The sequence below is a fragment of the Alosa sapidissima genome, chromosome 14 (genome assembly GCF_018492685.1).
Source record: "Alosa sapidissima isolate fAloSap1 chromosome 14, fAloSap1.pri, whole genome shotgun sequence".
Taxonomy (NCBI): domain Eukaryota; kingdom Metazoa; phylum Chordata; class Actinopteri; order Clupeiformes; family Clupeidae; genus Alosa; species Alosa sapidissima.
This window is the reverse complement of record NC_055970.1, coordinates 20527088-20599176: the sequence shown is the minus strand read 5'-3', so window position 1 is coordinate 20599176 and position 72089 is coordinate 20527088. Positions and strand designations below refer to the sequence as shown.

The 72089-nt window shown below is 42.2% G+C and overlaps 3 protein-coding genes and 1 long non-coding RNA gene across 4 annotated transcripts in view; 1 reads left to right on the top strand and 3 right to left on the bottom strand.

Annotated features, from left to right (window-relative positions):
• Nucleotides 1-8484, bottom strand: part of LOC121682519 (semaphorin-7A-like) — a 15883-nt gene extending 7399 nt beyond the window's left edge. Inside the window, exons 1-10 of the mRNA XM_042062679.1 lie at nt 8324-8484; nt 4184-4323; nt 3894-3923; nt 3644-3736; nt 3032-3098; nt 2630-2737; nt 2205-2341; nt 1836-2014; nt 1419-1521; nt 1-188 (exon numbers count right to left, since the gene is read on the bottom strand). The exon at nt 1-188 is cut by the window's left edge and continues 11 nt beyond it. Coding sequence (XP_041918613.1) covers nt 1-188; nt 1419-1521; nt 1836-2014; nt 2205-2341; nt 2630-2737; nt 3032-3098; nt 3644-3736; nt 3894-3923; nt 4184-4323; nt 8324-8423 — 1145 coding nt within the window. The 5' untranslated portion in view covers nt 8424-8484. The remainder of the gene's footprint in view (nt 189-1418; nt 1522-1835; nt 2015-2204; nt 2342-2629; nt 2738-3031; nt 3099-3643; nt 3737-3893; nt 3924-4183; nt 4324-8323) is intronic.
• Nucleotides 8485-42060: 33576 nt separating this feature from the next.
• Nucleotides 42061-42654, bottom strand: LOC121682115. Its single transcript, XR_006022433.1, has 3 exons — nt 42440-42654; nt 42280-42363; nt 42061-42195 (listed from the first exon to the last, which is right to left on the bottom strand). It is a non-coding gene; the product is annotated as an uncharacterized LOC121682115 (long non-coding RNA).
• A 12216-nt stretch (nt 42655-54870) lies between these two features.
• On the bottom strand, nt 54871-66384 carry LOC121682114 (semaphorin-7A-like). The gene is made up of 14 exons (XM_042062138.1): nt 66190-66384; nt 65495-65646; nt 65223-65258; nt 64849-64944; nt 64688-64757; nt 64249-64344; nt 63556-63698; nt 62686-62864; nt 61896-62001; nt 61373-61571; nt 59989-60104; nt 59430-59581; nt 58245-58297; nt 54871-56085 (listed from the first exon to the last, which is right to left on the bottom strand). The coding sequence occupies exons 1-14, from the start codon at nt 66281-66283 to the stop codon at nt 55748-55750; spliced, it is 1830 nt and encodes a 609-aa protein (XP_041918072.1). The 5' UTR covers nt 66284-66384; the 3' UTR covers nt 54871-55747.
• Nucleotides 66385-69723: 3339 nt separating this feature from the next.
• Nucleotides 69724-72089, top strand: part of LOC121681871 (synaptotagmin-4) — a 9325-nt gene continuing 6959 nt past the window's right edge. Inside the window, exons 1-2 of the mRNA XM_042061817.1 lie at nt 69724-69901; nt 71207-72089. The exon at nt 71207-72089 is cut by the window's right edge and continues 256 nt beyond it. Coding sequence (XP_041917751.1) covers nt 69883-69901; nt 71207-72089 — 902 coding nt within the window. The 5' untranslated portion in view covers nt 69724-69882. The remainder of the gene's footprint in view (nt 69902-71206) is intronic.

The following is a 72089-nucleotide window of genomic DNA, read 5'->3' as shown; positions in this document are numbered from 1 at the left end:
AGTAGGACCTTGTGTCCCTCCTGTCCCACTGTCCCTCCAACACGGTCCACCTGGATGTGGCTGTAGTGGCGGCGACTGACCAACAGGGGGTTGCTGTTTCCTATGGGCCTCACCCAATTCGCCATCTCTGGATTCCTCTTCATGTACTTGAGCAAGTTAGAAGGGAGTCTCTTACTGTCCTGGACACACTGGTCAGAGAGAAGGTGTAGATGAGATGGTGATCTTCGACAATGTTTGTTAAAGGAACAGTCCTAGATCCTGGCTAAAGAATGTTGATATGTGAGATTAACAGCCAAATGTACCCGTCCCTGTCATGAGGCTTGGATACTGTGTGTGAAGAGCCTTGAATTTTAAGTCAGCAGTGTAGTCAAAGGCAGTTTCTACCAATTAAGAACCATAGCCAAGCTGAAACCTATTCTGTCCGCAACTGATCTTGAAACCGTTGTCCATGCCTTCATCCTCTCCCGCTTACTGCAATTCTCTGTACATTGGCATGTCACAATCAAATCTAAATAAACTCCAGCTGGTACAAAACGCTGCTGCTAGGCTCCTCACCAACACCAAAAAGAGTGATCACATAACACCAATTTTAGCTCAGCTACACTGGCTTCCGGTCAAATTCAGGATTGAGTTTAAAATTTCACTTTTTGTTTTTAAAGCCCTTAAAGGTTTAGCCCCACCTTACATCTCTGAACTTCTGCCCCCACACTCTACTACCAGGTCACTCAGGTCACAAGACCAACTACTGCTTGCTGTTCCATGTAGCCTAAACGCTTCAAAACCCGTGGTGACCAAGCTTTTTCTGTAGCTGCTCCAAAGCTCTGGAATACCCTTCCTCCACATATCAAATCCTCCCCTACAATTACCTCCTTCAAATCCAATCTCAAGACATATTTTTTCTCACTTGCTTTTAATACAGTATGATGTTTTTGGTCTTGTTTTAATTTTCTTATTTATTTTTATTTATCTTATCTATTTTCTTGTCACTGCTACTAATGCTGTCTTGCTACAAATAATCACACTTAGTTTGTGTAGATGTATGGCCTTTGTGTAGATGTATGGTCTTATTGTTATGACTTATTAGCTAACCTTTTCTTTGTGTTTGTTCAGCACTTTGGCTCAACCCTGTTGTTTTTAAATGTGCTATATAAATAAATGACTTGACTCGACTTGAATAATATTTGTTGGTCTGAGCCTCTTTGTGTGTTTGCCATTTACAGAGCACTCTGTATGAAGACTAAGGTCTTCTTGAGGGCACAACCAAATGTTAACGACATTGAGATACATTCACAGAATTTTACAAAACATGTACTGAATTCATGTACTTTAATCAAGGGCTGCAGTTTTAAATATGTTTAGTGACCCTTGTGTAAAGGCCTAGAATGCAGCATGGTCAAAAGTGCAAAAGGTCGTCCTACCTCTCCAGGACGTTTTGACAGAGTTTCTGTGGGTTCTGTTGTAGAGCTGGAGAAGGTGGAATCAATGTCCTTCATGGCATACACACACACTGCTCTCATGTCCCTGCATACACACACACACACATTTTCAGTTTCCATTTACAACCTGTTAAACCAGTTCTTCACACATTTCTTTTACATATCAACATGCCCTCTAAAAAGGAAGTGAAAAGAATATCTAATTTAGACGTCAGGCGTCACTTGCTAAAATCGCCCACACTTCCCTCAAAGCAAGACGCAAACTAATCATCTTCTTGCATGAACCTTGTAAACCTGAGGGCAAACTTCTGCTGCCTATTTTACTCCTCCTGTGAGTTTCTCTTCTCTCTGCTACTTTTAGCATGTCTGGTGAACTCAAATGGCCCCTGCGTAGCGTACCAGCCGTTTTTGAAGAGCCCGTAGACCCGGTCGTCTCCTCCGTCCTCAGACGGCAGCATGGCCACGTCCAGCAGCTCGGTGTAGTACAGCTTCCTGCTGGGGTCTCCGCAGGACAGCCAGCTGCTCAGCTGGGACGTCCACTGGAACTGCAGGGTGTCCTTTGAACCTCCGAGATCAGCCTGTAGAAGAACATCTCAGATGAATCCCGTTCCGGGAAGCTTTGTTTGTGTTTCTCAAATGAAGGGCATTCCCTCTCCATGGGACAGATGCACTTTCTGGGATATTGTACTCATGTCACTTTCACTTGATTCTGTTCACTACTTTAATGGCCTGAGTAGTCATACAGTAGGTAAGGCAAGTTGTTCTTACCTTGCAGATCTGGGAGACACGTGGGGTGAAAATGTCAGAGTTCTGGTCCTGATTCTTCTCTGTGTAGAATGCATACAGCTTATCTTGCAAGTCATCCATTTTATTTCTTCTTTCTATAATCTTCACATACCTTTGATCTGTGGGACAGAAATGTATAGCTAATTTAGTTATTATGTCTCTTTGCCTTACTCAGTGCTGGTAAGGCATTCAAAATGATACAGTTGTTCACTTTTTCCTTTTATGATCTTCACATAAAATATTATTGATCTACAAGGCAGAATTTGCATTTAATTTAGTTTCAATTGATCTAACAGCATCACTGATAGGCCACAAACAAAATGACATACAGTTTTCAGGAATACCAGTACAACACTGACATTTATGCTAACTTTATGCTTTTGTTGAATTTTACCCGAGCTGCTCACCTGAACGGCTTGAGGGAGGCGTCATATTGTCACTGTCAGTAGATAAACGCTTTCTGTAGATGCCATCTTTATCCTTTACACCAGACAGTGTGGTGTAGAGAAAATCCCCTAAGGAATGAACACATCTGTATTGATTACTGTTCAATACACGCACATGCACACACACACTCTCTATCTCTCTCTCTCTCGCTCTCTCTCTCCCTCTCACACATGCAAAAACCCTATCGTCATGTACTGACATAAGTAAAGTAGGGATTAATAAAGTTCAGAGGGTTGCACCACAATGTTCCCTCTGCAGAGTCATTTATCTGTTTGTCAGTGGGGTTAGACTTGACACCAACAGAGCATTAGCCTACTTCATTTACTAGAACAACAAACCCTAAGTCAGCAGCTTCAACCTACCAGTAAGAAGTGCTGGTTCTCCACCTCCATAGACGTCTTTACAATGGTGTGTTAAGCCATTGACATCCTATAAAACAAATACTCAAGTTCATGTACATGGAGTTACCAATGAGCCCATGAGTCCAACACTGTAACTTAGAGGTTATAGGCTGGGCACTCCCCTCAGGATTCTCTTCACAGTGCTGGTGAATTTGATGCTGTTACAAATATTTTAAATCAAGTAACTGAATTAAAACCAGAAAGAAAATAATGGATTTACTTGTGATACAGTCACAGTGCTCAACAAACCTATATTTATGTATGTGGGTAAACTAAAATACCGGACTCTGTCACAAGTTGACCTGTCATAATTCACACTCTTCCAGCCGATGTTGCAAGTTTCACAAGTCTGAGTACGAAACTAACAGTGCAATGGTACAAGGCAGATAACATTTCCGTCTCCTTGTTATTTGAAGTCTTCATCACTAATTGTCAACCAAATATTGTTTTACAAAGAAATAATAGTTGAACTAATGTCATCTATGATCATCCAACTTCTACCCTGTGCAGTTTTTCAAAATTTTTGCAGGGGTTTGCCACGCCATAATGAACCATGTAATTGTTACCCTGTACCTTGTAGCAGCAGTGAGCTCCCTCATCTTTCTCTGTGCACACAAACAGAGGGTAAGCATCTCTCCCTGGCTGCATCACCGTGATAGGACAGCTCTGAATGGTGACACGAGACGGATCAATATTCAGACATCATCAGTTAAATTATTGTACAGTCAAAAGTGTTTGCAATCAGTTAAACATTGAGGTGATTTCAAATGTGCGTGTGCGTGTGTGTGTGCGTACTTCTGGTGCAATACTTCACGATACTAACCTTGTCACACTCAATTGGAATTTTCTTCACCTAAACAGAACACACATGAGCAGAGTCTGCATAATCAAATCACTCATAAGCAAATCACTCATAAGCATATCAAATTATAATTTTGGAATGTAGAAAAAGAAGTACAGTGCTTCTGTAAAGTGCTTTGTCCTTTAACAAGTTGGCAAATCTCACACTATCACACAATGGAACTAGTGTCTCACAGGTTTCACAGTGCTCTAGACATGATCTCATGAAGGTTAGGTTACTGTGTATACTGTAAATACAACAAGTCCCCTTACCACTGCGTTCCTTTGATTCTCCGGAAAAACGAGGCGAGATAAATGTTGATCACCGCCAGCATAAATATCCCCTTGAGTTCCCAGAATCAGCTTCATCCTGGAGAGTGGTTTCTCCAGCTTCCCCCGTTTAAACGCCATACCTGAAAGGACGGGCACATATCAACACACCACAAGCTACGAGATTTATAAAGTGTGGAACCATCTGTATGTGAAGCCTCGCTGTAAAAACATATCTCATAGACAAGGTCAATTTTAAGCCGAGTTTGAAAGACTCAGGTAACTCAACTAGGTAAAACAGTTGCACTCCACATCAATCCATAACATGCAGGCAATAAAAGTCCATTAGGCTCTCCATTCTCCACGGCAACACTTCAACGCTTTAATTTAGTTTAATTTATGTACCATTAACAGTTAAAGGTAGAGTCCTCCAATCTCAAGGTACTTTAAAAAGCCTACACCTTGAGCCCCCTGGACCAAATACAAAGGTGATGTTAACAAGGAAGGGATCTTGAGCAGTACCTGACTTCTAAGGACGTATAAAGCCCTTAGGGGTTTAGTTTTATTTACAGACTTATATTGTATTTGTGGTATTTGACACCATGGCCCATATTGACTTAGGAAAATGAAACTGGCAAGACTTACTATCCAGTATGGTTCAATGTGATCCCTCATATACCTGTGATGACTAGAATGTGATGACTATGATGTGGGCAGACAATATGTTTGGGAGGCAAGTCTGACCTCAATCCAAGTGTATACAACTCTGCTGCACCTTGTCCTGTTGACGCAGTTAAGAAATATTTTGGCTGGAAACTCTTTGTTAGTGTGCACCAGAGGTGCATTGAGTTTTCTAAAGCGTAAGGGAAAAATTTAATTTCCACCACACTTCAAATTATGTTCTTTATTTGCAGATTATACAATATAATGCATTATGTTACATTATATAGTATATGTCCTCATTTCGTGGTGGAAATGACATTCTCACAGTTATCAGCCATATAAACACATTCCATTGCCATGCCCAGTCACTTTTGGAGATAGGACACAATGTATCCAAAATACACACAACTGCACTTTCCCCCCCACTTATTTTGCATATTGACAAAGTTACAGCTGCGGTGGAAATGATGTTGAATAAAAATACTCTATTCTTCAGTGATGGTTACAATTATCTTTCTTCAGTTTCCGATCACCACATGTCTCTAGTATTTGGCATCAACCTTACTCTTTACTAACACTATGTTTTCCCTTGGTAAACAAATAAACATTTTTATGTAAAAAGTATATATGACTGGATATAGTTTGTTGTGGCGGAAAACCTGGGGACACTGATGTTTTCCTTAAAAAATAGTATAAATTAATTTTTTGCATTAGAAATTGAAATGGTGTGTATATTTAACTCGTTCTTGCAACAAACATGGTACAACATCTAGATTTAATGCATTTTAGTGTATTTTAACAGATAAATATCACAAGTCTAGGTTGGGGACATGCTCAAAACAGCCAAATCCACTAATAGAAGCCCCTCTAAGAGCAGTAAAAGATAATATCAATAATGTTAATGTCAAAACACACACACACACACACACACACACACACATATCTGACTTTCTCCAACTTTTGCACATCTCCATAGAACTTTTTATTTATTATTTTTGATTTCTCCTCCATCTATCTACCCATGTCCTTGATTGCCTAGCCTTTCTGCCCCCACCCCCCCCATCCCCAACACACACACACAAAACACACACACTTACATCATCACTGTCATCACCTCACATACATACAGCACACTGCTTGCTACAGTAAGCCTCCTCTACATACTTGCTGCACACTGCCCCCCCCCCTCCCTACAATCACAGCACATTGTCTTCAGGATCTTCTCCAACACACATCCTCTACATACTTACAGCACACTGCCCCCACCTACCCACACACACACTACACACACACACACAAAGTGACTGCTCCACTCCCCTCCCGCCCACACACACATCTTCACTGTCATCACCCCCCCCCCCCCCCCCCCCCCCAATACACAGCACATTGTCTCATGAGGAAGCTTCTCCAACACACATATTGCACACTGCCCTCTCCCCACATACACAGCACACTATCCCATCTCCCCTGTCATCCCCCCAACACACACACCAAGACCCCTGGCAGTTGGGTTAGCCCCTTGAGCCGTGGATCTGCCCAAGGTTTCTTCCTTGGTAAGGGAGTTTTTCCTTGCCCCTGTTGCTCTTGGGTGCTCCTTGTTGCTGCCCCCCCCCCCTCAATCCTCCCCCACCTTTCTTATGCAGCCCTTGCCACTTAATCTACTAAACCCATGGGCGTAGGTTTAGGGTAATAATTTTGACTGATAAATAAGGTGTTCTACACACCAAAACTATTGCCACAACTTTCCCCCGAAATACATTTGCATTAAACTGCATTTTACCTGAATGTGATGTGAGACAGCATACACCATATATTACAATAGGTAAAACACATGAAGTTACTAGGGATGCACAATATTATTGGTATGACATCGGATAATCTGCGGGGTGGTGGTAGTGTAGCGGTTAAGGAACTGGGCGAGCGTGCAGTAGCTTGAAAGTTGTCGGTTCAATTCCCGGCTTCCACCGTTGTGCCCTTGAGCAAGGCACTTAACCCCAAGTTGCTCCGGGGACAATGTAATCCCTTGTAATATAGTTGACATATGTAAGTCGCTTTGGCTAAAAAAAATGCGTCAGCCAAATGTAATGTAATCTAATCTAATAACAGCTTAGATATGAACATTTCTATAGACATTCTTGCAGATAAATCAACAATGCTATAGCCTAATTGGCACAATATTTTAGAGAGCATTATACAAATATGTTAAAATAGGATGCGATTGAAATTTTACTTAAAAATATCATGTGTCAAATCTCAAATTGCATATTTTACATATACACCATGTTGCAATGAGCCCCTTTCTATTCATGAGCAAGTGTCTATGTCTTAAAGTATTTAGGGTAGAAGGAATGAGAAAGAAAGTTTTATATCTGTATCTGTAACAACTACTTCATTACAATGAGAGTAATATAGTCAATTACAGGAGAGGCCCTGCAGTGGTTCTTAAACTGGGGGTCGCCTAAAACTGGGATTAAAACTTTAAAACTTTTCCCCCACAGTTATACATTGGATGAGTGCTACTGTAGTAATCCATTGGAAAATAATAAATCAGATTGTCAAAGGCTGCTATTGACATTAATGCCTTTGGTGTCGACATAGCCTACCTATGAGAGCAGATATTTTCTGCCTCTGCATCCAATCCATCTCGCCTCATTTACCAATCTCGCCATTTGGAGAGAAGGGGGTCACGAGTCTTGGCCCATGTTTTTTGAGGAGTCGCCGACAAAACATTTAACTGCCATAAGGGGTTCATATTTTGTTACTCAGCCAATGTTCTGGGTCTGGTGGACCCACCACATTATACGGTTTTTAAATCATTACAGCCATACCAATTTATATAAAAAATACTCATCAGATTACCCTGGGAAATGAATAAGGTGATTGGCTGAACCGGTGCTCTTATCCAGAGCAATTTACAGTCAACTAACGACAGAGACTAGGCCTACAGCTTTTATAACTGTATTTCTTAACTGGATATAACTTTGAATATACCTAATATAGATATAGATAACAGAAAAAACAGCCATCCAGAGGAGGATTTGTAGCCTAGGCTTAATCATTTAAAACACATGTGGGCCTAATCATAAATCGCATATTTTAACTGACAAACGTTTTTTCCTTTCAATAGGCAATATTTTTTTTTGCTGCGAAGGCAAATATAGGGTAAACTCTACCCTATCTCTTTGCCTTTGCAGCCAGACCATAATCTGGGTACCAGAAGCTCGCATGCTGAACGAATGGTAGACCATGACCAGCAGCAATATAAAACTATATTAGATTAAGGTTCTCGTAAGACAACACTTTACAGTCTATTACTTTTGGTCGTGTTTTCATCTATAGAAGGTTAATAGTAGGCTAAATGTAATAAATGTACATGTCACACCCATGGCTTGGAACTGCGGAAGCTTCCTGTGACATATGTTCTGAAAGAATTTACTGAATATAGCCTATGCTACAACAAGAACAACTCTTTACACTCACCATCTTTTGTCAATTTACGTCTAGCTGTGTGAGACGTCTCTGCCATTGAAAGTAAACTGATTCTTAAGAGAACGAGCGCAAGCACAACGAACCTATCCATGGTAATTCACTCTGAATATGAGCGGTAGAGTTGGCTGCTGCAGCTACTCGTGAGTGACGTCGGGAGGCGTGTAGCAGCCCTGTAAATAGCCTTGTGTCAAGGCTTATTAAAAATCATAATCTAATTACATGACAATAACTGAACCAATAACATAGGCCTAATAACTTTTTGGTAATAATGTAATAAGTTATCACGTTATTGACTGGTTATAACATTATTGGTTTGGTTAAAAAAATGGGGAAGGGGGGGTGGCACCTTACACACACCTTACACAGGCCCTGTCACTCCCCGATGTGAGTCGCTACCGGATGTCCACAGGTCTATACAATCAAGGACCTAGAGTGTGAATGCATGATGCTTGATTAATACACCTGATGAAGGGAAGTACCCCTGGCTGCAGTTTGTAGATCGAGGCTAGGCTCAATGTGGTGTGGGGCTTGGTAGTGCCCGGCCCCTTTAGGTCTGGCCAGGGAAGTACTCCTGGCTGCAGTTTGTAGATCGGGGCTAGGCTCAATGTGCTCACAATCAGCCTCATTTTGCGCCGCAAGCTGCAGCCAGGGGGGGCTTCTCGAATCAGATGAGAACAAAATCCTGAAATGCTCAGAGTTCCTGTCAATCACTAAAGGTGTCCCCCAGGGATCTGGGTCCAGTTCTTTTCACAACTTACATAAATTATATTGTCTCATTGTTAAATGGTCATCATGCTCATGCCGGTGACAGTGACACTATTCTGTATTGCATTGCTGATACTTGCCATCAATAATCTACCACTATCATTCAATGTTCCGCAAGAAGCCCTCATCAATCTTAAACTAGTGCTCAATACCAAGAAAACCAAACATATATATGTTCTCAAGATCCAGAAACATTTGTGGTATAATTTTGACCACACATTCAGGTGACAGATATAGAAATATAACCATTTTAAATGGCTCAATCATTGACAGGGTCACTGAATATAAACATCTTGGGATCTGGTCGGATGAGAAACTCAAATTCAAACTCATCTTTTCTTGCAGATAAACTGCAACAATACATTTTATAGAAACAACTTAAGTCTCCACATGTGTAGTAGGAAGATAATTACAGAAGCTTGTTTTATATCAGTTCTAGATTATGGTGATCTCTGTAGAGTCATTACGTAGAGAGTAGGCTGGTCATCCCTGGATGAACATGCAGTAGTATTTATTTATTTACAAAGACATTTTAGGTTATCTACCTCCACACATTTAAAGTATGCTTCAATCGAGGGCTGGCCCCTACCAGATCAGGCTAAACGATCTTTTAATACTCAATGTTCCCCGTGTCTGTTCTGATCTTGGAAAGTCAGCCTTATGCACCCACCTCCTAAAACAGTCTCCAATGCACCATACAACTAGAGCCATACCCTCTTACAGTCAGTTTAAATCTGTCATCACAAACCTTCCATCAGCATCTTGTAACTATTTTAAAATAAATTGTATTATGTTATGGTCGTTATTATGTTATTGATTGTTCCAAGGCATTAATCAGGCTACTGAACCCTGCCAACATCTGAAATTCTTATTGGTGTTATGTCTTCTAAAATTTGCTTTTTTGATGTAGTTAGTCATTTAAAGGAACTCTGTATAATTAGGAACACATATGGCAGTTTTCCATGGGCTTGACTTGTATAACAGTGGCGATCTGTGGTACAATGTGGTATTGCAAGAAACCTGGACCATCACTTGATTGTATTATTTAAAGGATATCTTTGGGGGGGGGGGGGGGGGCACATGATGCGTAACTTTGAATTATTAACCAGCTCATATCAAGACAATCAGTATGAACATGGTATAACTGTTTCAAGAGTATAATTGGATGCATTTTAGATTTCATAGCCCACATCAGTAAATACAGTGTAATATTTCGAGTTACAAGGAGTAGTCTAACAGTCCATCGGACCTTTGTGATTCAGGGAAGGGTTATTGAAATACAAAGTCTGAAAATACTGACTCCATTATCTTTTTTTCTTTCATCATTTAAAATTTTGGTTCCAATGACATCAGATATGGATAGGACCCCACACACGACCTTAAACAAAGGATGTGGTCTTAGCATCGAGGAAATAAAAATATTTGAATTGTCTCTTTTCAGGAAAGAGGAATGCAGTTTTTCTACCCACCAAACTCTGTACCCACCGGCCAATACAGACCGACCCCAATGTAAAAACTGTATGAACACCTCAGTTCAGTTGGTAATGAAAAGGCTTTTCTGTTGACCTCTCACAACCCTTTCCTCAGTACAGAACCCTAGAGGGGTCATTGCAAGATAGTTTTTGGTATATATTCAGAAAATGTGCGCTCATTTTACTAAATTGTGTGCACATTAATCGTGCGCTCATTTTACTAAATTTTGCTCTCAATTTAGTAAATTGTGCAAACGTTTGACTAAATAGTGCGCTCATTTTACTAAAATGTGCTCTCATTGAGAGCCTAGCAGCAAAGCTAGAATGCCTGGGTAAAAAGTGCTGAAATTTGGCAGGAAGTTTCCAGACACTCCACTGACCAGTCACACTCATTTATACAGACCTTTAAACACAGCCATGTAGCGCCATCAATGGATCAAAATTTGGCCGAAAAGTGGGTTGAAAAGTTATGAAATTCTGGAACTGATTCAGGACCGTCCCTTGACCACTCTCACCAATTTACAGAACTCTATAACCAACACTGTAGCGCCACCAATGGGTCAAACCTGGACTCGCATTCACGCATGTGACCATTAAATGGTGCATCCGAATCAGGCACCATTGGAATCCCTGGACCGACCTGAGTTCAATGACCCCTATTATGTCACTTTCCGCCGTATTGGACCTCTGCCTTATTGGATTTAATCCAAAAATCCAATACATTTTGATATACTAAGTCCAAACTTGGTAAAGGGACTTGGTACCTGATTGTGAGGACGCACTAGGAAATTGGCATCATTTGGGCTCTATAGGGGGCGCTGCGATACAAGAAGTGAGCTTATATCTCAGCAACACTTTGATGTATGAAGTCCAAACTTTGTACAGGGACATGGTAGCTGATTGTGAAGACATGCAAGGAAAGTGGTGTCATTTGGCCTCTAGGGGCGCTGTAATAAAGAAAGTAAGTTCATCTCAGCAACCCTTTGATGTACTAAAGCCAAACTTGGTACAGGGACATGGCACTTGATTGTGAGAACGCACCAACGGACCTATAGGGGCGCTGTAACAAAGTAAATGAGCTGATATCTCAGCCATTCTTTATCCAATTGCCATTAAATTTGCTGTTTAGCACCATAGCACCAATTTAGCACCATTCCTGCTAGTACTGCTAGACTCCCACATTGCTGCTTGCAGCTATATTTATAATTGTTGTTAATTGAGCGCGCAATTTAGTAAAATGAGAGCACAATATAGTAAAACGTGTGAACAATTTACTAATATGTGTGCTCGATTTCCTAAATTGAGAGCACAATTTAGTAAAATGAGAGCACTATTTAGTAAAACATGCACACAATTTAATAAAATGAGCGCACATTCTCTCGATACACCTAAAATATCTTGCAATGACACCTCCTGGGCTCCGTACCCCTGAGATAAGCACACAGGTTTTCTGGTAATTGTTATACTAGAGCTGAAACATGCTCAAGGGCGCGGGAAGGGGGGTGCTGAGGGTGCTGCAGCACCCCCTGCTGGCAGGAGATATATTTTTAAAAATGATTATATATATTTTTAAATAATTACTAATTCGCTGTCTGACATTATTTATATTTTTGTATGTGAAATGATGAGTCAAATAGCAAGGGTTATGGATAGGTTCGAATATAGGGGGGGGGGGGTTGAGAGAAATCGTCGGACATCCATTATTTTTGTTATTCAGCACCCCTGGTCAAAAATAGGTTTCCCGCGCCTGAACATGCTTGTCTTCTTTTTCAAACGTCTTCTTTCTTCTGTTTAAAACATTGTGTACATGATGTCATTCAGAGCTAAATGCAGATGAGTCCCAATAAATGGTGACTAAGAGTGTTCAATGAATGCAGGGCAGAACTGGGACAGTAGGCTACCCTCGTATTATAAATCCAAACAAGTGGCTCCACTTCACTACAACAACATAAAGCTCTCAAAATCCAGGAGACAAACATAGAGATGAGTCCCCTTAGCCAACTGATAATAGAATTGACTAATATCACACCTACTAATCTGACAGAAGTAAAAAAAAAAAAAACAAGACAAAATTCAATTATCAGAGAAAATCCACCCTATAGCAAAATTATTTAAAAGAAAGAAAAATATATTACATATTGCAACCAAGTCACCATAACCCAACACAAACTTAAAATGCTATATGAATACAAATTAGCCCCATGTCTTACTACATTAAAAGACAAAAAACCTACATACGCTTGATAATGTACAGACTCAGTGAGAACAATCTGGCCATAGAAGGAAGGTGAAAGCTAACCTGGCTGCCTAGAGAAGCCAGACTATGCCCTCACTGTAATCAAAGTGCTGTTGAAACAAATCTACATTTCCTAACTGAGTTCTCAGAACAAACAAATGAAAAGCTAAAATACATCTTAGGAGAAGTTAAAGAAACTGCACTAGTGCACTAGGATCTGCACTTCATGATAGTGAACTATGAATGCCATAAGTAGGATGGATGAATATGTCCCAATAGATAGAACCACCAAACATGCTCTGGTGCATAAGGCAGAGGACCTATCTGTAGGATATAGATGTGCATTCATGTCTCTTTTCTGTTGTCCTTTAAAGTACTTATAGACAGTATGCACAATATAGACAATATGAACAATATATACAGTATGTACAGGCAAGTTGCCATTGATATTGGGCTACACTTTTTTAGAGAACATCAGTGAGCAAATATTCATGATCATCTAATCCGAACACATGGAACTGGTTATGCGGTTGTCCAGAAACATTGCTCAAAAAGTTGCCCCATGTATCATTACCTTAAAGAATACCTTTGTTCACGTAAGACTCATAAATGAAACACATAAATCTATGGCTTGCGCTGTAGCAGTAAAACCTGCTGTGTGTCCTTTAGGAAGCTTCCCTAGTGTGCTGCTACCATAGAGCAGAAAACAAAAACGCCAGCAAGGCCAACACCAGTGGAGAGCTCTTCAGTCCCATTGCTCCACTGGTCATCCTCAGTTGGTAGTGGGCCACTGTCCTCTGGTAGTCTCCCTCCTGTGCCTCACACTCATACCCGCCCTCGTCTGCAGACCCCATGCCCTCTATCAGCAGCACTAACTGCTCCTGCTTCTCGTCCTCGAGCGACTGCCTCTCCTCTCCATCCTTCAGCCAGCGGTACGTGGCATGGTGGGAGTCAATGGGGCAGGACAGGTAGTGTCTGGACGACTCAGGAATGTGAACAGTCTCAGCAGCACCCTTATCTGGTCCACCTGTGCTCGGGAAGAAAAGGAGCAAAAGCCATTAAATGTGTTTTCTGTTATTTTTTTGATAGACTAGACAAATGTAAATGAAAACAAGTACACGCATCAGATGATTACATCCCCTAAAGACAATTACAGCACTGTCATTTGTTTGCCATATGAACACCACAAATGACCCATTCAAAAGGTAGAACAGATTGCGCTGTACGGGTGCACTGTACAGTGTGAACAGGGTTTCCACTCTGAATCAAATGTAAAATTCCATGACTTTTCCCTGACAAAAAAGCTGAATTTCCATGACTTACTATATAATGAATGGTACAATATACCGACCAATGATTTCATAGCAGCCACATAGCGTTCAAGAATCTTTTACTTTTTTAGAGTGGGAGATAATATAAATGGGCATTTAATAAACAAAGTTGGGCTACTCAAGCAAGCAGCACATCTAATAACCAGATATACACCAATTCTGCATGGAAATATTTGTATAATGTATTATTTTGGCAAGTACATTTTGAACTGCTACAACAATGATAAAGATGATAAAATGCCTTGACTTAACATGTCTGGAATAGATTTTCCAAAATTACATGACCCAACCCATTCAGCCCTTCCATGTTGTGAGTTGGGTTCGAGACAGCCTTTGAGAGACAAATGCCTGTGTGTGTGTGTGTGTGTGTGTGTGTGTGTGTAAGAGAGAGTGTGTGTGTATGTGTGTGTGTGTGTGTGTGTGGGAGGAAGAAAAAGACTTACTCTCTGCAGCGCATTTTTGAACATTTCCATCTTCAATGTCCTGAATGGTGCCTCTGTTAAAAGGCAATGAATTTCAATTTAATTATATACACAAAGCATGTGTAACAATATGATAATATGCACTCTCTCAAAGAAGTGCATTGGGAGGAACACTTTTGGAAAAAAGGAAAAAGAGGGAAAGCACTTTCTTTCTCGCTTGTTTACTCTCTGTGACTGCACTGATTCTTCTAAACGGCGTTTTTTAATGTATTTAAATGAGAATAAAAGACAGACAGGAGGGTGCCATGTTTGGTTCAAGTCTTAGTAGTACTTACATGCATCATATGATGGCTGTATTTTGTGCTTGCATGTAAATGTGTCTGACTTTGCTTCATTGCTATGTGTGTGTGTTGATGTGCAGAAATATACCTAGAGGTGTTGCATGGTGCTACAGGTTATTGGAAAAAAAACAATTGCATGTACAGTTAGGTGTGAGTGAATTTGCACGTGTGTGTGTGTGGTCTGTGTTTCTGCACTAGTTGCAGTGAAGAAGGTGTGAAGTCACTGAAGTCACACAGTCTAAGTGAGATGTGACAAAATATATTCTAAGTTCTCTTAAATAGTTTACATTTTAACTGCAAGCAATAAGAAATCATAAAGTAGAGTAGAGAACTGATCTGACCTTGCAACTCAAATTTTAGCGTTCAAGTCAACTGACAGGCCTACGGTGAGCTATGTGGTAAGATGCGTAGCCTATCAGAACGTCATATATTACCAACCGCCCCGTATGTCCAACCTCTTACGTGTATGTCTCACTTATTCCATTTTGGGGATATTATTGAATTTATATTAAATGTTGGGAAAATGTCTAAATGCCATATGTTTTAATCTGTTTATGTTAAGGTACACAATTTATTTGAACTGTATCTAACCTGTAAGAGGTTTATGTTTGAGGGAAATTTGATGATTTCTGATATTTGACAAATATCTGACAAAATTATATTTTTTTAATGATTTAAAATTGCTAGAAAAATACTTAGGGTTTTTAAATCATCAGTTAACCTCTGTAAATGTTTATTTGATAGAAAAGGACAGTTTTTTGCATAAATGACACTGTTTTTACCAGAAATGTCCCCATAGCTTGGCAAAAAGTGTGTAAATATGTGCCATTTTGGAATACAGCGGCCATATTGGATTTTTGGACAACATGCCCCAAGTTTTAATCTGTTCCAATAGGGGTTCTGACCAGGAATCCATGGAGAAAACCTTGACCAGAAAATAGGCCTAATTTTCCAGCAGATGACCTGTCTATATAGGAAATGTTTCAACATGCACATCACGCACAAGGGCACTACAGAGGTAAATACAAAAGACAAAATGTAGCCAATAAATAGCTTTACTGCTAACTGATTTTCTCCCTTCGAGAATGTTTAGATGCGAAAATGCACCAACTTCGTGTTACATGCAAGGATAATCATGCATTAACTTGAACGTTACTTACTCTAATTAATTGGGAAACGTATCTTGAGTGCACCAGAGAGAGAGACAGAGGCATATCAAGCTTTTTTAAAGTGTGGGGGTTATGGGAACAATCAGGCCAAATTCTAAATAACTCCCTGCAGGGATGTTTTGAAATATTTTCTGAGAGAGGGATGTTGACAATATTGGCGGATGTCCAGGAGTGAAACAATCCGGCCAAACTTAACTCCCTGCAGGGACGTTTTGAAGTATTGTCTGAAAGAGGGTGTGGACGATATTTGCCTTATTCACCCGGCGGCCAGAATGAGGCTAAAGGGTACACTTGCCATTACACCTCAGTCCAGCAGGTGGTGGTGGTAATGCACTCCCGTTTGCAAACTGCCAAAAAAAAGCTCACCTGGCAACTGGCAGGTTCCAGGTGTCATTGTTACAAGGATACAAGGATACAAGGAAGTTTATTGTCACATGCATATAGTTACTGGAAGTAAGAAATGCAGTGAAATTATGTCTGGTGTCAGCCTATTTGTGCATTAATGTGGGGGGGGGGGGGGGGGGTAGAAGAGGGGTTTAGTAGATTAAGTGGCAAGGGCTGCATAAAAAAGGTGGGGGAGGATTGGGATTGGGTGGGGGGCACCAACAAGTAGCACCCAAGAGCAACAGGGGCAAGGAAAAACTCCCTTACCAAGGAAGAAACCTTGGGCAGATCCACGGCTCAAGGGGCTAACCCAACTGCCAGGGGTCTTGGTGTGTGTGTTGGGGGGATGACGGGAGATGGGATAGTGTGCTGTGTATGTGGGGAGAGGGCAGTGTGCAATATGTGTGTTGGAGAAGCTTCCTCATGAGACAATGTGCTGTGTATTGGGGGGGGGGGGGGGGGCAGTGTGCTGTAAGTATGTTGGGGATGTGTGTTGGAGAAGCTTCCTGATGAAATAATGTGCTGTGTATGTAGGGGGGGGGGGGGGGGGCAGGGACTTACTATTGCAAGCAGAGTACTGTATGTAATGTATGTGAGTGATGACAGTGAAGATGTGTGTGTGGGCGGGAGGGGAGTGGAGCAGTGACTGTGTGTGTGTGTGTGTGTGTGTGTGTAGTGTGTAGGTGGGTAGGTGGGGGCAGTGTGCTGTAAGTATGTAGAGGATGTGTGTTGGAGAAGATCCTGAAGACAATGTGCTGTGTATGTGGGAGGGGGGGCAGTGTGCAGCAAGTATGTAGAGGAGGCTTACTGTAGCAAGCAGTGTGCTGTATTGTATGTGAAGTGATGACAGTGATGATGTAAGTGTGTGTGTTGGAGGGGGGGGGGGGGGGGGGTCAGGGACTTACTATTGCAAGCAGAGTACTGTATGTAATGTATGTGAGTGATGACAGTGAAGATGTGTGTGTGGGCGGGAGTGGAGCAGTGACTGTGTGTGTGTGTGTGTAGTGTGTGTGTGTGGGTAGGTGGGGGCAGTGTGCTGTAAGTATGTAGAGGATGTGTGTTGGAGAAGATCCTGAAGACAATGTGCTGTGTATGTGGGGGGGGGGGGGGGCAGTGTGCAGCAAGTATGTAGAGGAGTGCTGTATGTATGTGAAGTGATGACAGTGATGATGTAAGTGTGTGTGTTGGGGATGGGGGTGGGGGGGCAGAAAGGCTAGGCAATCAAGGACATGGGTAGATGGAGGAGAAATCAAAAATAATAAATAAAAAGTGTGCAAAAGTTGGAGAAAGTCAGATATGTGTGTGTGTGTGTGTGTGTGTGTGTGTGTGTGTGTGTTTTGACGTGTGATGAAATAAGAAAATAAATAAAAGGTCTGTAGCATAGGGAGAGGGATGTAAAAGTGCTAAAAGTCTTGTAGGTGTGTGTGGGTGTGTGTGTGTGTGTGTGGGGGGGGGGGGGGTCATGAGTGCTGAGGAGTGAATGAGTGCAAAGTCAGTACAGTATAGTGTGAGTTCAGAGTTGGGAAATGTTTGAGAGTGCTGAGGAGTGAATGTGTGCAAAGTCAGTATAGTGTGAGTTCAGAGTTCGGATGGCCTGGGGATAAAAACTTCTCCTGAGTCTCTCAGTTCTGGCTTTGTGACTACATAGGCGTCTTCTTGATTTCAGCGGTAGGAATAATCCATTGTTAGGATGAGAAGAGTCCTTCAGAATCTTTTGGGCTCTTAGGAGTACTCTTCTGGAATAGATATCTTGTAGAGCAGGGAGTTGAGTTCTTATAGTACGTTCAGCTGAGCGCACTACTCTCTGCAGAGTACTACAATCTCTAACTGTGGAGTTCCCATACCAGGTGATGATGCTACCAGTTAGAACACTCTCAACCGCTGAAGTGTAGAAGGCCTTCATGATGGATGTAGAAACTTTGAATTTCCTTAGCTGACGAAGGAAGTAGAGTCGTTGTCTGGACTTCTTCAGAACATATTGAGTGTTAACAGTCCATGTTAAGTCTTCAGTAATGTGGACACCAAGGTATTTAAAACTTGTGACTCTCTCTACAGGTTGCCCGCTGATCATTAGTGGGGTGTAACTGTAGTTCTGCTGCTGCCTTCTGTAATCCACTACCATTTCCTTGGTTTTATTGATATTCAGTGTCAAGCTGTTAGATTGACACCACTGTGCCACCTCATCAACCTGATCCAAGTAGAACTGTTCATTGTTGTTACTAATCAGGCCCAAGATCACTGTGTCATCTGCAAACTTGATGATGGAGGTATGACTACTGTTGGCTTTGCAGTCATGTGTGTAGATGTTGTACAGCAGTGGACTCAAAACACAGCCTTGGGGAGCACCAGTGCTGATGGTTAATGAGTCAGATGTCAGACCCCCCACTCTAACCACTTGTGAACGGTTGGTGAGGAAGTCAAATATCCAGTGACACAGGGTGGTGTTCAGTCCTAAGGCCTTCATCTTTGTGACCAAGGTGAGAGGTACTATCGTGTTGAATGCTGAACTAAAGTCAATGAACAGCATCCTCACATAATTCCCATTCCCCTCCTCCAGGTGAGTTAAGGTGGTGTGCATGAGGTTTGAGATGGCATCCTCTGTAGACCTGTTGGCTCTGTAAGCAAATTGGAGGGGGTCGAAGGAGGCAGGGAGGGATGAGCAGATAATGTTTTTCACAAGCTTCTCAAAACACTTCATCACTGTAGACGTCAGGGCTACTGGGCGGTAGTCATTCAGACATGATGGACTTTTGTTTTGTTGATATCCCCTTTTAATATATGAAACTTATAACGGCTTCTAGCAACTAACAACAAGCATAGTACTAGGGATAGGCATGGGTTAAGGTTAGGGTTGGGGTTAGGTTTAGGATTAGGTTCCTTTAAGTCAGCGGTGGCAGAGCTGCCTGGAAGACGACGTTGGGGGCATAAAACACCATCGAGCGTGAAAAATCTTTAGATCAGTGGTAAAAATGGTGTGTATCATAAAGGGGACATTTCCATTGCAGATTGAAATTTGCATTAAAAGTATGGTAAAATAAGTAGCTGCTCTAATAGGATATTTTGTTTTATGGGGGGAAGTTAAGCAGCTTATGAGTTCAGCATGTTGTAGGCCTACAGTAACTCATAAAAAAGATAATAATATCAATAACAAGCTTTGATATTGTGATTGTTCTATGACTTGTTATGGGGAGAAATGTGTGTCTCTGCACAGATGTAGCCAACTCTTCTACAGAAAACAACCCTTTGAGCTTGCCTTTGACCAAGCTACCACATGACCACTCATTAGCCTAATATTTGTATTTAATCACTTCCATACTTTGTAAGTAACCCATACAAAACAGCTGTTAAACTGTTAAAAACTAAATTACTGTAGAGCTAGGAAATACACACATTGACTGGGTACACGGGTGTAAATAGTATTGTTGATTATAGACACCCGGGTGTAAATAGTATTGTTGATTATAGACACCCTGATGTAAATAATATGATTGAATAGCCACATTGCCATAACATGGTAGCCATACACCATGATCAGCCGTGTTAACTTGTAGTGTTGTGTCAGCATTTTGGAGGGGTATAAGTAAGAGAGTTCTACCTTTGTTATCGTGCGATCCACTCAGGCTTTGCGCTATGTAGTCATTAAAGGAACTCAGTTTTTGACTTCAGCACTTATAATGGTGTATTTTTGTTACGTTGTAGGCAAGATGTTTGGACTTAATTTCTGGCCCGAGTCTGAATATCTGCCACGACATAAGCAGTGTCATGTTAGGAGACAGGTTCGATACCCATGTGGAGTTAGTGGAGGCTGTTTATGTATTTTTGTTTTTTTGGTGACATTCATGGCCCATGTAGCGTACTACAGACAATTTTGACATTTAAATATGTCATGCATATTTGTATTTGTTAGTTTCCAGTTTACATCAGAAAATGACAAATCTGCAAGTGGCCACATCTGTCGAAGAAACGTCATCACTCGTGAAATGTCACCAACGCAGCCAATTAACATGGGTGCCAGTTTTTCCAAGCATTTCATTAGGTTATCATAGACTGCTCGCTATTTTTTTCCTGCGATAGAAGATGTTGTGGTTAGCTTTCCTGCAAACTGCTTTTAACTCTAATTATTAGAGAACTTTTCCAATTTCAAAACAGCATGTTATAGAGATGATACTTTTTGAGTCCTCTCTCAATATCCATTGCAGCAGATCAAACTTGAACGTTATGCTATTTCATTTAATTGAGGTTTTGAGTGCGCACGAGAGGGAGAGAGAGAGCAGCAGGTTCCAGCTGGCTTGTTGACAATTAATATCTCCTTTTTAATACAAGAAACTTTTAAAAGGAATTCATGAAGGCAACAGTAGTTCCTACTACTGACCATTTGTAAAATGTGAGAGGGCACAGCCATAGGCTATATGAGTGCAGCTGGCACAAGATCATTGTGAGAACGTTATTAAAGTGACAGTGCACCATTTATAAATTACTTAAACAGCATCAAATTAGCAGTAGTTCTTCTTTAAAACAAAATTATTATTATTATAATTGAGCCAAAAGTGGTCCCACCCCTGTTCTAAAATTGAAGTACTTCAACTCATCTCAACATTTTGTTTGAACAAGGGTAATTCAGTATTTAAAATAAAGATTACATTCATTAACAAATCTTGTTCCATGTGCCCATTTTTTTTATTTGAGCCCCTGCCCCTCAAAAGGTCTCTGCACGCATCATGCTCTGCCAGCAACCCTTCGCTCAACACCACCATCTACAGGTCAATGGGTGTACAGTCACTAAATGTACACATAAATTAATTTATTTTATATGCAGTATAATATTGGGGGGGGGGGGGGGGGGGGGGGCGCAAGTGCAGTATATGCGCACGGTAGGCCTAGGCTTTACCTTGACACACGCACACAACAGACATAGATTTTTGTTATAGAAATTGATTACTTTTAATTAATTTCAACATATTACTGATTACAATAGTCCATATCTCATTTCAATTTCACAATACAAAGAAATAGACTAAACGATTTAGTCTGTGCCATTCTCAATTTCACAACGTAACTCATTTAAACCAGACCACCGTCTCAGATAGGCTATCATCAGTGTCAAACACAATAATGCATGTAGTGTAACTTATACACAGGGGGAAAAGCACTAACTGGCAGAAATTAATAAAGCCAGCCAAACCTATGTTCTAGTAGGCGAATGTGTTGAACCGTGGAAAGTTAATAGACGAACAATTTTGGAGTTTGCACGATATTGTCGGGTAGCCATTGAATATTCCGACATCAGAGATTGCTAACAGGTGTTTCAAAATAGCTGGGAACTTTCCGGAGCTCTGAATGGCAGAGGATAGCTAGATCATCAGACAACACAATCATTGTAGGCTGCATTATGGTCCATAATTTATGGCTTTGTCAATCAACCTAGAATAGGTGAAGTTCAACAGCAAACAGGACTTTTCAGCACGTATCAAACCACGTAGGCTAGCCCAATGAACGCCTATGCAAATAGACAAAACACTCACATCAAACAGGGTGACTTCTTCAGATTTGCGAGTGCTGTCAAATCGATACGGTTTGCTCATATAGTCTAGTGGTGTGGTGGTGAAGTGTCATGCTGCGTTCAAGAGCGTAGTGTAGGTCTACGTCCCGTAGTAGTCTATATTTTAATTTAACGTCTTTAATGGTAAGAGATCGCACAGGGATGGATAATGAGTGGTTGTTTAAGATTAAATTACAATGACAGACACCTTCAGATATGAGAGACCCCCTCAGGTTTTTGACTTAGTTGCTTTCATGTGAGCCAGTCCTCACACTATGGGAGCTCGGCTCCCTCGTAATTCGAGCCCTGTTATGCAGTATATATGCAGGCCCTTGAGACCATACCATAAAACAACATACACAACATACCATAAAAATGTTTTCATCCTCGGTGCCATGCATGGTTCAGGTAGTTGTTTAGAAAAAAACAGCATTTTTTGTGGTTTCAGGGGGCCCAGCGCAGGGGGGTGGGGGGTTGTTGGGGAGTGGCCCACGGGGACCAAACTAAATTTTTACGTAAAAGTCTAGTGGGGCTACATCCCCACTAAGTTTCACATGCCCCGGTGTTTCGGGTATCTTTGACCAAATTTTCAGGAAGATGACAGGGGAAAATAATACGCTGCTACGCAGCGGTCATAATAAGTTGGAGAATGACTTCAGCAACTGTGACCCCCGTCACCTGTGGAAGGGGCTGCATGTGATCACAGACTATAAAAATACATCACCTCTGCTACGGACACCCCCGCCTCGCTTCCAGAAGAGCTAAATACATTCTATGCTCGTTTTGAGTCTCACGACTCAATTCTGGTAGACTAAGGTGCGTTTCCCGCGGGTGCAGCTATCTTACAGGTGTCGGAGGCTGAGGTGAGCAACATTTTTCAACGGTTTAATGCTGCAAAGCTGCCGGCCCTGATGGCATCCCATCTTGTGTCCTCGAAGATGTGCGCCACTCAGCTGTCACAAGTCTACACTGACATCTTTAACTCGTCCCTGTCCTGGTGCACAGTGCCTTTGTGTTTCAAAAAAACAATAGTACCAGTGCCCAAGAAAAGTTCTGTTTCTTGCCTGAATGACTACCGGTCCGGACACCAACATTTTAACGATGGGTCCTGTCTCGACTTTCTGACTCGTTTTGAATCGCCTTTGACTGTGTCAGAGTGGCTGGCTATGGGCATGCACAAACATGTCCTTAAAACAACCCTTAACGTTCATTTTCAAAACTGTGCAACTCACCGAGTGGTTAGTGATGTTCATTGATGTTCCAAAACAAGTAGTGTAGCGAAATACAGTTTCTGTCGTGTTTTATTTGCCATTTCGTAAAATCCCATTGATTCTGTTGGAAGACTCATTGCTCGCTGATATTACTGCGCTACCGGAAACGGAAAGGGGGTCTGTTTACATTTGGTTGTAGTCTTTCCGCGAGACCTTCTTTTATGCGGTTGTGAGGTATCTGAAAAAATAGTTCCACAATAGCAAATAACATGGCTTGAAATCATACATTGCGCCGATATATTTGTTTTAATAATCAACGAACACCACTAAATACTTGGTAAGTTGCAGTTTTGAAAACAAACGTTAAGGGTTGTTTTAAGAACATGTTTGTGCATGCCCATGGCCAGCTACTCAGGACTGTCAGGACTACATCCAAAATCATTGGGGCTGACCTCCCTCAGCTTCAAATGATCTACTCCACAGAAGGGCTGAAGAAGAGTCAGAAGAGGGCTGAGTCCATCATCAAGGATGCCAGTCATCCAGCTCACTCCCTCTTCTCTCTGCTTTCCTCTTGCAAGCGCTACCGGAGCATTACCACCCACACCACACGATTCAGAGACAGTTTTTTATCCACAAGCTGTCGAAGAGAATCCTAAAATGTACATGTCCCATGTCCATGAGGTTTTATTATGACCGCCGCTAGCAAAGCGGTCATATAGGGATTGTCAAAGTTTTTGGTCAACGATACCCGGGACACCGAACCACATGAAATTTGGTGGGTATGTAGCCCCACTAGACTTTTACGGAAAATTTTCGTTTCGTCCCCGGGGGCCACTCCCCCCCTGTGCTGGGCCCCCCGAACCGCAAAAAAAGCTGTTTTTCCTAAATAACTACCTGAACCGTGGCACTGAGGATGAAGAATCTTTTATGGTATGTTGGTCTCAAGGGCCCACATCAACCTGGCCCATAATCACTCATTTGTGATTTGCACCCCCCTGGTAAAAAATGAAAATGCAATATTATTCTGCTTTAATCGCCCCTATCTTCAGTTAAAATGTTCAGAACTGCACCAAAGTTTATGTGTATGATTGACCTGGCATTCTCTGGGGGTATGCCAAGTTTCGTAGAATTTCATCCATGGGGAGGTCTAAAAAAATTAGGTTATGTGTACATTTAGTGACTGTACACTCATTGGCCTGTAGATGGCGGTGCACACATATACACATGCACACACACACAGGCACCCACATACTATCGGTATTAGAACGGCCGATACATAATTACAAATTCAGTAGGATTAAAAGAAAGCCAAAATAAATATTCATCATCATCATCATGGCTGCATTTCCAGTATTGGCGATAAGTAGTCGTTTGTCCACTAGATGGCGCATTGTTGCATTGTTGTTCACATGAAATGTAATTCCCATTTCTTCTTGAAGCCGAAATAAATCTGAGGATGTTTATCGGACATGCTTGGTTTTTACTGCAGGTAGCCTACGTTAATCTTATAATATCAATAAGGACCTAGGTAATGTTACCGTTAGCGTTGGTTGAGTGATGGAGGCCAATTTGATTGATTGCATTTGTAGAAAACTATAAATGCGGTTATACCAAGCAAATTGATAGCAGCACTGTAATTGTAACTTTCGACTGTCGTTTGTTGCACGTGCTACAAAATCATTCTGTGCAATGGAAGATTTACCAACGTTACACCGGTCTGATACAGTTTTGCCTATACATGCGTGAGACTGAGACGTCTGTTTATTTGTTTTAAGTGCGTGCTGGGTGTGAGAGGGGAATCGATGTGCTTTGATTCCAGCTTGGTAGTTGTAGTCTGTGAAATTAAAAAGCACGTGTGTGTGAAGTATCCAATGACACCTTCATTTCATTATGCAGGGATGCAAACAGAGGTATGGTCAAAAAGGAGTGAGATTATCGAAGCCCACGCCCCCACAGGAAATATCATATAATTACATTTTGCCACCACCTCTGCAGGGGCGGAGTCAGAGGGGTGGCTCCGGGTGGCACAGGCCACCCTTGAGATTCGATTGGCCACCCCCAAATCTTAGTCTACAATTGGCCATTAACATGGTCTAAGGCAGGACCTTTCTTGATGCACTTGCAGCAGTTTGAAGTATCAGACGTCAGAAATGTAAGTGGCAAACACGCTTGCCTCTATTGGCCTACAGGCTACTGCTTGTGCTAACACGCAAAGATATCTATTTACCTATTGCATCTGCCAGTGCCTATTTATCTAATCACACACTTAAGTCGCCGACATTTGATAGGTCATTAAGTGTTAACTGTAGGCTAAAGGCCTATACTTTTGTAAAAGTGTTTAATGGTAATAATGTCCTAATGTAATGTTAAGAAAACTTTTCATTTATGGTTCATCAAGCTTAGGCCTACTCACTAAACACTCGTCGCATCTAGGCTACAGGTAGCGATATTCTGATGACATGTATGACCATTCAACCAGTCAAGCATTTGTTAAAATTTTGAAATTATTGGAAGTTTACATAGCTTAGGCTAAACTGTATGCTTATTTCGTCCCCAATACCTGTTTTATTCGTCCCGATCAGGAGGGATAAATGAAACATTGTGCACATTCCACTTTTGCTTATAATAATTAAATAATTCCTGAACGCAGGGCTGGACTGGCCATCTGGCATACTTTATCCTTTTTTTTTATTGGCCGAGCCAGTCTTTATAAAGTTCATTTTCCATAGTAGCGCGTGACAACAAAATCATATGCCTGCGTTCTATTCCCAGAGCTTTCTCTGTCTATGATCTGCAGCGTTTCTCAAATTATGAGCCTCCTCGACAAGTAGATTGCTGGTCTACGGAGCCATGAATTTAAATTATGCCCCACTTCTGTCTGTTAATTTGCGGCAAAATTGAATGATATTATAGAACCGCGGACCGAAAGGTTTCCCCGATCAGGAAATACTTCTTAATTTGCAACTTTTTGTAGGCCTAACAGAGGTAGCCTAAATATCGTGCCTATGGCGATGTCCGATTAAAAGAAGAAAAAAAAAAACATTTATTTCACTTGTCTCTCTGGATTGAACGCAGAATGTGGGCTGTTGTGCAAATAGATGAATGAGGGAGGGAGATTCCGTTAACAAAAACCTAAAGTTTTGCTAACATTTTCTCCATTATTATCGTAAAATATGTCTCCATGCAGGGCAGGGCTGGTTCTAACCTAGGCTAGGCTACTATATTTGGGTGGGCTGGTAGACATTTTGGGTGGGCAACATAGCAAAGCTGTCAAATTGGATCAAAACTAACATAAAACACAAAACAATAAGTACTACCTAGCTTGAGTTACTGCAGCCAACAGTCAGGGATAGGCATGTCTGATGTATTTAAAATACAAATTTGTATTTTATTTAGTTGGAAAAAAATGGCATCGTATTTTGTATCAAAATACTTTATAGGTTTGTAATTTAAAAATACTGCCAAATACTTTTGGTAAAACCAATAACCTACTTTTGGTGATGTGATTATAAAAGTGAAAAACAATGAATGCGGCACTGGTGCTGACTTGTAATTTGCCCACAGTTGTTGTGATCAGAATATTGAGATTCAGGCAGATAAGTAACATGTAGGTTGCTCACACACTCATCCCAACCTCAAGTTTCTTGAGAACTTTAGTCATCCAATTCGAACTCATGGAACCGGTTATGTGGTTGCCCTGCAACAAGTTGCCCCATGTGCAACGTTAACAATGTTTGCTCACACACACACAATACACTCCTTCATACCAACTTCAAGTTTCTTGAGAACTTTACTGATCATTAATCATCCAATCGGAAGACATGGAACCGGTTATGTGGTTGCCCTGCAACAAGTTACCCCACGTGAAAATGTAATTAATAATTTCCCCACACTTGTTGTGATCATAATATTGAGATTTAGGAAGATGAAATTGCTCACATACACTCCTTCATACCACCCTCAAGTTTCTTGAGAACTTTAAAGAAAATAAACAAATAGACAAAAAAGCAGGTCAAATTATTTTAACAGCTACAAAAATAGATGCGCATAGATATAAGTTATTGTGGGGGGGAAATGTATTGAATGAGTATATTTGTATATCTTCATTTAATAGAATAGAATAAAATGGATTATATTTTAATGTCCCCATGATGGAATTTGTTTTAGCACAGCATAGCCTAGGGACAGACAACTTAGATAATTAACTTTAATATGTTTGTATTATTTTATTCAAATACAAAGACATTTTATGTGAGAGTAAGGTATTTGTGTTTTTTTTTTCTTTCAATTTATAAGTATGGTGTTTGTGTCTGGTTTCCCTAATGTATTTGTGCTAATTTCTGTTTATCTGGTTGTTTTGCCTCATGCCACCCTTGAATTAATCAGTGCCTCACCAGTGCCACCCTTGTTAAAAATGTCTAGAATCGCCACTGCACCTCTGCCATCCAGGGCTCACCCTATTCACACAAAAATGTTAAATATGAAAATACACAGTCCAAGTTCCTTCCCTTATTCTGTCTGCTGGGGCCTGACTTTGGCTGGTAGCTGGCTTGTCTTGACAGAGGAGCTGGGCCACACTGGGTAGATATGATGGTAGCCACTCTCTCTGTGTGTATAGCACTCTGGCAGTGATTCAACAGAGCATGCACTCCCTTGTTAGCATAATTAATCTCTTTCATGCAGAAAGTACATTTGGCATGTCCCTTTTTTTCAATTTTTTTTAAAAAGTCTGACATTTTGAATTTGTGTTTGGCTGTCTTGACCTCAATCTCCGTTTCAACCTGTAACCAAGACCAGTTCCAATTTGTTTTACAACCCTCATCCACTTTCTTAACTGTTAGTGCCTCACTCTCATCAAATTCTCTCATTCTGTAAATGAAAAGTTGCATATATTAGCCATAGTGTTACCCTAGACCTGACAGTATCATAACAGAGTGCAAAATAGTTCACTTCACTTTGCCCCCTTTCTCAATGCGCCCCAAAATAACGTTATTCTGCACGAAAATGTACAGTTAAAATGTATCAACAGTAGTGCGGTCTGTCTGTTAGGATAAGCCCACACATCAGTTTCTCGCCCTTATGTGGTAGGTGTCATTGAAAATAAGTCAGTTCGTCACTTGTCACTTCGGGTTGCATTTACGAAAAAGCCTAGACCAGCGGCTCATTAGGCTACTAGACGTCAACAAGCTGCTAGCCTAAACAAGTATGTTACCATTAGGCTACACGTTGGAAAGGGGGTAGAGTTGGATATAACGTTAGGCTGCTACTAAAATATTACAAAATACTGCTAGTCTGTCCGGAACTGAACTAAACTGACTGACGCAACAAACCAGGTTAAAAAAAAAATCCAACTGTATTTTTGCTAGTCATGTAAAATGTAGCGCTAGTGTGCTACTTAAGCAATATAGCACGAGTGAGAGTGGGGTTGGTCATGGATATTCCCACGGGTGTTGTTCGGCCGTAGCCACGAGGCCGGAGGCCGAGTGGCGCAGGCAACAACAGCCGTGGGAATATCCATGACCAATCCCACGATCACGAGTGCTATATTGATTTTTACGTGCGCAGCTTTTTGATTTATAGTGTTGTCTTACACTTCCTATGTTTCATGGACTGTAACGGTAGGCTATGTGTTTATGTAGTCATTTTAAAGGGAAACTTGGCAGGATTTCCCCCTCTGCTGGAGAAATTGCGCATTATGCTATTTTAAACTGTGGAAAAAGGTAACGATAAAGCACATGGATTTGTTTACAAGCTAGCGAACGGCTAGCATACGTTTGGCATAACTATGTGGATGTTACAAGGTAAGAAACACGATTTAAAACGAGTTTATTGTTTCTCACTTCTCTTTCCGGGACGGTAGTCTCAATGTTGCAAGGTTGGTTTTCCGCCTGGGGACGCTAGGCGCAGCGGTGAAAGTCACCATTTTCACCGGAACAGGTCATTTAACCATCCAAATGATTTCTAAACGGGTTTATTACGTTGAAATAGTTGCCAAGTTCCCCTTTAATACAGAATTAACTTTGATGAAATTATAATCAGACACTTCAACCCCCCCCCCCCCCCCCCCCCAAAGAAAAACTCGTCGGATCTGCACGATTCACACAAGTCCCCCAGACAGCCGTGAAAAAGGCGCGCTGTTTGCATCCCTGATTATGGCTGCTTTAGCAACACACCTTAAGCAACTGTGTAGTGGGTCCCATTTAGAAGTGGCTACTTCATTCGCGCTTTCCTTGACTCATGGAGCTGCGTGAATTTTATTACAACTTTTCGCCACGATATGGCAGTTTAAGTCCGCTTGATACTGTAAGGCGTAAGCCATTGGTTTCCAAAGGAGATTTTATTTGTGTCGCCAGCATAGCCTATTGACAATTTATGTTGTAATAAATAGGCCTACCTTATAAGCCTGTAGCTTAGGGAAGCTAACAGCTTTCTATTAGGATCTAGTTTGTTAGTTACAGTTTTGTCATAACTCCCTGATGCATTTTTGCATTTAGAATAGCCAGAGCGTGGATATCTCAAATCGGAAAATTAAACAATATCGGGTGCCTATGGACTAGGCTGGGTGAACCCAGCCTGATCTGCCCGCTATTTATTTTTTGATTTCTTAAAAGATTGAGCTTGGTCTGGTGAAAGCCAGACTGGCCATGGACCTCAGTTACACAATGCAAGGGAACATGAATCAGCCTATATTTGCACGAACAATAACGGACAACAGCTCTTTAACTTTGGCCCGTTAAAATGTGTATGAACAGTCTAGCGACGCATTTCATCAAGGCCCATTTGGACATGTCAGTTATTTGCACCACTGGTTAGGTGTAAAACAGCATTTCGTTTCAGACTACTGTTACTTAATTTGTGCATTAACAATAACGTTTCAGACTACTGTTACTTAATTTGTGCATTGACAATAAAGTATTACATGAACTAAAGATGACTAAAATCTTATGTAGAAGAAGAAACATTCACAAAAAATCCATCCATCCAAAAAATGACCTTTGTTTTTGATAGCTGTTGAAAACGGCATGGAACTGACAGATGTTTTTGTTAATAAATAAATAAATAAATAAATACCATTATGCTGATACCTTTTGCTTTTCCCAAATACAATGTAGCCTACAGGTGTAAGTGACCTTTCATCAATCCAGTTGCAATGGATGAACTGCGATGAACTGCCCTAGTTGTGATTGTTTAGAGATTTTAAAGGTTTTATAACAATGCTACATCTTCTTTGGATATTCTAGAATCTATTCACCTTTTCAGCACCAGTAGGCTTACTTTCTGTGCAGCCGCACACACACACTCAGGCATGCCAAACAAGCATACACAAAAGTTTCAAGAGTGGGGGATGGAGTAAAATATAGAGACAAATTGAAGTGTGATTTATTTTCGTGGAACAGATGTACAGGACTGAGCGGCGGTCATATTTTGTACCGCTATGCGGTACATCTAGTTTATATTTTGCATGCAAGTATAGTGCTTGTGTGTGTGTGTGTGTATATATATATATATATATATATGTATATATATACATACATACACACACACACACATATATATATGTGTATAGTATATGGCTGTATAATGTGTGCATGTTTGGATAGTTTGACTATATGTGGTACTGTAAAGTCCTACTTCAGCTCCATTTATTTATGGTCTCCCGTGTTTATTTACCCCTCCTTGCACTACTGCAACTGTGGCACAAGAATTTCACTATATTGCAAATTATACAACAATTGGGTTCTATGGAACTATTTATTTGTTTCTGATTGGCCGAGAGACGTTCTATGAGTTGGAATATCCCTGGACATTTCAACTCAGACTTTGCACAGCTAATACAAGGATACAAGGAAGTTTATTGTCACATGCATATAGTTACTGGAAGTAAGAAATGCAGTGAAATTATGTCTGGTGTCAGCCTATTTGTGCAAAGTGGGGGGGGGGGGGGGGGGGGGTAAAAAGTGCAGTAGAAGAGGGGTTTAGTAGATTAAGTGGCAAGGGCTGCATAAGAAAGGTGGGGGAGGATTGGAATTGGGGGGGGGGGGGGGGGCTCCAACAAGGAGCACCCAAGAGCAACAGCAAAATGTATTATTTATTAATAATAAATCACTCCGCGATACAATGCGAAGATTTGACACAATGTTCTCATCCCAGCTCTCCACTATTTCAAGCAATGGGTTACTCCTTAGCAAACCATAACGAAACAGTGCTTCGCCACATCTGTGGATTAAGCCACAGTCAACTCAATGTAAGTAAGATAAACGAGGATGCTCTCAGCATTGCCAGCATTGTGTATAATATAATTGTCACTTGGAGGAGACTTGTAGATAACTAACGTTAGCATAATTAGCTAACCGCTGCTAACGTGCTAGCAAAGATTCTATTAATCAACCGTCTCTGGTGCTAGCATCGTCACGTCAGGCTGTGCACAGTAGTGTAACATTTATTCACCATAAATTAATAAAGTTGAGTGGTTCTGCAATGTAGACTATGTTTCCGTTTTTTTGCAGTACCATGTCCCTTACATGACATGGCCCAGTGTCCTTGTAACATGCATGCAGCAAACCTAGATATGAATGTGATTTCAGCCCGACTTTTAACATTTCCTTCAAGAAGACATTTAAACCTCAAAGACCCGTAACGAGGGATCTGGAATGTTGGTTACCTAGCAACCAAGACGCTGTCTATTGAAAAGGGAACTATGTTTTGATGCTTAAGAACGATGTCAAAATTAAAATTTTTAAACAATAATGGGGTGTTTTCAGATTATTTAGTTTGTGGTAGAATTGTTGTATAAAAGCAATATAGCACTCGTGATCGTGGGATTGGACATGGATATTCCCACGGCTGTTGTTGCCTGCGCCACTCGGCCTCCGGCCTCGTGGCTACGGCCGAACAACACCCGTGGGAATATCCATGACCAAACCCACTCTCACTCGTGCTTAAGTATAGAGTGGTGAAGTCCCGCCCCTTCCGTTTGCCTCCATGGGACCTATCTTTCAAAACATTTTGAACGGCAGTCTATGGCGAAAAAGAAATTATTTTCTGGTCCCGGTTGACTTGTGCCTTGAATTAGCCATTTGATGTTTGTCAATTTTAAAGAAAATTTTTCATGTAAAGACATTTGCAGTTTGTTTCGTAACTATTGAATTACAACATTGTGAAAGACCGTAATTCCAACGACTACAAACCCATCAGTCGCGCTAGTGACGTTAGCTCATTCACAGCCACACTAGATTGTACAAGCATACCAGCAACAGGTCTTAATTGGGCTTTCCTTGCCGAAGAAAATACCATGAGTCAGAGGATTAAACACATCAGGTAAGTTGTATTCATCCATAGACTGTACATTACATACTGTTAAGTGACATAGCAGGCAGAAAGATGCAACCGTTAACTAGCATAACAGCTCTTATCGTTTCATTACGTTGGTGACGTACATCGTTCGAGACGAGAGATGTAGTCCACTGAGTGGATTCGCACAAAACCAACATAACTTTTGAAGTCTATCGAACAACAGTACTTTCTTGACGTGAAAAATTATCTTTTAAATTCACACACATCATATGTGAAATTTGTGGCACAATTCAAACTGGACCAAAAAATAATTGTTATCTCTCCATTAACTCCCGTTCATAATTTTTTGAAAGATAGGTCCCATGGACCGGAAGTAGAAGGGGCGGGACTTCACCACTCTATTAACGTTTTTCATGTGACGTATTCTAGGTTCTATAGCTTTGTTTACATCCACCTGGTAGGCAAGGGACAAGTTGAACCCATTGAACATCGTTGTCTGCAGCTGCCTCTCAGTAGGCTACATCTCTGTATTTCAGCAATGTCAACATTTCAGGCATCAATAAAGGTGATGATGAAACGTTATCCCATTGTTCAATATTTGCTAGCCTGTCACAGGAACGTTATTTCGCTAAAATCGCCCTGATTTGGTGCATTGATCTGTATCGATAACGTTATGGGAGAACCTGCATGTAGCCTATGGTAGCCTAACTTTTTTTCTCTGTTCAAAACTCGGTTTACACGAAGACAGTAGACTTTCTAAGAAGCTGTGAAATTTGGCCAGAAAGGAACATGTCTTCCCTCTGAAAGTTGACACAAAATCAAACAATATTTGATAATTTAACTTGAACTGAACAGCGACAGGTTTTGGTAGGCAGTAGACTCAGCAGACCGTAAAAAAACGGTAGCCTACATAGCCATGCAGCGTCAGTCAGCATCATGTAACATTATGTCGTTAAAGTCATGAATCCTGTAACATATTATAACATATAACAGCGATGACTCATTCGAAGCCAATCTGCATGGATATATAACCACCCAGAAAAACTCAGAATGTGAGTGATAAAGTTCATTAATTGTATGAAACCTTTTTACTAGTTCATTGCAGCATCGGCTATATTAGGCTGTTATGCTAGCTCAGCTAGCTCTTTAAATATGCTGTTATTTTATTCATGTGGACTTGATTAAACGGGTAAAGATAATTCATAAACTGCTTATTTCTTACATGACTGAAGCAGTAGCCTAGGTTCAACAGTGGTGTTTGAGGTTGCTGTGTTAAGTTGTTGTGTGTGATCGCTAAACAATTCATAGGATCAAATCAGTTTATTTTGACAGACGGGAGTTAGCCTAACTGACCAGTGGGGTGTACTACGAATCTCGATTAGTGGGTTAGCGAGGTACTGTATGTTGCGCTCAAAGCCAGGGTATGCTGTGACACGAAAGTGGATCTGTTTTAGTGTCGCTATATCACCATGGTATCTTATGCTGTCAACCAAACCTGGTCGGGAGGAGGTTATGTGCTAAATTATAGCTCAAATCGTGTAATCTACCGCCCGCTGACCAATCAATTGTCTTAAAAACGAAGTTCTTGTCGTGGAAAAAATCACTAACTTTTAACTCTAACTTAGCACTCTGAACAAAAACCAGCGGAGAACGGTCTGAGATGAGAAGTGGCCGCTTGTGGCCTTTTATTCACAAGTCCTCCTGGGTACAGCTCTGAAAAAATGCACAGAGACTAAGTGTAGCCAGGCAGGAGTTGTGAATGATGGATGTCCTCTGCAGCGGAGACTCCATGACCCAGGCCTTGGGGAGAAGGTGCGCACGTTCTGAGGATTTTCCTCTTGGGGAAAGTTTTTGTATGTTATCAAAACACCTCCTTTTTTCGTATGGCCAACCCTGGCCGGGTGTCTGCCCCCTATGTAAATGGCAGACCCCCTTGTAGCCAATCAGTATACACTCAATAAATTATATTGGTGGATGAGCTCACCAAGCTGCCACAAAAATTATTAAATAATCCCCAGTAGGCCTGTGTCACGTTCGCGCACATGCATGACATCCTCCCCCAGCTTCTGCCTGGCCACCTGGCTGCACATGAACTCTTCATGAACTTTACTACATATATCTCAAAATCTCATAACACATGACATCTTCAAAAAAAATCTGCCACATTCTCTCACGTGTAGGATTCTGTCATATATCTTACAGGTGGAGCTCCGCCTCTACTAACATTTTGGATCTCGAATGCGCTTTAATAGGGCGGTGCGTGCAAATATCCCACTATGGACGTGTATACCATACAACAACTGATGACAATTGATTTATTTTATGTTATTGGTTAGACACAAAAAATGACCGCAGTGTAGATTAAGCTATCGCTCATGAATGCGGAAGTAATTGTTTTTAAATAGAGGCGGTCTTGTGAGTCTCCACGTTTCACGATTGGCCAACGTCATCCCAACACCGAGAATATATCACATAACTGCTATCGTAGTATCACTTAACGTATACCCCTGAGTCAAGGCTTTGTCAAGCCTCGCTATGTCTATGTGACAGGACCGAGAACTGAGCATCAAAACTATGATTACTATTTGTACAGGATGACCCACTGAGCAAAGAGACGTTCATAGGACGTCTTTTCTAAGTCATTTTTGGACGTCAAATGTAAGTCACCTGGACGTGCAGACTGTTACTCCAGGCGACGTCTATTGAACGTCCATTTATGACGTCCACAGTGCGTCCGTATAGGAGCTATTTCTAGTCCAAATGTGGTCTTTGTGGACATTTTTTCGACGTCATCTTTGTGGACGTCTTTTCGACGTCAAATTCGGACTCATTTTAGACATTGATTTTATACTGTACTGCTTATAGTTTCTATGCATAACTGTAGTCCCATTTCAGAAGGTGGCATGCTGTTCCAGTTAATTTTCCTATAGCTTTATTTGACTTTCTCACCAGCAGATGGTAACTGGAAATGCATACCAAGACATACATTTCCACTTCAAATCTGCTACCGAGCCAAATGAAGCTTTAGTAAAATTAACTGGAACAGGTTCCTACCTTCTGGACATGAGACTACAGTCAGATTAACAATAAATCACAATCCAATCCCGACTGTTGTTTTCCCCATCTTTATTGCAAACATGACCAGATTATTGCAAACATAACCAGATTCACCTAATGAAAATAAAAACTAATTCTGGGCTAAAACAACATTATCAGCTACATAGCCTCTTTTTTAACACAGATAAATGGTTGGAATGGAATCACACACAACAAAAACAAAATCAGCCCTGAGTGACTGAAGCCCCCCCTCCGTACGTACATGAATCTATTTTCCCCCACCCTAGAAGTCACTCATAATTGAAAAGCTGAGTGAACAATAGAGGGAGAGAAGGTGGTAGTTTCAAAAGTGTCTCTTGCTCAGCGTCCTGTCGTTCATATTAGACTACACACTTACCATCCCAAGGCAATGGGAACGTCCACCTTCCACTCCCAGTCACTGCATCTGCACCACAGAAAGTATGTTTTAGAAATGACCAAATGACAAAACTTGACAGATGCACAGAATACATCAATGCTACTGACTGAGGTGTTTTGATATATAATTGCGGTCTTTGAACAACTCACTAAGCCTTGGTGAAATCACATCTGGAGCTGGTGGGTGTCCTTAGAACATCTCTGTTGCTGCCGGATCTGTGGCGATATCTGGAGTCGTCACTGTTGCTGCCGGATCTGTGGCGATCTTTAGAGGCGTCTCTGTTGCTGCCGGATCTGTGGCGACCTTTAGAGGCGTCTCTCTTGCTGCTGGATCTGTGGCGATTTTTAGAGGTGTCTCTCTTGCTGCCGGATCTGTGGCGATATCTAGAGTCATCACTGTTGCTGCCGGATCTGTGGCGATGACTGGTGGCGTGTCTGCGTTGGGACGTGGATCTGGACCTGTATTGGGAGACTTTGTTGCGTTGGTTGTAGGCATCAATTACATGATCTCTGGCTGCATGTTGAGATCCTGAAAAAAACAAAGAATGTTCTTCACAAGGCCTGATAAAATGGCAAAGTGATGAGATGAACACTCAGAGAGAGCTTTAAAAAGACAAAGAATGTTCAGAGATGGAAAATTATCAAAATGTAGGCAAAAAGATGAGCATTACTTCTGATCAATATTTACCCAGTGTTGACGTTTCCCTTTCACCAGATCCACTGGCACGCTCCACCAGACCAGACAAGGCTGAAACATATGATTGAGCCTGTAACTAGTGTCTTGTGTGTAAATATGTGTATAGTGAATATTGCAAAGGGAGAAGTAAATACCGACAAGGACTGGACATTTCCCTGCCCTGAGAGTTGTCTGCACACTCCGCTTGTACATGAGGCTGTTCATCTCCAGAGGCTGAAACACATCCAAATCAGCCTGTAACCATCATGTTGTCAATACAACACATTACCATGCTTCATAAGCAGTGTCTGGAATAACGCCGTTTAAAAGAACGACGTTAGGTAACAACGTTATTTTTTTAGTAACGGGGTAATCTAACTAATTATTTTTCCCATCGTTACAACGCCGTTAACGTTACTGGACGTTAAATGCGGTGCGTTACTATGCTTTGATTGAATAGCCTAAACTGTGTAATCCGAACGCACCCCTGGCTCACAGCTAGCGAGGAGGTGGGTTAATAACGACGTAGGCGATTAGAAATGGCTAAGGCAGAGTCATGTGTCATGATAGCCAATCAGAGCCAGTGTTTTTACACACTTGTCAGTACACGCGCCACACACGTACACGAAACAGCAGAGGTCAGGAGCAATCCGACGATGAAAAGTTGCCATTTTCAAGGTGGAGATATAAGCACTACTTCAAATTCATTGTGGTCAAAGGCAAGGACGTGCATGTAATGTGTACATTATGTCGAAGCGAAGACTTTGTCGACATCCGTTGTAAGCAACTGTAATTTAATGAAGCATCTCACACACGCATCTAAAGCTAGTGGCCAAAAAACACCGATACCTCCACCACAGATGATAGCTCGCCATCCACTAGCAAAGAAGGACTCGGAGCAAAGTCCTCCAAGCAGCAAAAGCTAGATCTTTCTGCCTCACAACAAAAACCTATGACAAACCCGGTCATTGTCCCGGTGACAAACCACTAACACTAGGAAGGTGAAAATAACCTAATTCTCCATGGGTTGAGAGCCCGTCACACTACGTGGAAGGGTCTGCGACACTTCCCCAACCGGCCGAGGTAGCCTGTGGAGATTGGAATGCTGACCCGCTCCCACTCGGTTTGTCCTCCGCTGTACTACCTGCCCAGCCAGGGCCGACTGGGTTAAAGTATCTGATGCAGGGAAGTCGAAGCATACTGCTTCATTTACGTCTGCCGGTGCGTCCTCCGCTAACATGGTTGGAACACAGCCCACTGGCCCTGCCGCTGCCGCGGTGGGAATGCCCCCCAATTCCGATCTGGCAGAGATTTTAGATGGCCCAGGGACTACAGCAACTAGGTCATCACCCTCAGAGTCGCTGCTGGGGTGTGGAGAAGCAGGAACCTGCGGTCTAATGGGGTTCACTCCCATAATGGGCCATCTAATGGGCCTGGGGTTCACTCCCCACCCAAGCCTTCAGCAGTGTCCGATGGACTTGTTTGGCCTGCTGCAAATTGTCAACAGGTGCTATGGTGTACACAGAACCCCCTCTGGTGGTGCCTTCAGTACCATGTGCATGACTGGACTCCACAGATCTTGGATCTTGTGCCTGCCCCTTACATTCATATCGCGCAGGCACACTCGCTGGCCTTCCACTAGTGGCCAATCATGAACGTGTGCATCGTGGCGGGCCTTACGACTATCAGCTGCCACCTGAAGTCGTTCTCGCACGCCCTCAAAGGCCAGTCGGAGCCGGGTTTGGTGTTCTTGCACACACACTCACAGTCAACTGGAAGCCGTGGTTCCTGGCCAAACATAAGAAAAAATGGCGACTCCCCAGTTACCTGGTGAGGGGTACTGTTGTAACAGAACAGAAGTTGGGGTAAATAAGCAGTCCAGTTCCGCTTCGTAGAGGCTGGCAGGGTACGCAGCAGGTTGTGGAGGGTGCGATTGAAGCGCTCGCACTGGCCATTCCCGGCCGGGTGGTAGGGAGTGGTGCGAGACTTCTGCACGCCATAAAGGACACAGAGCTGCTGGATGAGGAGTGATTCAAAACTTCGGCCCTGATCTGAATGGAGACGACCCGGCACACCAAACTTACAGAACCATTCCCCGACCAGCACCTTTGCCACTGTTGCAGCACGCTGATCTCTAGTTGGTACAGCCATGGTGTACTTCGTGAACACATCAGTCATGACCAAGATGTTCTCTTGACCCGACGCCGATGGTTCTAGTACAGTAAAATCAATGGCTAGAATCTCATTGGGGCGGCTGGCTAACAAATGACCCATGAAACTGTGCACTCCTGGCCGGCTGTCCTTGGCGAGTTGGCACCGCTTGCATTGCTGACACCACCGAACTACGTCTGCAGACATACCCGGCCAATAGCAACGCAATCGTAACAGTTCAGTTGTCCGCTCAATGCCCTGATGCCCATGTCCCTGGTGGACTTGGGTGAGGTCCCTTGGGTGGGGACGACAACTGAGTCGAACAAGTGGCAGAAACAAACTTCACAGTGCCACCAGGAATGCGGCAGGCCCTTCTACCCTGTACCTTAGCCCGGCCCAGGCTGTGAGGAAGCTGGGTCTCTGCCCGATGGCAGCTTTGGAAGGCCTGAAAAAGGGATGGGGCTTGCGAAATCGATGGCACTTCGAACAGGGATCCACCATATTGACCAAAAAATTCACGGTAACACTTACGGAGAACATTCATTCCCAGTACACCTGGGACCTTCGAAACCTGGCTGCCGGGAGGATCTTTTACAACCAGTATGCCACAGTTGGGCAGCAGCTTGCCGCAGAGCTCTACCCCCAGTTCAGCATAGCCGAGATAAGGAATGGCCAGTCCATTTGCTGCCTGGAGTTGCAGCCACTGACATGGCCGCAGGTTGCCCTGCTCCTGGTTCTCGAGATATCTACGAAAAAATGTTTCTGTAACCGTAGTTACCATGGAACCAGTGTCAATTAAACAAGGTACAGGAACCCCCCCCAATACAAACATCCAGGTGAGGGCAAGATGACATCAAGCTAGAGATCCCACCCAGACTCCCAGACCCCTCTGAGCCTATCGATTCCCCCCCCAAACTGTGGCTCGACAGCTCGGTGGGTACTAGTTTTCCAGCAAGGTAGCGGGGGACTGGGGGCCGTCCCGGGAGACCCTGTCAAACGGGGCAAGGGATTGAGAAAGAGGGTAAACAGGCTCCCCCCCACATTCCCGTGCATAATGACCGGGACGATGACACCGGCGGCAAATCACTGGCTGCTGGGCACGATAAGGACGATGTGACTGAGTCTGCCCTTGCATCAGCGCAAGGCTCTGGGTCAACTGGGTCAATTGCTCTTGCTGTTGTTTCAGCAGCTGCTTTATTTCATTCATTTCTGAAACATTTTTATCAGAATAACTATCCGCAGATGGCCGGGGTGCCCCCTGGACACCATATTAAATAACGTGTGCAGTTGGGAGGGAATAACTCCTTCCTCTAGCGCCCCCTGGGAGACCTTCATGCTCCCAGCGCATTGCCTCTGCACGCACCTCCAATAAAGTGGAAACTGGCTCCCTTCGCACAAATTGTTTCAGCTCTCGACGCAATGCACTATCCAACACGCTCAGTAAACTGGTCACGCAGCAACACCTCGGAATTTGGAACTGCATCAGGAGCAGACTGTTTTACCCGGTCCATTAAGCTCAAAAGTGCTAAAGAAAATTCTTGTAACGTCTCACCCTCTTGTTGTTTTCGAGAAAAGAATGCTTCCTGTAGTGCGACATATGATTTTGAACATCCATACAATTCCCTCAATATGGCCATAATCTTCTCTGGGTCTTTACGTTCCACACTAGAGCGAAATTGTATTTCTTCCCTGGCCTCTCCTGCCAGATGGTCAAATAGAAAGAAGGCCTGATCGACTACAGTCAAATGACGAGCACGCATACACGCCTGCGCTTCCTCTATCCATTCATCAATGTTTAAGCCGGACCTTCCACTAAAGGAAGGACACTTACGGTCTCTCGGCACAAACACCAGTCTTTCCGCAATGGGGGTGCTACCAGAATTAGATGTTGAGCCATTGGGGGGCACAGCTGGCGTACGCTCTTGGCGCAATTTTTCGTTGTCTGCTCGCAATTGTGACACTAACTGTCTCAGGTGCACTTACTAGACAGATGGTGAGAAGTCAAGTTCGCCCGAGGTGACCTTCCAATGGTAGCTGCTGCTGTTCTGTTCTAACCACTCAGAGAGAGAGAGAGAGAGAGAAATATCCAAACAACCACTCATACACACCCTACTTACACAACACGATAGAACACACTCTACCCGTTACACAGACACCTCCGCCCTGATTCAGACCTGACCCTGCTCACAGCGCCAATTGTGACAGGACCGAGAACTGAGCATCAAAACTATGATTACTACTTGTAGAGGATTAGGCAGGGCAGGCAGTCTGAAGGACAGGCGGAGGCAGAATTATAATCCATTCAAAGTTTATTATTTTAGTTTCTCAATAACTTAGCAGTTCACAGTAAAACGGTACTAACAGTGGGCCCACTACATTCACCACAGGTCAGGCTACACAACATAGAGACAACAGGCTGACAAGTTAACTGGATTGAGCTTACCGGATGTATACGGTAAGCTCGTATACGGGGCGGTGGTAGTGTAGCGGTTAAGGAACTGGGCTAGCGTGCAGTAGCCTGAAAGTTGTCGGTTCAATTCCCGGCTTCCACCGTTGTGCCCTTGAGCAAGGCACTTAACCCCAAGTTGCTCCAGGGACAATGTAATCCCTTGTAATATAGTTGACATATGTAAGTCGCTTTGGCTAAAAATGCGTCAGCCAAATGTAATGTAATGTAATGTAATGTAATGTAATGTATACAAACCAATTGGAGCACAATCCCGTACTTCAAGGGATCAATAAAAAAAAATTACTAAACAAATTAATAGAAATTACAGAAATTATAAGCAAACAAAAACCCACAGCAAACCAAAGAAAAGCATCAGAGACACCACAGCAAATCAAAGCAAATAAAGAAACACCACAGCACAAGCAAAAGGATTTAGCACCAAATGACTTATACACATTCACCCAAGCGTAGCCACCAGCAAAGCGGAGCCAGCATGCAGACAGCACAATAACTAAACAAACACAAGCAGTTAAACCCTAACGTTGACTAAACAAAACAAAAGCGACAGAATACACACATACACGTACAGTACATGCTCGTTCTCACATACAAACATGCACAGAGACACACGCACCTGCACTGCAACCAACAAATTGAAGCCCAAGCACCCGCAGATAGCGGACACCCTTCGGCTGATGATAATCGGCAACAATCTGTTGCAGGCTGAGGAAACGACAGGGCCTTAGTAGAGGCAAGCTAGGCTAGAACACGCCAAGCAGCAGAATGGAACAGTACAGCAGCAGTCAATGAATAGCCTACAACAGATACAGCGTCAATACAATGTCTTAATTAACATCAAATACTGAAATACTACCTTAATAAACCTACCGTGCAATTACGAGAGAGCGAGGAGAGGCCTACCCAAGCGCTAGGATGAGATGGATGACTGCTGTAAACAATGCCCAGAGCTTTAGCTATAGCTACCATGGCCAACATCACACAACGGAAAAATGTTAAAAGTAAATATCTTTACCTGAAAGGGGGAGCTTCGCGAACCCACGATTACTGAGCAGAGCAGTGGATGAGTGCATGCCGGACAACACAAGCTGTATCGGTGCTAAAAGTAAACAGAACGTTCTGAGTATCCAGAATCCCTTAACTAACAATGTAGTCCGAATTAAATGCAAGCATACCTGTAGCACGATGTCAGCAAGTGCGAAGGACCCTGGGGAGACAATGACCAGACACGGAGCTGGAATTCGCAGCGTCTACGGAGGAGCAGCTTTCCGCCATTAACCACTGCACCCTATTTATGGAGCCGTGTTAATTTCCCCATTTACAAAAGGGCGGGGCAGCAATGGGAACCAGACAGCCCCACACCCACTGCTCCGAGTCATACTGTCACATCTACATAGCCTAGATATGTCTAACGTGCTTCATAGTATACCCCACTGGGGCCTGTACTACGAAGCGGGGTTACTGGCTTATCTGGGTAACTTCGAGAGTAACTTGATCACGTGTGGCGTAACTTCCCGATTAACCCGTACTATGAAAGGTGGATAGGTTTTAACTGAGGTATGCTGCCATGGCAATTTACGCTGCATCTCAAATCTGCTCCGAGCAGGTTATGTTCTTGGTTAACCCGAGGTTTCCGTTAACCACACCCTTTATAAGTACCACCCCTCCACTAACAATTCGAGACAATGTCGGCGTGCCTGGATGATCCATATGACATTGGAGCGCAAATCGTGAGGGGCTCTCTTCGCAGGGCGAGGGGTTTTAGAGACCGCCATATATAGACTATATATATATATCTATGAAGATATAGATTGTCAGCCGAGGGAATTCGTTATCTTTGTCAGATGATCTAGGCAAAAATCTCTAATGTGACCCGTCATAGCAATGCCCTTACGTGAGCATGTATTCCATCTAATCGGTTATGCTGAACATCTGAGCAAGAATAACCTACTGTATGTCCTAAAATAAATCGGACATAAGCCTAGCCTACAGTATGCTGAACATCTGAGCAAGAATAGCCTAAAATAATTCGGACATAGCCTACAGTAGGCCTAATAAATTAAAATCACCATTTTAACAAACTTGTTGAATTGAATGTCATATTACTGTAGGCCTACCCTGCACATAAAGGCTACACATTTCCACAGCACCAGAATCCGACCGAATGCCTCCCTCAACCCCTTCCATAATCGGCCTTCCACTATTATTTGGAATAGTGGATCTGCCCAAGGTTTCTTCCTTGGTAAGGGAGTTTTTCCTTGCCCCTGTTGCTCTTGGGTGCTCCTTGTTGGTGCCCCCCACCCAATCCCAATCCTCCCCCACCTTTTTTATGCAGCCCTTGCCACTTAATCTACTAAACCCCTCTTCTACTGCACACACACCCCCCCCCCCCCCCCCATTAATGCACAAATAGGCTGACACCAGACATAATTTCACTGCATTTCTTACTTCCAGTAACTATATGCATGTGACAATAAACTTCCTTGTATCCTTGTATCCTTGTATTATTTGCGATGGCCAACTCCTCTGCTAAACACTCTGGTGCCTTACAGTAGTGTTCAAAGACACCTTTTTCTTGTTAGCTGTAAAACAGAGGCCAAGTGAAGGCTATAAGCATACTAGGCCTACATGTTTTCATAATTAAGACATATTAATGCAAGCTATGACTATAAACCACTATTCTGAATAATGTGTTTGTGTTTAATTTTCACCTGCTGCCATGTGCGTTTGGCAATAGTGTTGCATCTGAAATGTTATCCTGAAATTATCCTTATTACTGTAATCTATATGCCCACTTCTACATTGTGTTGCATCTGTAGGCATTTCTATGAACTCAAAATAGGCAATTTAATTATTTCAACTCATTTAATACATTCCGCAAGCTATTAATCCTCCGTATTTGAAGAACATGGGGAAATAAAACTTTACTTTTAGGCATTTAGGCTACCCGATCTGCAATACGTTGCCAACAGCCTTGCCTTGCTTTGTTCACTGCCGACGTATTTGATTTTTGTCGTAGAGTGGGTTTTAATTCCTCATAACTTGGCATTTGTTGTGATTATATAATCAAATGACATTCATGATAACGTGAAATAGAAGGACAGGAGATAGGTGATGTCCACAAGCACGAATTTCACGAGACAAATTAGAACAAACTGTAAAAAAAAATCTTGCCATAGGCTAAACGGTTGTTCGTCGCCTTTTTGCTTCTTATTGTAAAACCAACTGTTAGGGCATACACAAGTGGTCGGCATCCCGGTCAATATTTGATATTAAAATTTCAATTTTGAAGCTATTTGTAACTATGTGTAGCCTATGCACCCCGACTGTTGTAGGCTTGCCTACCACTCTCTGCAGTGCCTTGCCTACCATTCTTGCCTACCACTCTAGTTGTAAACAAACGGTCACATGACATTATGACGTAGGTGCAAAACCTTAATATGCGACAATAAAAAACTTGAAACTTGATCACAAGACTGGATCACAAGGGATTCTGCTGATCTCATGTCAGTGTGCTAGTTTCTGCACTCTTCCTCAAGTCACATGAGGATGGCTATGATCTTTCATTTTTGATTCAGAGTCTGGTATGTTCAAACAGTTGGCCAACTGAAGGAAGTTAGTGGTAAATAGTAATCCGATTTTGTCATGGACAATGGAACCGCTTCTTTCCTTTGGTGGGGTGCCTAGGCACTCAGTCATTTCAAATTGATGCAAAAGTTTCAGTTTCATTTCTAAATGGATAGGGGTCTATAGAACCATTTTGGTTCGAGGGCCAAGCAAGCTTATCAAGAAATTACTCTCCAATTAGAAAATACTCTCCTGTAGATTTCCCAAATTAATGTGATTGGTGGATTTAGGCCAAAGTGTTTACGACCAATACATTTTAGCAGGCTCGGACTGGTAATCTGTACAACCGGGCAAATGCGTAAAAGTGCGCAAAAGTGTATTTTATATCGTGTGTGTGAAAGCGGTTAACGTTATGGACTGGTGCATGGTCTGCTCTTGGACCACCATATTCAGTTTATTAATTTGCCGTGAATTATTACACAAAATGTTCATTAAATGCACTAAGTATTCCTAGGTTAATGATGTTTTACATGACAATAGTCTAAATAAAAGTGAATTGCCTCCCAAATTGTTCCATTCTTCCTATGTCACTAAAGTCCTACTGTATTTTATATCAATTTCAATATTTGACATCTGCACATAAGGCCTACTCATCTAGACAAATCTATAATTGTCATCTAATCAAAGCTGGTGAATAAATAACACTATAATATTATTATAACTTGCATAACTTGTATTTACATACAAAAATAATCATTTTGCTGCACTGACATATATTGTAATATATTGTATTTTTAACATGTTGCAACCATCCCCAAACAATGTTGTAACTGTCCCCGGGCCCGGGGTCAGTTGCAACATCTGACTCCTTACATTCAAATGCAAATTGTGAAAAATGTAGATTGTGTAATTATCTTTAAATGGTTTAGACTATTAACAGACATATGTAAGTGTATTGTATAAAAAATTGGTTTGTCTAATCCAAACCGTCTCTGAGTAACAGAGCCAAATGCAAAAAGTGTTGCAACTGTCCCCGGTCTCCCCTACAGATTATTTCTAAAAGTTATTTGTCTACTACTGGCTGATTTATCAAACGAGTGCTTTCTCGTTCGTCCTCCGCAAACTACAGGTGTTTCGGTAGAGAGCCATTGAAATAGCCCTTTTACTATGGCGATAGAAAAGTGCCATAAAGCACTCGAGAGATAAAACATGCATACGGGCGTATTATATTATTTCACACTCGTAAATATTCACTGCGAGCGCGCAAATACTCTCTGCGCGCACGCACTCAGAGGAAACTGCTCCCCGAGCAAGGAAAAATATGCTGCGAGCGAGGAGGAATCTGACCAGCGCTCACATTACAGAATGAATAATATGAAATAATGTGAAATAATATAATACGCCCGTATGCATGTTTTATCGCTCGAGTACTTTATGGCACTTTTCTATCGCCATATTTTACAGCCAAAAAAAAAATGTCAGGCCAGGATACGTCATTCCAGAATTTTTTCCCGGTGCCTTGGACTAGGACATTGCATGTGATGTAGACGGAATTTTGAGAGAGGTGACCCGATGTAGACTGATTTGTCTCAGTGAAATTGCTATTTTGTGTTTTGACTTGGAAAAACAGACGTGTATTTGTTTTGATGTATGTAAATAAACACCAATACTTACAGTAAAGTTTGGATCCCTGTATGTTTACAGAACTATGACAAACGTATGACCTCAAACTGACATAGTCTACCTTGTGCACAGAGAAAGCAAAAGCCAGATGTGTTTTTTATTCAGACCATCAGTGTGTAGTTGGCACATTGTGTGCTTATTATTGTGAAGGCTTGTGTTTACTGTTTGATACGAAAACACAATTTTTACGAAGGTGTGAAGAGTTAAGCAAGGTGTGTTGGCTTTTGCAAGAGAACTATGATGTTTTGCTGATTGGGTGAGAGGTTTTGCCATTTGTGTGTAGAGTTTTGCAAAAAAAGCCATAGTTACAAAAAATGTGCTTAAGCGATCAGAAAAAACTGTAATTAATTAATAATCGAATTAGTTCATAAATAATAAATAATTTCTAATCGGGTTATAATGATATGGAAACGTGAAATTAAAGGAAATCAGTTGTAAACTATAGCAGGCTATGTTTTTGTTAAAAAAAAATAAGTTACCCACAATGCATGATCTCCTGCGGGCAGCCATTATCTGACGTGTTAGTTTCGTGGAAGTAGGCTATGTAGAAGGCTCGCAAACATGGAAAACTGGCTAAAAACAGGGACACTGTCCAAAAGGACTAATTAAAGCGATCGAAGAAGAGAAGCGAGAGAAACAGAGCAGGGGCCTGTACTACGAAGCGGGGTTACTGGTTTATCTGGGTAACTTCGAGAGTAACTTGATCACGTGTGGCATAACTTCCCGATTAACTCGTACTACGAAAGGTGGATATGTTTTAACCTAGGTATGCTGCCATGGCAATTTACCCTGCATCTCAAACCTTCTCCGACCAGGGGGTCGTTTCTAGAAAGCATCGTTTGCTAACTTGCGTCGCAATCTTGGTAGTACGCTCCATCGTTCTTGGATTTGGTGTTTCTAGAAAGGGTAGTTCGAACTCTCAATCGCAAACAAGGACACAACGTTTGGTCGTTTGAACTACTGCCCCTAGGCAGTCGCACTTGTGTCGTTCCTTGGTAGTTCCTGTTGGTGTCCGGAGCGCCCAACCAAAAATCACAACCGCCTAACCAAAAATTGCGAAGTGGATGTTTATCTCGTGACACAATGATTGATGTATCCTGTAGCTTAATTTTGATTAAGACACTGACTCCCCTACTTGGCTCATTCTTGCTATTTATATTAATTCAAGTATTGCCCTGCTTTTAGTATTAGAATCTTCCCAGACCCTTATAACAGTAGTGATAAATGGTGTAGTGGCTAAAGCAGATGACTTATTATCCCAACGTTGTAGGTTCGATTTTCTTATGATGTGAGATTGTCCTCTTGCTTCTCGCTACCTGCAGGTGAACTAGTGTGACACGTAGATTAAATTGTTTTTGACTGATGTCTTGTACCTATGGTCTCTCGATGTAGAGTAACTATATACATAAATATGTATGGTCAAAACCTACTGTGTATCGTAGGCCTACTCTTACTCTTAGATGAAAAGAAGAGACAGGATGCGAACTCGGCCGAGCGCGTAGTGCACTGATGCGTTGCCGTTAAGCCACGAGACAATCGGTAACTTTTGCGATACCCAGACATTCGTCCAGGCTATATATTTTTTCCAACATAGATATTTAACACAAATAATGGCACATATTGGTCGGCTTCAGTAAAATGTTTTATATACTTGCAATTAATAGGTTTAGATTTTTGCAGATGATGATGACAATGCCAGCATTAATCACTCGGTTTAAATGAGAGAAATGTCAACATAGGCTGTGGCAGAGAATTTCTAGGGGGTGGGGTATTACACGTTGCCACTGTTTCCACCAATGATATCTATCGCGGGGGTCGTTTCTAGAAAAGTTAGCAACGACGTTGCTTAACCACCATGGTACGACGCAACTTGCGACCAAACAACGACACTGTTACACCTGTTTCCAGAAAGCATCGTACCTGTGTCGCAATTCGCTACCTCCGACGTTCGAACACCATAGTTCCAACAACGTTGTTGATGATGCAGCGATACATATCATTGGTGGAAACAGTGGAAACGTGAGCCAAAACCTAAACCTATTGCAAGCATATAAAACAGTTAACTAAGACCCATTTCAAAGTGTACCCTTGTTTATAAGAGTAAAACATAATGATAGGCCTAGTCTTGCACGATGCACTGTTTGTAACAGTGTTAGCATTGCCCATGGTGGGTTAAATGATTGCAAAAACATGTTGAGGTGAGTTTAACTAGTGTCAATTCATGTGCATATTATTCAGGCCTATACTAGATGGCTAGTTGCCAAGGCTACAAGACCAAACTGCAAGATCTACATATTTTATTTTCACAATTACTATCTATAGGCCTTCCCTATTTGGTGTACTGACTATACATTATTGAACAAACATATTAATCTGTATTTCAGTATCTAAGTAGGTTAAAAAAAAAAAATTTTAGTAGTGTTATTTTTTAATTAATTAATTAATTCATTCATTCATTCATTCATTAACTTTTTTGTGGGGGGGGGGGGGGGGGTTGTGATACCTCCCTGAAAAGGCTTTTTGCAGTTTGGGATGTCTGTCTACGTGTCACACTAGTTCACCTGCAGGTAGCGAGAAGCAAGAGGACAATCTCACATCATAAGAAAATCGAACCTACAACGTTGGGATAATAAGTCAGCTGCTTTAGCCACTACACCACTTAACACTGCTGTTGTTAGGGACTGTGAAGATTATAATACTAAAAGCAAGGCAATACTTAACATAAATAGCAAGAATGAGCCAAGTAGGGGAGCAGTGTCTTCATCAAAATTAAGCTACAGGATAGATTAATCATTGAGTCACGAAATAAACATCCACTTCGCAAATTTTGGTTAGGCGGTTGTGATTTTTGGTTAGGCGCTCCGGACACCAACAGGAACTACCAAGGAACGACACAAGTGCGACTGCCTAGGGGCAGTAGTTCAAACGACCAAACTTTGCGTCCTTGTTTGCGATTGAGAGTTCGAACTACCCTTTCTAGAAACACCAAATCCAAGAACGATGGAGCGAACTACCAAGGTTGCGACGCAAGTTAGCAAACGATGCTTTCTAGAAACGACCCCCTGTATGATATATACGACATTGGAGCGCAAATCATGAGGGTCTCGCTTCGCAGGGCGAGGGGTTTTAGAGACCGCCATAAGAGAAGAGAGCCCCTCATGATTTGCGCTCCAATGTCGTATGGATCATCCAGGTACTCCGACATTGTCTCGAATTCGAATTGTAGTGGAGGGGTGGTACTTATAAAGGGTGTGGTTAACGGAAACCTCGGGTTAACCAAACATGTGTATATATATATATATATATATATATATATATATATATATATATATATATATATATATATATCAACAGATTGTCAGCCGAAGGAATTCGTTATCTTTGTCAGATGATCTAGGCAGAAGTCTCTAATGTCACCCGTCATAGCAATACCCTTACGTGGACATTCATGTATTCCATCTAATCGGTGATGCTGTACATCTGAGCAAGTATGTCCGAAAATAAATCGGACATAGGCCTAGCCTACAGTATGCTGAACATCTGAGCAAGAATAGCCTAAAATAAATCGGACATAGCCTAGCCTACAGTAGGCCTAATAAATGAAAATCACAATTTTAACAAAGTTGTTGAATTGAATGTCATATTACTGTACCCTGCACATAAAGGCTACACATTTCCACAGCACCAGAATCCGACCGAATGCCTCCCTCAACCCCTTCCACAATCGGCCTTCCACTATTTGCGATGGCCAATTCCTCTGCTACTGTAAAACACTCCTTACAGTAGGCTAGTGTTCAAAGACACATTTTTCTTGTTAGCTGTAAAACAGAGGCCAAGTGAAGGCTATAAGCATACTAGGCCTACATGTTTTCATAATTAAGAAATATTAATGCAAGCTATAACTATATAAACCTACTATTCTGAATAATGTGTTTGTGTTACAATTTCACCTGCTGCCATGTGCGTTTGGCAATGGTGTTGCATCTGAAATGTTCACAGGATTAGGCATACACTAAATCAGTCAATGGGGGCTACTTAAACATTCAATTATCCTATTACTGTAATCTATATGCCCACTTCTAAATTGTGTTGCATCTGTAGGCATTTCTATGAACTCAAAATATGCAATTTAATTATTTCAACTCATTTCAGACATTCCGCAAGCTAATCCTCCGTAACACATATTTGAAGAACATGTGGAAATAAAACTTTACTTTTAGGCATTAAGGCTACCCGATCTGCAATACGTTGCCAACAGCCTTGCTTTGTTCACTGCCGACGTATTTGATTTTTGTCGTAGAGTGGGTTTTAATTCCTCATAACTTGGCATAATAATTGTGCATTCCTCATCCGTAAAAGGTGATCGCGTCATCATTGAAAGTGGTGACTTGCGCTGCAACACGCCCCTTTTATGTGAACGTGCACAAACTCCAATTAGGTTAACCCCGGCTCAACAAATCAACTTCATAATCAGTGTCGTAGTACCGATTAACACCAGGGATGAATTACTGCACGGGCCTACCGGGCCCAGGCCCAGGGGCCCAAGGGGTCAGGGGGCCCTGAAGCCCAGCATGGAATCATTGCCTCAATATCAACAAATCAGGATGTAGGCTATGAATCTGATTGAATTTAGTATTGGCAATCCCCAAAATGCACCAGAATACAGGAAATCATATCAAACAAATTAAAAAACTTCTGGGGGAGGACCCCCAAACCCCCCCTCCCACATATACGACAATTAGTGGGGGGCCCATAATACATCTGGGCCCAGGGGCCCAAAAGTTCATAATCCGCCCATGATTAACACCACTTAAGATAACCAGGTTTTGTCAACCCCGGTTTAACAAAGTAACCATGGGTTACATCTGGGTAGGTTAAGCTCCCTTCGTAGTACAGGCCCCAGGAGACAGGTAACGATGGGATGGGTTTGGGGTCAGAATGATAGAGGTGGAGCGCAGGGGGGTAAAAAAGGACCAGACAGAAAAGACTGAGGGAAGAAAACGGAAGTAGCCTATGATGAGGCATAGGCCTCGGCTTCAAGTGGATTGGAAGACAGACTGCTCAAAGCCACAGTGCATGGTTTGCAGTGAGGTGCTATAACCAGTCTTATGTTGTTCTCCACACTGTTTTCTTTAGCGTGAGAGCTCATAGACAAGTTGCAAATTTTGATTGTGCTATTTGTTATTATATAGCGTGGCTAATTAAACATGATGCCTGGAATGCGTCAATAGAATGTGTTACTTTTCGGATGGTGGGGGTACGCGAGCCGAGTCAGTATGTAGCAGGTGGTCCACGGGGAAAAAAGTTTGGGAACCGCTGCCTTAAATGGTACTGGCCTAAATGTTTTTAGCCATACCCCAATTCACCAACACCCACTTACTGATTATGGGCTGCATAATGAGCAGAGATGTAAGTAGAAATAAAAGTGCAGTAGGCTTTAAGTATGAATGGGGAGTATCTGTACTTTACTTGAGTTTTTATTTTTCTTCCTACTTTTACGTTTGCTTTACTACATTTAAATGAAATATATACTTTTAATCCACTACATTTTCATTAGCAGCTTTAAGTACAAAGTAGGTTAAAATAATGTGCTAGTGAAAAGCCACAGTTTCCAATCAGCATGTTATATTTGTTGACCTGATGTCACCACGGGATTCAACAATGAAGGAAGACATAGTGACAGAGTTAAGGCCTAGCAAATATGTATAGCTATAAGACGGCACACCAAGGCCTAATAGGCTGTTGTAAGGAGCTGAATTACAACCCCAAAACAGAAAAAGTTGGGACATTGTGTAAAACGTGAATAAAAACAGAATGTAATAATCTGCAAATCTCTTAAACTCATATTTAGTTGCAAAAAGGACACAGGCAACATATCAAATGTTAAAAAAATGACAAATTTGACTATTTGATACCAGCAACATGTTTAAAAAAAAGTTGGGACGGGGTAATAAAATGCTGGAAAAGTTGTGTAATGATAAAGAAAACAAAGGGAAGAATGTTTCACAACTAATTAGGGTAAGTGGCCACACAATTGGGTATGAAAAAGAGCATCCCAGAGAGACAGGGACTCTTAGAAGTAGAGATGTAGGGGTATTTATCACTCTGTGTAAACTTATGTGCACAAATGATGAAACAATGTCATTTTAATGCTTCTTAACATGAAATTGTGAAGTATTTGGGGAGTTAATCATCTACAGGACATAATATTATTAAAACATTCAGAGAATCCAGAGAAATCTTTGCAAATAAGGGAAAGAGCTGAAAAACACATTGGATGGCCGTGGTCTTTTGGACCTCAGATGGCATTGCATTAATACCAGACCTGTCATTGTATGGGCTCAAGAAAACCATTGTCTATGTGCACAGTTTAATATCAATTCAAAAACTGCAGCCAACATTGTAACCGCTAAAATTGTATTGAGACATGATACAGAAAATACCACCCTCTTATCTGGACCTGAGCTTGTTTAAAATGGACTGAGGTAACGTGGAAAAAGGTCCTGTGGTTAGACCAATCAAATTTTGCCATTCTTTTTGGAAATCATGGACTCATCTGGGCTAAAGAGGAGAGGGCCTATCCAAGTATCCAACCTATCCAACTTGTTTTAGTGCTCAGTTCGAAACCCAACATCTATGACATTGTGTAAGTGCCTATAGCATGGGCATCTTGCACATTTGGCAAAGCACAATCAATTCTGAATGATGTATACAGGTTTTGAGCAACATATACTGCCATCCAGGCATGTCTTTTCCAGGGACAACCTTGAATATTTCAGGAAAGCAATGCCAAAATGAATTCTGCACATATTTAAATAGTATTTCTCCATAGAGGAAGAGTCCAGGTGCTAAGATGGCCTGTCTGCCATCCAGATTTGTCAAATTAGGTGCATAATGGAATGAAAAACATGACTAAGAATACCCCATACTGTTTAGCAACTGAAATCCTATATTGGGGATTAATGGGACAAATTTAATTTAATTTAATTTTCATTTAATTCTCAAAACTGTAGCAAATGGTTTCCTCAGTTCATAAACATTTACAGAATTTTGTTAAATGAAGAGGTGAAGCAGCACAGTGGTAAACATGCTCCCGTCCCAACTTTTTTTGAAACATGTTGCTGGCATTAAATTAAAAATTAACATATATTTCCATGAAATAGTCAACATTTTCATTTTCAACATTTGATTTGTTGTCTATGTCCATTTTGCTGCTAAATATGGGTTTACGAGACTTGTATATTATCACATTGTTTTTATTTACATTTTACACAACGTCCCAACTTTGTCTGTTTTGGGGTTGTAAATTAAAATTCTAGCTGCTTGCTTTTTATTAAAGGAGAATTCCGGTGTGATATTGACCTAAAGTGTGTTGAAACATGATAGCGAGTGTGAACATATGTCTCATAGCTCACCTCGGCTTGTCCCCTACACTCAGAAATCTGCCGCTAGTTAGCCAATGCCCCTTATCATACCTGTTTGTTCATACTCGTCGCTCGACTTATCGTGACTAAATTCAAGATGGCGTCGGACGGTAAAATTCCTTAAGGTACTGTCTGTATAAATCATCTTGTAAATAATCTGCCAGTGCTTTTTAAAAGTTCTCCATGTCTCGTTTTAAATGTCAAGGCCCTTGGAAGTCTACCAATGAAGTATGGAGCTACTTTGAGCCTCGTAAATGGTGTAAAACAGTGATTTATTTGCATGGCTAGGCCGATGCCCGAGGCACCACAACGAAACACTGCTGGTAGCATTGGCTAACTAGCGGCAGATTTCTGAGTGCAGGGGACAAGCTGAGGTGAGCTATGAGACATACGTTCACACTCGGTATCATGTTTCAAGACACTAGGTCAAAATCACACCGGAATTATCCTTTAATAGAATAATTTGTTTAGGCTTTCAAAGCGTGTTTATGGAGTGTGATGTAGCTGTATTGTTGGATAAACTTCATAATAGGCCTATACAAGGAAGCAGCAGTGAAAAATGAATGGCAGCCATACCTTTATTCAGGCTTCAAAGACATTGTGTATGAAGAGTAGACACCAAGTTTGAAGGTGCTGCATGAACTTAATAGCCTATCCAGAGTTCTGACTGCTTTCTTTTTCATTAAAAGCATACTAGACTGTGCCCTCACTGTAATCAAAGAGCTGTTGAAACAGCTATTTCCTAACTGAGTTCACAGAACAAACAAATGAAGGAAAGGACTAATACAAAAAATAAATCTTAGGAGAAGTTACAGTAAAGAAACTAGTGCACTAGGAACTGCACTTCATGATAGTGAACTATGAATGCCATAAGTAGGATGGATGAATATGTCCCAATAGATGGGTAGAACCACCAAACATGCTCTGGTGCATAAGGCAGAGGACCTATCTGTAGGATATAGATGTACATTCCTGTCTCTGTTGTGTTGTAAAACAGAAATCCCTTTCCTCAATTTGTGTACCTTATTAGATTTAGATTACATTGCAGAAAAGTGCAATGTGAACAGTATAGACATAAATGTAAACAGTGCATGACATATAGTGCAGTGTGGACAGTAGTATACAGTTAGGCAAATGGCATGGTTTACAGTGGGGATATGTGCAGTGTATTAACATTATAAGAGCAAAATAAATATGGATATTCAGTATGAACAATATAGACAGATATGTACAGTACAGGTATGTGCAGTTGAGAATTGACGAAATGGGTCATAAGCTTTGTCCGGAGCCACAAAGCTACATAGTGCAATATCAGGTGTCCAGAAGGCATTTCAGTATTGACACAGTTCTGCCTATTATAAGTCTGCGTATCATCAAAATGAGTTTGAAGCCATTATTTTAAAGTAAAAGAACCACACTGTGTTACTTTACAGCAGAATCCTTATTAGGCATTTCCTGTGAGGGCCTGCCTCACATTACAGCTGATGATAAACGAGGCAACTTCATGAGCAATGTTGCAGGCCAATGTTCCTAAGTCGTGTTCTGGCAAGTTGCCATTGATATTGGGCTACACTTTTTTGGAGAACTTACATCATCAGTAGGCAAATATTCATGATCATTTAATCAGAACACATGGAACTGGTTATGCGGTTATCCAGAAACATTGCTCAAAAAGTTGCCCCGTGTATCATCACCTTAAAGAATACCTTTGTTCACGTAAGACTCATAAATGAAACACATAAATCTATGGCTTGCGCTGTAGCAGTAAAACCTGCTGTGTGTCCTTTAGGAAGCTTCCCTAGTGTGCTGCTACCATAGAGCAGAAAACAAAAATGCCAGCAAGGCCAACGCCAATGGAGAGCTCTTCAGTCCCATTGCTCCACTGGTCATCCTCAGTTGGTAGTGGGCCACTGTCCTCTGGTAGTCTCCCTCCTGTGCCTCACACTCATACCCGCCCTCGTCTGCAGACCCCATGCCCTCTATCAGCAGCACTAACTGCTCCTGCTTCTCGTCCTCGAGCGACTGCCTCTCCTCTCCATCCTTCAGCCAGCGGTACGTGGCATGGTGGGAGTCAATGGGGCAGGCCAGGTAGTGTCTGGACGACTCAGGAATGTGAACAGTCTCAGCAGCACCCTTATCTGGTCCACCTATGCTCGGGAAGAAAAGGAGCAAAAGCCATTAAATGTGTTTTCTGTTATTTTTTTGATAGACACAAAAAGTGACCTTTAGCAGAATGAAGGTGGGGGCTGAAGTGCACCCTATGGACTTAATTGTAAAACAATTGGTGTGCTTTCAGAGAATGTAGTATGGATTGTGTTTACCAAGTTTGAATAGGATTGGACCTTTACAATAAATTATATAGGCAATACAATAATTAAAGGCCACACTTCAAAAGTGGATTGATGCGTAACTGAATCTGAGCGACGAATCAAAAATCAGGAAACACCAATCTGTTAGGCTTGGTTTGAAGGTGAGGTGTACCGAATTTCGTAGGAATCGGAACAACGGTCTAGGAGGAGATAGATTAGTTTTGCTTTTGAGTTTTGTGAAAATGGCAGGAAAATGTGAATGATGAAAATAGATGTTGCTCGATTCATTAGATGCCGGAACTCTAAAAGAACCGCCCCATGGACATGAATTTCATGAAATTTTGTGGGCATCCTAAGAATGTCATATTGGTTGTCTGTACCAAGTTTGGATAAGATTGGACATTTTGACTTATTGCAGCGCCCCCTGTGGACAGAATTTCACAACATTCGGTGTGCGTCCACATAATGTTGTATTGATGACATGTACCAAGTTTGGATAAGATTGGACATAATTGAGATATTTACAGCGCCCCCTGTGGACAGAATATCACAAAATTCGCTGCGCGTCCAAAGAATGTCGTAATGATTATGTGGCCCAAGTTTGAATAGGACTGGACCTTTATAAGTTAAGATAAAGGCAAAAAAATCATTATAGGCCACTCCCCAAATGTTAATTGCACTTAAACACTTAAAAACGGGTGATAAATAAAAAATCAGAAAAAGTCACTCTGTTAGGCTTGGTCTGTAGTGTACCTAATCTGAGAGAATCGGAACAATGGTCTAGGATGAGATAGATTTGTTTCACTTTTGAGTTCGCACACTGAAAGAAATGACTTAAACAAAGTCTTCAAAAAGGAGTTTTCGTTTAATTTTGGGAGCAAGAGCAGCCGTTTCAGCCGTCCGACTATTCTCAATGCTCACCAAAGTTTTACGAGTTTTTTGAAAATGGCAGGAAAATTGCAGAATTTTGGAAAAATACCATATGGTTCTGGAGATATGAGCAAAAACGTAAATGTGATTATTATAGCGCCGCCTATAGACAGAAATGGGTAATTCCTGTTGTGTGAGATCATGCACTAATTTGGGACCTATGGTAAAGAATTTGAGTCTGTACCTATTACGGTTATGGTTGTAGAAACGGTTCTGCTGCGAAAACATCATTTCATGAAAGGGTTAAAAATCAGAACAAAAACAATAGGAGTCCAGCTTGTACCCCTAACAAGTAAACACATCAGATGATCACATCAGACTTCACCTAAAGGCAATTACAGCACTGTCATTTGTTTGCCATATGAACACCACAAATGGCCCATTCTAAAGGTACTGTAGAACAGATTGCTCTGTGCGGGGTGCACTGTACAGTGTGAATAGCAGGTTGTTTCATCCCCACAGGGTTTCTACTCTGAATCAAATGTAAAATTCCATGACTTTTCCCTGACAAAAAATCTGAATTTCCTTGAATTACTATATAATGAATGGTACAATATACTGACCAATGATTTCAGAGCAGCCACGTAGCGTTCAAGAATCTTTTACTTTTTTAGAGCGGGAGATAATATAAACGGCCACTGAATAAACAAAGTTGAGTTACTCAAGCAAGCAGCAAAGCTAATAACCAGATATACACCAATTCTGCATGGAAATATTTGTACTAATGTATTATTTTTGGCAAGTAAATATTGAACTTCTACAACAAAATTCCCTAATATTCTATGACTTTGCCCCAAAAATGATAAAATGCCATTCAGCCCTTCTATGTTGTGAGTTTGATTCGATACAGCTTTTGAGAGACAAATGCCTGTGTGTGTCTGTGTGTAGAAGTGTGTGTGTGTGTGTGTGTGTGTGCAACAAATCATCATTCATCTCTTCCTCAAAGACCAGAGAGAGTTAGAAAATCCTCTGTAATGAGCAAGGAAGCCCAAAGAAACACTGAAAACAATGAGAAAAACTCAAACATTCTATGTGTGTGTGTGTGTGGGAGGAAGAAAAAGACTTACTCTCTGCAGCGCATTTTTGAACATTTCCATCTTCAATGTCCTGAATGGTGCCTCTGTTAAAAGGCAATGAATTTCAATTTAATTTTATACACAAAGCATGTGTAACAATATGATAATATGCACTCTCTCAAAGAAGTGCATTGGGAGGAACACTTTTGGAAAAAAGGAAAAAGAGGGAAAGCACTTTCTTTCTCGCTTGTTTACTCTCTGTGACTGCACTGATTCTTCTAAACGGACATGTAAATGGTTAAAGAAATTAGGTGGGTAGACAGTGTTATTAATGTATCTAAATGATAATAAAAGACAGACAGGAGGGTGCCATGTTTGGTTCAAGTCTTATACCTTACATGCATCATATGATGGCTGTATTTTATTACTTGCATGTAAATGTGTCTGACTTTGCTCCATTGCTATATGTGTGTGTTGATGTGCAGAAATGTTCCTAGAGGTGTTGCATGATGCTACAGGTTATTGGAAAAAAATAATACCGTTAGGTGTGTGTGAATTTGCACGTGTGTGTGTGGTCTGTGAGTTCCTGTTTCTGCATGAGTTGCATTGAAGAAGATGTGAAGGCACACAGTCTAAGTGAAGTTCCCTTTTGTACTAGTTTTCATTTTAACTGAAAGCAATAAGAAGTCATAAAAGTAGAGTAAAAGAAAGTGCCTAGCACAGAGCTTCTTAACTGATCTGACCTTGGCACCCATATTTTAAGGCCAACTGATACAGTGAGCTATGTGGTAAGATGCGTAAAGTGCCTGCACTTGTTTGGAACATGTTGACGTTAGGCACAATTACGAAGTCCTCGTGATAGGCATATGTGAATCCATACTTCAAATATTGAGGGTCGTTTTGCTATATTTAGCCTACAAGTAAAATTACGTCTAACATGACCTGTCACATAAACATTGTCTACTGTACATGGAGTGTAGGTCCATGGCAACAACTGGCATAGACTTTATTCCTATCATAATAAAGGTCTGACATTAGATCTGATGGGGTAGGATTTTAAATGGTCGATTTTCTTTTTTTTTGTAAGTTGAGTTTAAAAAAAGTTGTCCTGTTAAAGGGTTTCTTAAAGGGTTTCAGGGTTGTTAAAAAATGAACCGCTTTAGGGGAAACTTCATGAGAGACAGAGGCGGGAGAGAATCAGAGAGAAAGTGAAAGAGAGAGAGAGAGAACTCTTACTCTGAATAAGGTGCACATGTCTTACGGCCGCTGTTCCAGCCACAGTAGGGATCTCTTGCTAAGACACAGTCAGCACACTGGTTCCCGTACACACTGCAGTTCCTCAGTTCAATCTGAACCACCTCATCACTGGAGCTCACGTAGAGTTTCTTCTGCAAAATGCCCAACACGTGGGTTTTAAATAATGTAGTTATACTCACCATAGAGATGACATACTGTAGAATAGAGCTTGTGAGAAGCACACAGATAGATATTAGAAAGCTAGATACCGCATTGGGCTCCAGAACGTACTTAAATAGCGACGCCATCTTGGTGGGGGCAACAATAACTGGAGGCCAATGGAGGAGCATGTGACTCTGACTGGAAATCAGACAGGTGTCTGTGATTGCCTGCAAGTGTTGCCCATTGACAATAAAGGTGCTGCCCCCACCAATATGGCGGCCACGTTTACGATGCCACCTAATAGAACTCCACAGTCAATGTGGTATCTAGCTTTCTAATATCTATGGGCACACACACATACAACAAAGCATGCTGGGATAGACTGTGGAGGACTCACTTCAGAACTGTGCAGCAGCATGCTGAGTATGTGCGTTTCGAGTTTGAATGGATGATACTCCGCAATGATGAAAGGTTCAGAGGAGGTCTCCAGGACTTTGTGAACTGCACCCCTAACTTTGAAAAAAAAAAAAAAAAAAATCAGAGGGTGGAGTGTTCTTGACCGAGGTCCAAGTGAAAATGAAAGTGTTGAATACTCAGGGGTAGGGGTGGGGGTTGGGGATTAATGCTTTCTGATCTATCCAGATAACGGCACTGCTTTCATGTGTGTGCAGTTCAAAGAACTCAATAGTGGGGCGGTGGTAGCGTCGTGGTTAAGGGGCTGGGCTAGCATGCTGTAGCCAGAAAAGTTGTGGGTTCAATTCTCAGCTATCATCGTTGTTCCCTTGAGCAAGACACTTAACCCTGAGTTGCTCCGGGGACATTGTAGTCCCTTGTAATAGAATTAATTTACAGTATGTAAGTCACTTTGGATGAAAAGTGTCTGCTAAATGAATGTATCACAAACAAGAACAGGAAGTTTAGTTTCCTGGGAAGGGTTTAAATGGAAGTGAACTAGTGACCTACAGACTTGACACAAAACTCTCAGTAGAAACACTGAAACTTGGCATTTTCTTCTTGCACATTCTTAGAGCCTGTGATGTTGACATCTGATGTTGCACATGACCCAAGACAGAGACGTTTTGTAGAGCTGCTATCTCAGCTGGACGATCACAAGACTGTGATACTTCCCTCCTCAGCACAAGCTCACAAGGGATTCTGCTGATCTTTATTTCTGACGCTAAATTGTCAATAACTGATGGCAAAACAGTTAAACTATGGGACACACAAAATAAACACTTCAGTGTGAGACCAAGATATACATATATCTTACATATAAGATATACATACAAATTATTATTGTAGGCTGTGGACCAAGGCTTTTTCGATAAGAAGTGATAGTTTGCAATGGGAAGTTACTCAAGCTGTTATTTTCTGAAGTGTTAACACAAGGCAGGAAGGGAAAATAAAAACTGATTGACTGCATTATTTGAAAGGAAGTCATGGGAGGCCGTGATAAAGCAACCTCAATTTGGTTTCATTTTAGCTCAATTCATTTGTGTAGCATTGTGTCAAGGACTTCACAGAGCCTTGGGCCCGAGCTCCTTCAAACAAGCACAAGGGAAACAGAGTCGTTGGGATGGGAAAGAACCTTGATCAGAGGCCAGATCAGATGTGAGAACAGGCACCAGCTACTAATACTGATAGAGAGAGTGGGGTGGACAATGGTGAGGTGGGATGGAAAGTGTGAGACATGAGAGCACCATGGGTTATAACACATGGTCAAGAGCATGAAAAGGAAACACTCTCTGAGTTATATTATTTGCAGTGTTTTTGTGTCTTACCCATTGACAACAATAGGACGTTGTGTCCCTCCTGTCCCTGTGTCCCTCCAACACGGTCCACCTGGATGTGGCTGTAGTGGTGATGACTGACCAACAGGGGGTTGTTGTTTCCTATGGGCCTCACCCAATCCACCATCTCTGGACTGTTCTTCATGTACTTGAGCAAGTCTGGAGACAGCTTCCTACTGTCCTGGACACACTGTTTAGAAATAAGGAATGGAAAAACATTGGACCACAAGTACAATTCTGTTTCTACATCAGCAGATAGGTGTGGTGAAATACCAAGTTAATGGTTCAACAGTCATGCTTTTCAAACAGGAGGGTATTACTGTTAAGATTACATTATGATAACACACACTGCTTGGGCAGGAGTCCAGTGATGTTTAAATTCCTCTTTATAATATCTAAAAAAATAACTATGCCTTTTTACAATACGGCAAGACACTGAATATGTATGCATGTTATGGTGACTGTGTGGTTATTAAACTGTTTTAAGCAGACGTTTGTGTTGAAACTGTCCTACCTGACCGGGCTGTTCTTTCAGAGAGTTGGTGGGTATTGAGAAGGCAGACGTAGAGAAGACCTGACTGATGTCTCTCATGGTGTAAACACACACAGCCCTGATTTCCCTACACACACACACACACACACACACACAATGCACATTTAAAATCCCAATCTCAGCTCAAAATATCCACATCAAGATTATTAAGAGAATCAAGACAAAGAAAGTGAGTCAACATAAGCCAATGGATGCAGTGTTTCCCACAGAATTGAATTCCATTTGTGGTGGTTGGTTTGCAGAATTAACTTGAATACAACAGTTTTTAAGAAATTAACACAGCGTGGTTATAATGCTAAACAGATTTAAGCACAATTTAGTACAACCTGGAAAATCATTGTGTGGTGGTCAATGTTGATATTGTGGTGTGCCGCCACAAATAAGTCAATGTATGGGAAACACTGGGATGGCTTCTCTGTACCATGCATGTCAGTAGAAATTCATGTAAATGTAAATGTTAACTCCAAAGTGCAGCTTAACCTGTTTTGCCAGTTTTTCTGATCTGATCTGAGGCAACCTCACAGTTATCATATTGTGTTTCATGGGTGGATGACGCAACAGCCCCATGCGTCAGTCCCGGTCATCTCCACACTTCCCTCAAAGCAAAGACGCAAACTAATCATCTTCTTACATGAACCTTGTAAACCTGAGGGCAAACTTCTGCTGCCTATTTTACTCCTCCTGTGAGTTTCTCTTCTCTCTGCTACTTTTAGCATGTCTGGTGAACTCAAATGGCCCCTGCGTAGCGTACCAGCCGTTTTTGAAGAGCCCGTAGACCCGGTCGTCTCCTCCGTCCTCAGACGGCAGCACGGCCACGTCCAGCAGCACGGTGTAGTACAGCTTCCTGCTGGGGTCTCCGCAGGACAGCCGGCTGCTCAGCTGGGACGTCCACTGGAACTGCAGGGTGTCCTTTGAACCTCCGAGATCAGCCTGTAGAAAAACAGCAAACATCTCAGATGAATCTTACACAGTCTGCAAAACCATGCACTTCAGTTCCTCATATGCATGAGATGGCCAGTTGTGTGCACAGCCTTTTGGTTACACGCGTTTGTTGTTTATAGTCATAATTCAATGAGGACTTTGTGCAATGAACCGGGTAATTACATTCATACACAGGATTAGATGTTATAATCCCTTGTGCCAAAATCCAAGGTAAAAACACACTCAGAAGCCCCTACTCAAATTAACTTAAAAAAAGCACGCTAACCACAGATCTGCCAACCAATGGTCACAAACACAAGACAAATGGCCCATCCAACAGCAGTATATAGTATGCGGCATGTCATTGTCATGCTATCAAGTGGGCACCCTCATTCACCAATGTTTCGTTAAGTTAGGCCCACGACACCTCATGAAGGCTTAACATTGAAACAAGCGTCCTGGAAACACTCCCCTCCATGCTGCCACGTGCTAACACTCGCACTCTGGCCTGTCGGCGCTCACGGAGAGGGCCATTCGGAAGACAAAACCCAGGGAAGGATCAAAGCACACTAATCATTTTAGCAAGCTTTAAGGGTGCTAGTGACCAACATTTTGACACAACAGCATCTTCATCAGAGTCAAAAACAAAGATTTTGTGCAATTCCATGGTCCATGGTCAATATTGTATTGAAGTGCTCACCTTGCAGATCTGGGAGACACGTGGGGTGAAAAGGTCAGAATCTGGGCTCTGGTCATGACTCTTCTCTGTGTAGAATGCATACAGCTTGTCTTGCAATGGATTCTCCTCATTTCTTCTTTCTATAATCTTCACATACCTTTGATCTGTGGGGACAGTATGATATATCTTAAAAATTAAATGTTTTTGTTTTTGAACAATTTGCATTTTATGTTTCTTTACCTTTCTTAGGGTGCTGGTAAATTCAAAGCAATAGGGTGGTTGACAGAATAACTTTCTATCTCTTTCTATGGATTTGGATAAACTGACTCTCTGTCTTCTCCGTCTGTGTGCCGACAGACCACTGAAAGTTAAGTTATACTTTATTGTCCTGAAATTTGTTCTCTGCATTTTATCCATCCAGGGGTAGCGTGCACATTCACACACTTGGAGCAGTGGGCTCGGAGCACACACACAGAGCAGTGGGCAGCCTTTAATCCATCACCCGGGTGCAAATAGGGGTTAAGGACCTTCAAGGGCACCTCATCCGTGGATGTGGGAGAGCGCTGTTCAATCACTCTCCCCACCAGTCAGGGATTGAACCGGCCACACTTCAGTCACAAGTTCGATTCCCTAACCAGTAGGCCACGGATGTCACAGAGAGCAGTTTGGGGGTCTTTCCTGCTTGGTTCGAAGGCATGAGTTTGGGGGTCTCACCTGCTTGACTCGAGGGCATGAGAGGCGTGTTCTTGGAGGTCCTGTACACTCCATCTCTGTAACCCAAGCCCGAATGTGTGGTGTAGAGGGCATCTCCTGCAGAGAGTATACAGACTACTTATCATGCCACACACACACACACATCACATGCATACACGCATGCATACCACACACACACACACACACACACACACACACACACACACACACACACACACACAGACGCTCTCTGTTTCTCTGTCCATCTCTCTCTCTCTCTCTCTCTCTCTCTCTCTCTCACGCACACACACCCATACAGAATCCAAGAATACCACACAATCACAAGGACATCACAACAATAACCACATTCATGCTACAGCGTCAGAGTAAATGGAGAACTGAGAGCTAAGTCTTAAAGTAGACCATGAAGATAACACGGGTCTGAAGAGGGCTGAATTACCAGTGAGCAGCGCCGGCTCTCCTCCTCTGATAAAATCACTTCTACAGTCTGCTGATGAGCCATTTGCTGCCTGTAACACACACACACACACACAGGTCATAATCCAGGTAAACCTTTCCCGAGATTATAATAATGTGTAGCTCCATAGAGGAAATCCTAACCCTGAAGCAGCAGCTTGTGTGGTCCCCATAGGCCGTGCACACATACAGAGGGTATCCATCTCTCCCAGGCTGCGTCACAGTGATGTTACCACAGTTCTTTTGGTGACAAGAGACAGACACAGTTATGTACAATCAATCACTGAAATGGTTTAGCTTGCACAGTACGAATAGTAGGTTAAATAGAAGTGGATTGCAGTTGCTCTCATGTGAATGTGTGTCACTGAGTTCTCCATCACTTTGACAGTCAAGGTTTTTTCTTCCTGTGTGGTGATTGTGTCTGTGTGGTGTGGTGTACATACGGTATGTGAGTTTAGTTTGCATGAGGAAAAAGCAATAGCTAACTACAGTGAGAAACATTAGCCAAAGGCACTTACTGAAACTGCTTCCTGTATGCACAACATCACAGGCTCCTATACAGACAAATGAAGGAAACCCACAGGAACAAGTTAGGAAAACAGCTTATTTGCCATTCCTCCGTTTGACTCTCTCTTCAAACATAAAAACACACACATTTTGCTACAATTTTGGCAAACGTGTCCATACCAACCACTAACCAGTTTCACATTGCCACAGGCTATTACACAAAATTAATTATCCAGTGTACAGTATGTTCTTGTATTTGCTCAAACACATGAAGATCCTTTACCATAGTCAGGGACTGGGTAGGCTTCGCCTGGAAACTGAGACGAAATAAATGCTGTCCACCTCCAAAATACATTTCTCCATTAGCCCCTTCAAATAGTTTCATGTTCCTAGACGCATTTTGCCTATGCAGGGAACTCCGTTGGAAAGCCAAGGCTGAAAATATTATAAAGCAATGTGTGATACTTTGTTCCTCCAACTTAGTTTTGAAGAATGGTAGATGGACATATCAATATTTTGCACAGTAGCCTATCCCTTACTAAAATAATTGCACTACTTCAAGTTTTCTTAATATCAAAACTGCAGTTTGAAGAAATTATTTGCAATTAATATGCAGGAAATGCAATATTTTGGACATGAAAAACACCATTGCTCTAGGCTAGCCTACATAGCAATTTAGTGCAGAAATGCATATTTTGGACATGACAATATTATTGTACTGCATTGCACTTCAGAAAGTTGTCTTACAACTGCTGTTATTTTTTTGTAAAGGATACAGTAGTTATACAGAAAAGTAATACAGTGAGTATTCTTGGAACTACGAAGGGTCAGGGTAGGGAATTTATTTAGAGCGACATAGTATTGCTCTAAATAAATCCCCACCCTGACCCTTCGCGGGTTCCGTAGTACGCGCCAGCTCAACGGTCAGCTCAACGACATCAATCCCTGCCAAAAATGTCAAGAAACAAAAACACTTACCATTTTCAAGTTTAAATCTAGCTTTATGTGACCCGTGTCCCAAGCTACATGCGATGCCGACGAGAGAAACCATTAGAAAACCAATGTATCCCATTTTCCAGTAATGAAAGCTACTTGTGTCGACAAAGTGACGTGTAATGGAGTGTGCCGGTGTTGTACAATTTTGAGCTGAATGGCTGGTAGTAGCCTAGTAGTAGGTGGGGTGGATTGCGTAACCGTTGGTGTAGTGTTAGTAGGCTAGGCTATGACAGGTGCTTTTTAAACAATTGGTCATATTCAGAGTAAGAAGCTGTTTCTCAACTTCAAATTACACGTTATGTCGTAAACATTTATTAAGCAACACGGCGTGTATTGTAAATTGAAGTTATCAATGGACTGGGCGATTGTGTTGCCAAAGAGTGTGCCAAAAACGGCATTAGCAATTTGAGTAATGCCCTCAGGATATGATTCATTGAAGACAACCATCCTGTCAATGCAAGGTGTGTAACCTCTGCAGATTGGAGAGAAAAGATAGCCAGTTAACAGCCATCCGTCACTGGGACTGCATACTTGGCACTCACACCTTTTTATTTCACAAAGTTATTTGACCACTAGATACTGTCCACTAGATGGCAACAGTAGCCTATCATATTCTACAACTCACTCCGCAACAAAAAAGATACCAGGATACAATGATAGTAGCCTAAGTCTATAGGGGACACAAAATGAGACCATGGTGTCAAATCCAATGTTTTAGTCTGTGAATTGTTATGGAATAACCCTTAGCCTATACCACTGAGGAGGGATGGAACACTTCCAGCTGATCATTTTGCACCTGTCACCTGCAGCAACATCACAGAGGAAAATGTCAATACAGTCACAGGTGTGTGTCTGGGACTGTGGCCTGACCATTTCATACAACGCCCTGTAACAGCCAATGAAATATACCATTACAAGTATGACCAACATAGATATCTTGTCATGTCTGATCATTAAGCACGCTTGAGACAGACTCAGCCATTGACATAACAAATGTCAACAAAATTGAGCTATACTGTTTGTGAGGGTGGTTTACACAATAAGTTGGCTGAATGAGAACTTAACATAAACTGAGACACCCAAAATGACAACAATGGCTGGGTTCTTTTCTTCCTTTTACTATTTGGTTTTTCATTTCCAGCAGTATGTGTTTCATTAACAAAATCCCCACACACTAAAATGAACCTTTCAGGCCGATGGGAAAGATAATACTCACGGAAAGAGAAAGTATGACAAAAAATATTGATTGCAATTTTAATTTTCCGAAGTGATTCTCTGTAATGTGCTGACAAAGTCAGAGTTCAGGGTGCCAAAGAGAAAATGAGCCTGCAGCTAATGAGCAGTTTAGCCTATGCTGGCACCAACATTGCTGTCAATTTGGCCTCAAGGGTGCCTAGAATAAGCTGAATGGTGGGCCACTTACCATAGAATTGATTAGCCAAATAACTGAGCCATACCTCAAGTTTCACTCCATTCCTTTCTGATATGAGGGGTGGTGGTGTTCTGTAAATGTTGAGAAATTAATATGTTGATACGAAACCTTGCTAAAAGAACTGCATTCCCATCATACACCCCAGAGCATCTTCCCCTTGACATATAATCAGCAGGCAGATCCATACCATGATTGGTTGGGCGCCACCCTGTCCTGATTGGTTGCAGAGCACAGCACCAACTTATTTACTTTTTTTCTCCCTCCATGCACAGACCCTGAACTCTTCACAAAGGCTCGAGTTTTTCTCTTCCTCCGATACAGTGGCATTTACAGCCAGCAGGATGTGATGAGATTTTGCCATCCAAGGTTTTGAATTACCATTGCTCACTGTACCGTTCAACTTATGGTGAACTTCAACATGCCAATTATGAGCAGTTATGGTGATATAAGCCAGAAAAAAGACCTTGTTTAAGTCAGACTAAAGAAGTCTTAACAAGTCTTGAAAGCAAGGTTGTGCACTGTGTGTTTGTGTGTCTTTCACCTTCTTTTCTCTCTGTGTGTCTTTCTCTGTCATTTCTCCCCCTTTCTTCTCTCATTTCTTTACCTCTACTTGATTTGGACATTAAACAGAACTTTAAAATCCATGGGGATTGAGACATTTGCATGATGCTTGGGAGGATTCTGAGAACCATCTGGTTGTCGTGGCAGCAACGCTGCAGATGTGTGGGACATAATGGTGCACTTAATGGCTGAGGCTATCTGTGCATGACTATGCCGATTTAATTGGCTCGCTTTCCCTTACTGACGAGCGGGAAAAGGAGGCATGAGCACGTGAACACACAGCTCAAACAGGAGACAGAATGCCAAGCTGACACATCCAGACAGATAGATGGCTCTCTCTATCACACACACACACACACAAACGGTTGACTATTCTGCCATAAATTCAGCAGAATCAGGCAAGCGTGGCCTAAGACACGAGACGAAAGATGTTGTTGGCCTGAAGCGATATGGTTCTCAAAATAGAAGATCTTCCATGTTTCCTCAGAAAAAAAGGCATGGAATTGGAAATAGAGATGGGGGGGAAAAGACTATTGCCTGACTAAAAAGAATATTTTTAATGTAATTCCAACATTGAAGTTGCATTTACAGTTATTTTAAATGCATTCATATGTTTTTTGTTTGGATTGTGTGAGGCTATTGTAATTCATCATCATGTTATAAAGCATCTGCTAGGATACCTGCGGAGCTTCAAAGACAGTGACTCAGAGAGTGTGACAATGCATTGTTGGTGTATGTGTATTGCTATATTTTTCACAGAGAGGCACTCAGAGGAAATCTCTCTCTCTCTCTCTTACGCTCTCTGTGTGTTTGTGTGTCTGTGTGTGTGTGTGTGAATAAGAGAGATGGAGGGATATAGAGAGAAAGGGATTTCATGCACATGTGCCTGTGTGTGGTGTGTGTGTGTGTGTGTGTGTGTGTGTGTGTGTGTGTGTGTGTGTGTGTGTGTGAGTGTATGTGTGTGAGTGTGTGTGTACACAACCATTTTTACTCACACTCTCTTATTGAGTCAGGTGCAGGGTAGAGGAGATAATGAGGATGACTGGCTGCAATGCGTGGTGTGTGGGCAGGTTGCATGCAGTGTAATAGTACAGCACGACTCTGTGAAGCTCCTCTGCACACATATGGTCCCATTTCAAATCTGGAAGAAAAAATTGTGTGTGAAAAAATTGTGTGTGAATGTGCATTTTGCTTACTCTGAAATGAAATACAGAGTGGGCCAAAGAGACATTGATGAACTGCAAAAATACTGCAATGGACCATTGCACCTTACACTCAGAGTCAGGAATTGTTATGTAGGATTATTTCCATTGTTGGTTAATCTGTCAATTACTTTTTCAACTGATTGTTTGATCTGTAGAACGTCAGATTAATACAGTATGCTAATCAGAGTTTCCTAAAAAACAAGGTTATGTCCTCAAATTTCTTGTAATAACTGCAAATTGTAAGATCAAGGACCTATTAAACCTAGCACATAATGCATCACTCTTGCACGCTACGTGTGACCATGCAGAACTCCCTCTCTCTCATTGGCTGGAAGTGTGGACGGTTGTGAGTCAACACGCTGAGAACGGCGACTCTACTGCGCTGGAGATTATGCAGACGGGATAGATGGAATGCTTTGAGAACAATTGCAATTACTGACTTTGGTTATCCGCTTTCTTGTGGGCTGCATTGGAAAGATGCCTTTGCAAATGGATGGTAAGAATGTCTACCTTACCTTGTATTAGTAGGCTGGCGATAGTGAAAATTGCGCTTTATTTTGTCGCAGTATGACAGAAGATGGAATCTACCGGCATTGTATTGCATTTGTTAACGTCTAAAATATTGCCGTTATTGGTAGAGACATAATCGTTTCCTCAGTGATTTATTTTTGTATTCCAGCTAGAATTTATTCTGGTGTAAATTGTGAGGATTGTTGCTAATTTCCTTCTCAAGTTGGAAGAGCACCAAGCTACCTGTTGGCAGGTCTGTTTGGCAAATGGTTTGTCAGGGACCATGACTTCATCAGCATAGATGTTCTCTTTTAGCCAAGACACCTCACACTGCCTCTCAGCCAATGCTATGTCAATTCATCATAATTATAATTCGCTGGCAATATTATGCACTTTAAAAGTATGTATATTTTTTTCTTGAAACTCTTAACAATAAAAAGACACATTGTTTGTATAATCCCCTCAAATCCATTCTGGGCTCTTGAATGATGAATGTACAGAAAAAAAATGTTCACACCATTTTCTGCTAGACTGCATGAGGACAGTCACTGCAGTATATGCAATATTTGCTGTTCAAGGTGCCTTGGAAGGATAGGTGTCAAACACACACCAAACAGGCTATTATTCCATTCTGATTCTGACCACATCCCTGCTAAATGCACTCATAGGCTTGTTTTATGCAGTGGGAGGTAAGTCAGACAGTGCACAGACAGCATGCAGTGGCTGGACTGCTCTGCTGTGGATCAGAGCTGTCACAGTGTTGGAGAAGGGCTGGTTGGGGATGATTAAGACCTCGGGACATTTCCTGTGCCCCATAATCAGATAGTGGATGATGAGAGTCCCAGGAGGGCTGTAGCTGTTCAATTGAGCAAGACAAACCAGCCCTCTCCTTGCGTATAGTGAGATGTAGGGAAAACGTGATGGAGAGTTGGAGGAAGATCGTTTGACTGGGATGTTAACTCAAATGCATGCTACTGCTGAACTTTCCTGATGGAACACTAACTGGATTACTCAGGCTTCCACCATGCTAATGTGTGTTACACAATTGAATGTATTTAAACAATTCTTGAAACCCTAACACACTAACACTATTATGTTTGTTGTTTGGTACTAAATTACAGTTATATATGTCTGCATGTCTGTGTGTATGCGTGTGTGTGTGTGTGTGTGTGTGTGTGTCTATGTGTGTGTGTGTGTGTGTGTGTGTGTGCGTGTGTGTGTGCGTGCGTGTATGTGTGTGTGTGTGCGTGTATGTGTGTGTGTGTGTGTGTGGTATGCATGTGTGTTCCAGTACATGTCCAGATCCTGCTGGCCGTGGGCTTGGCAATCCTCTGCTTCTTCCTGGTGCTCGGCTGCTTTCTCTGCTGGCGTCGCCGCAAATCCCGTCTCCTCAACGACAAAGAGGCGGCCTTGTCGCTCCCGCCCCTGACCTCTGACCCCACCGCCACAGCGACTGTGGCCCCGAGTGCCTGGCCCTCAATCGGCCTGCTCCCTGTCCGTCAGCAGTATGAGGAGCTGGAGGGGGACGTGCTGGACTTTCCCGCGCTCTCTCCATCGCCCTCGGCCACCAGCGCCTCCCCTCCCTCGGAGGACGGGCTCTCGGTCCAGGGCCTGGCCCCGCGGCCCCGCTCCTCCTCCGATCTGCACGAGTCCTCCTCCACCTCCGCCTCTGCCTTGGCCCGCGCCTCCTGCTTCCCCCTGCGGCGCCTCAGCTCCCCGGCCGCCCCCTGCTCCCCGCTCCGCTCCCCCTCCCCCTCTCCCTCCTCCTCCATCTCCCACGGCCGGGCCTCCCTGCCCTCCATCCCCAAACTGGGCCTGGTGTCTCGCACCAAACGGGCCCTGGAGCGGCGCTGCTCGGTGGCCGCCGATGGCTCCGTCCCCTCGGGCGAGGGCAGCCGGCTGACCTGCCCCCAACCGGCGTCCACCGCCCTCTCCACCTCGCCACAGCTCACCTACGGGTCCGCGTCCTCCTCCAGCACCGACTCCAGTTCTACCTCCTCCTTCGCTCTAGGGCCGAGCGTTGTGACCTCCAAGCCTGGTCCGCTGCTGCACTTCACCCTGCTCTTCTCGCCCTCGTCCGGCATGCTCTCCCTGACCGTGCTGGGCATCAGCGGGGCACCGCGGCGGCTTGGCGGGGTGTTTGTGCGCGCCAGCCTCCCGCCGCTCCACCCCAC

Excerpts from the sequence above, each read along its gene's own strand:
- LOC121682114 (XM_042062138.1), bottom strand. The coding sequence starts at position 66,283 with ATGGGATACATTGGTTTTCTAATGGTTTCTCTCGTCGGCATCGCATGT. Across the intron at positions 64,758-64,848 it reads ACACAAGCTGCTGCTTCAGG|GCAGCAAATGGCTCATCAGC; the intron begins GTTAGGATTTCC and ends TGTGTGTTACAG. Across the intron at positions 56,086-58,244 it reads TCAAAAATGCGCTGCAGAGA|GTGGACCAGATAAGGGTGCT; the intron begins GTAAGTCTTTTT and ends TCCCGAGCATAG.